The 72089-nt window shown below is 35.7% G+C and overlaps 2 protein-coding genes and 1 long non-coding RNA gene across 3 annotated transcripts; all 3 read left to right on the top strand.

Annotated features, from left to right (window-relative positions):
- The first annotated feature begins 1229 nt into the window (after positions 1–1229).
- Positions 1230–4133, top strand: LOC120092193 (binding partner of ACD11 1-like). The gene is made up of 5 exons (XM_039050429.2): positions 1230–1484; positions 2154–2257; positions 2345–2420; positions 3089–3172; positions 3298–4133. Exons 1-5 carry the CDS (start codon positions 1479–1481, stop codon positions 3880–3882), a joined length of 855 nt encoding a protein of 284 aa, XP_038906357.1. The 5' UTR covers positions 1230–1478; the 3' UTR covers positions 3883–4133.
- Positions 4134–15496: 11363 nt separating this feature from the next.
- LOC120089886 (envelope glycoprotein) lies at positions 15497–17918 on the top strand. The gene is made up of 2 exons (XM_039047312.2): positions 15497–15799; positions 17143–17918. Exons 1-2 carry the CDS (start codon positions 15669–15671, stop codon positions 17591–17593), a joined length of 582 nt encoding a protein of 193 aa, XP_038903240.1. The 5' UTR covers positions 15497–15668; the 3' UTR covers positions 17594–17918.
- A 721-nt stretch (positions 17919–18639) lies between these two features.
- On the top strand, positions 18640–50404 carry LOC150032299 (uncharacterized). Its single transcript, XR_016524710.1, has 3 exons — positions 18640–18807; positions 48412–48660; positions 50030–50404. It is a non-coding gene; the product is annotated as an uncharacterized LOC150032299 (long non-coding RNA).
- Positions 50405–72089: the final 21685 nt, after the last annotated feature.

Below are 72089 nucleotides of genomic sequence, written 5' to 3'. Positions count from 1 at the left end.
ATTGACCAACTTGAAATTTTTAAGAAAATCAATATTCAGATACGAAATGGAAAGTTCGATATTCTCATAAATATTTGAATAGATTAGTAAAGGTTAAAAACTATTGCATATGTTAGAGGCACTATTTGACACAAAATTGAAAGTTCAATAAATACAAGGGTTGGTTGGATCGAGTTAAGGGAATATTGATTAATCAAACCCAAACCATATATTTTTCATATTTGGTCAAGTGGGGTAACCGAGTTTGCTTTGCATCAACACAATAGATAAGAGAAGAAAAAATCAAGATAGATATACAAACTCACTATTCTTGATTATTCATTTAAACTTCTAAACTACATCTTCTTAGTACAAAGTGAGATATCCAGACATAAGAGCAGGAAAGGAAAAATAAAGTAAGGAAAGAACATAAATCAGACGGAAAACTTTAAAGTGTTGTATTGTTGTTGTCAGATGGAAAGGGGAAGTGACGACCAAGTTTGACAAGGTGATAAACGATTGGCGATAGCTGGTGGCTGGTCCAACAACGGTTGAGACTAGCAAATGCAATAGAGGTCAAATAACCCTGGGAACAAGAATAGAAAGGAAGGAACGATTGACGGGATGATGAACAATATGACTAAGATTTGTCGACGAACAATTGGATGTAAATATTGTTAGCCATAAAATGATTTGCAATTTGTTGGAGAAGATAGAATAAATGGTTGGAGCATTAGGACAAAGTTGAAAAGAATGAAAATCCTAAAAAATAAATATTTATACGTGTATAGATGATCGGTCTGATTCGAGTTGAATGGATGGTTTTTTTTCCTTAAACGCGAGAACCGAACCGAACCAGTTGATTCTTGCATAATAAAATTCAACTCAACCTAAAATAAATTCTAACATCCTAATCTAATCGATTTGGTCAGATTTTTTTTTTATTTGTCAGTTCATTAAATACTCTTAAGTTCATGGTTAAATTTAACATTTTTAAAAATTGAAACTTATGAAATTTGAAGTTGAGACAAATAAAATTTAAAGACCTATTAATTAAAAAAAAAATACAATAGTGAAAAATAATTAAAAGCTTATTTGATAATTTCACAGCTGAGATTGAAGACAGAACCTGTAAATTGCAACGTGGCCCGTCACAGTTTCCGTGCAGAAGGCCGCCCCGTTATGGAAATTCCCTCCCCGTCCCGTTATCTCCGTTTCGAATCTACACGGTTGTTTTACGCGCATAATAGCGCGTGTAATACAGTCCCTAGTACGAAATATCTCGATACTATAAATATCCATCAAAACGGAGCCTTGTTTGTTCGTGCCATAGCGATTTTTTCTCATCAGAGGCGACGAAGACTTGTGAGCACTGAGAGAGAAATCCCATTTTCAGAATTAAAATTTCCGTTTTCTAATTCGTCTAGGTTTCAGTTTTCCGGTGATCGTCGGTTGATTCCGTCTCCGTTCCGGCGAATTTATCTTCGTCATTTCCAGCGATGTCGGTTAGTACTTCATGAATTTCCCTCTCTTTTCATCGTGTTTGAAGATTGGGATTGTGGGAGGTGGCAGATGGTTGGGGCAAAATTTCATTGGGTTAGATTTGGAACGTTATTCTGTAGTTTTTCATTGGGGTAATGGCGTATTAGTGCAATGTGCGGCGAAGGGATTAGATCTCTTGTGGTTTACTTTCTCGTTTGACTTTCCCATTTGAGGGTTTTGTGTAATGTCGAGATTTTTCCCAATCAGTGTATCAAGAATCGAGATTAATGTTTAAGCAAATGGGTCCATTTCTATGGTTCGATTGATGAAATGTACTGGGAGTTTGTGCCCATGTTCGCTCCTCCTTCTGTATCTGGAGCTGCATAGAAGCATACATTCGAAATTAAAACCAGGAGCGTCATGGCCGTAATTAATACTTCGAACTGTATAATCTTCGCATCTTTTGGATTTTAATTGCTGCTTGTCTTTGTCGATTTCCATTGTTTCTTCGCTGCACCCGTGAGATTTTTCCTTTTGATTTTCATTTATTTTCTGGCCATAATTGGTTTTTTGCTCTCTTTCTGCCTTACGGTTATCACGGTTCAGTTGTAGCAATGATTTATCCACCTTCTTGGAAATAGTGATAGATTTCTTGATCTTTGTCTGAAGTGCTTGTTTTGTTCTGTATGCAGATTAAGACTGTCAAAGTCAGCAATGTCTCCCTTGGAGCGTCTGAACGAGACATAAAGGAGTTTTTTTCCTTCTCGGGTGACATTGAATATCTTGAAATGCAGAGGTCTGTGTACGGATTTTAATTTCAGTTTATGATATATATTCTCTTTGTTCAATTTTATTCAAACACTAGGTTTTTGTTCTTGTGCAGCGAAAGTGAACGGTCCCAAATTGCTTATGTAACCTTTAAGGACACGCAAGGAGCAGAGACTGCGGTTCTTTTGTCTGTAAGTTCACTTTGTAGACAATATCTGTAGTTCGGAGTAATTACAAGTTTTATACCCATTGGCATTTATCTAACTCTCAAAGATTCCATTATTAGTCGAGCTGTGTGTCAAAGTTGAAATATGGTTGGCTTTATGGTTGCTCAGTGTTAAAAATGATGGTGTTCTTGGCTGTTATTAGTGGTCAAATGACTCAAATAATAAGGGCCATAACATCTATTCTTCTATTTTCTTTAGTTATACCTTACATCATTTCCGCCTTCATAAAAATGCATTGGTTTCAGCCGATAAATGGATTATCAGAATCATTCTACCAGCCCTAATATCTATATTAAGTGAATATTCCTTCCATTTTACAATCAAGTGATGATGATCTGAGTGAGCATTTTTGCCTCTTTATGAATGGTGCAAGGGACATGAATCATGATCTTTGGTGCAAGCATCAGTAGGTCTAATTTTGGTTTCATTGATCTTCTATTATTTGAGCACATAAGATAACTTAGCTGGAAGTATGTTCTGACTTCAGCGTCATTCAGATTGTTCCTTTTCTCATTCCTTGAGATGTATTTTATCTGATTTTTTTCTTCCGGATGTTTATAACCTGTTATACTGAACAAAGCAATACAAATCACCTGAGCTAGTTAGATTAATGGAGCTCAACTTCTTGTCAGGGTGCAACTATAGTGGATCTTTCTGTCAACATCACTCTGTGTCCTGATTATGAGCTCCCTCCTGAAGCTACCGCACCGCCCCCTGTAAGATTCTTGGAAGTTCGTTTTGTTTTGTTTTGTTTTTTGTTTTTTGCCTGCTATGTGTGCGGCTGTATGCCACCTTATACGTTCTCTCTTAGTGAACCAGCTCATCATCTTCATTGTTGTAGGCCCCTGGAACTAAAGCACCCGGTGCTGCTGAATCCGCCTTTCGCAAAGCAGAGGATGTGGTTAGTGGCATGCTAGCCAAGGGCTTCATCTTGGGTAAAGATGCACTCAACTCGGCAAAGGCATTTGATGAGAAACACCAGTTATCTTCCACGGCTTCAGCTAAAGTTGCTACATTGGATAAAAAAATTGGGTTCACTGAGAAAATTAGTGCTGGTACGTTGTTGGTGAGCGACAAAGTTCGGGAAGTAGACCAGAAGTTTCAGGTTTCCGAGAAGACTAAATCAGCATTTGCAGTTGCAGAAGAAAAAGTTAGCAATGCTGGATCTGCCATTATGAAAAACCGATATGTAATGAGCGGGACTAGCTGGGTTGCTGATGCTTTCAATAAGGTAGCCAAGGCAGCTGGAGAAGTTGGTCAGAAAACAAAAGAGAAAGTCGTGGTATCGGAAGAAGAACAGAAAAAGAAGACGGTCGAAGATTTTGCTAAGGTTCATCTCTCGGAATCCCCAAAGGCTGCATCAGCACCCCCTGAGGAGCCTCAACAACGTCCCAAACCTGAACCAGCTCAAGGTCTGATTCTCTGAATTGTTGTGATGTTTGTTGATATCTATGTCTGAAAGTTCTTGTAGCTGTAATGTGTACTTCCTCTTCGTTTCTGGCATGGTTGGTTATATGTTAGAGTGAAAATATAGAATAGATTTCATCCTCAATTAGTGGTCGGACTTTATTGCATAAGATATCTTCATTTGTCAGAATATAAAAACAGCAGATTTTTCCATATTGAGAACAAATTCTGCTCTTTTTACAATGCTATGTATCAGTGCAGTTCTGGCTAGTCTTTGCATTTCAGGGATTTATTTATTTTGTGCTTGGAATTTTTCTTTTGGAACTTCGTTCTTTTAGAGAGTATATGGTGTCTCTCTATAAGGTAACTTTGAAACTCCGTTTGTTCTTAATTTTAAAAATGTATGATGGATTTCGTTTCTGCCTTTTTCTTAAAGTTTTACTAGAGTAAAAATAATGAAAAATGAGTCTTAAAACGGATTGTCAATGACTTAAAATATTTTGGTGATTCAAATTGTTGTTTTAGGTTATCGCAACACTACCACACCCTTCCAAGTCTCAATTTCCATTCTAGATTCTATAGATTTTCTACTCCAAAATAGTTTGAAACCTTTATTTGATCAAATATAATATTTCAGCTTTTGAAAATCACCAAAATGTTTTTCAACTAACTTGAAAATCACCAAAATGGCCAAAAAGCATGTAAAATTGAGTTAACCAAATTTTAACACTCCAAAATGCACTCAATTTAGTGAGATAAGTGACATTTTATAGAAGTAAATATAAATTTAAAATTAATTTAAAACTAATTTTGGAATTTCTTACTTAATGAAGTCAATTTTTGACCTTTGACCTTCAAAGCTCGGTGAAATCAACATTTGACTTCGACCAACTTTGATTAATTACATTTGATTCAAAATTAATTTAAAATCAAAGTAATATTAAATAATTCATTAAACGATTTAATTAATTTAGTTTAATATTCAATTATTAAATCCAACATTAATCCCAATGGATCCTAATGTTTAGTCCCAGGATACTCCACCAATAGCTGCACTCTTTCAATTGTAGATATATTTCGATCCTTCACAGGTTGTTCGTATTTACAGCTGAGTCAAAATTACTGTTTTACCCCTATAATACATTTTGCTTCTTAAGTATCCACTGATCCATTAATGAACAATTAGTTTATAGTCCTACCAAAAATCGAATATCTCTCGTCATAGATAGAGAGGGTGGAGCCCCTTGTTCAAGACTAGGAGTCAGTACTTAACGGAACAACCTATCTACTAACCCTGGAATCTATGTCCCCAGCTATCTACCCGGTCTCACCATTAAAATGGGAGGCTTATTGAGTGGCGATGTTGAGCCATTCTCACCATGCATATTAAAGGATAATCCCGAATAAACATGAGTTCATAATTAGCTCAGGATTAAGATCGAGTTACCTTAGGTCATCGAAATAAAATAGTCAGTTTTAACAGTAGACGACGTTATAAAGAAAATTGATTATTTCATGATCTGGTCTCATGCAAACATCTTTTGCATAGGATGTCCCCACTCACATATCTCTAAATAAACAATTCATAATCTCATCGTCTGTCTTAAATACAAAATGGGACGCATCCATAGTATTTCCAGAATAAGATATGCAACCCACCCTACACTTATAGACCGTTTTGGCTATATACTCAAACTTGATCCACTTTTATGTCTCCATATAAAGTTCAAGTACTCATGTTATAGCCAGAGGTTCGTTAGTTTATTGGATTTAGGCATTAACAATTGCAATTTAAATTTTAAATACAACTTTATTGAATATACCTCAATAAAATCTTTATTGCAAAATAAAATATATTTAATGTTTACAAACTGCGAGTTTTAGGACATACAACCCAACAAACTCTCACTTGGACTAAAACTTTAGTGGATTTATATATATACAATGTTGAGTATGAGAGAATGATACAAAACAATAAACTAGGGCATTGGGTACCCATGAATTCTTCCACTTGTCCTAGATTTATGAATCTCGTAGTCCTAATCCGACTAGGTGACCCTTGAACACTTTAGCGTGCCGACCTTCGTAAATTGATCGGCTAGATTGTCTTCTGAGGTGATCTGCGTGACTATCACGTCTCATCAGTGTACGATCTCCCTGATGAGATGATACTTTTGCTCGATGTGCTTTCTATACTTATGGCTTCTCGGTTCTTTCAAATTTGCAACTGTTCCACTGTTATCACAATAGAATATGATAGGCACATACATATTTGGAACTACTTCCAAATCAGTTAAAAATTTCCTAAGTCATACCACTTCTTTTGCTAAGCTACATATTCTGCTTCCATGATGGAGTTAGTAATACAACTTTGCTTTATACTTCTTCATACTATAGTTCATTCATTTAAAGTGAACACTAATCTTGAAGTTGATTTCCTCAAATCGATCTGAAAATCAGAGTTAGTGTATCATTTAAGGATCACATCCTTAGCACCATACACAAATATATAGTCCCTCGTTCTCCAAAGATACTTAAGAATGTTCTTAACGACAATCCAATGATCATATCTAGGATTGGACCGAAACATGTTGACTACTCCAACTGCATAACATATGTCTGGGCGTGTACACAACATGACATACATCAAACTCCCAACTGCTGATGCATAAGGAATTCGTTTCATAACCTCAACTTCTTGAGGTGTCTTAGGACACCGTTCCTTAGATAGAAGAATTTCGTGTATGAAAGGTAACAGACCTCTCTTGGAATTTTACATCTTATATCTAGACAACATCTTGTCTACATAAGATTCCTGAGATAAGACTAGCATTTTGTTCTTGCAATTCCAAACTATTTGGATTCCAATAACATATTGAACATCTCCCAAATCTTTTATTTGAAATTGGGATGCTAGCCATCTTTTAATGCTAGTAAGGAATCCTACCTCATTCCCAATAAGTAGGATATCATCAAGATATAATATCAGAAAAGCTACAATCTTGTTGACAATAGGATGCGTAGTAGCGTTCAAAGATCACTCTTTGGCCTTTAGATTCACTTCTCTATTTGGGTGAGATCTTTGTAGATGAATATTTGTTAGAGAGGCATCCTTTTGGATGGATAGAAAAAAGAAAATGTTCATCCTCTTCGTCCTCAAGCTCGAACTCATAATAGTTTACGGGAAACACGGTCGATCATGTAGTTAACCAATATTTATAGCATGTTTGCTTGAATGCATGGCTCAGCTAACACATCACCTCCCATGCGCCACACTAACCTCAATACCATCACATACCCTTGGACACATATCCTTTTTGCATGGCTTACCTTTGGCGCATGCGTCCATCAAGATCAACACATCTCCTTCATCGCTTGCCACTCATACTAACCTTGTTCTATGCGTCTGTGATGCCTTTTCTAACCTCGAATGACCTTGGCGCATAATTAATCTTAATGCATAGCACACCACCACCTCATGGCCAAGCTTAATTAATACATGACTAGGGCCCTTCAATGCATAGCTAACCTCGACCATAACAATCTTAGGCAACAACTCCATGCGCCTAACATGTCTTTCATGCCCCGCCTAGTTATATGCGTCCAATTAGCTTCTTAAGGCCAATGCTTAATCTAAATGACCGCATTCTCCTTCCCATGCCTAGCCTTATGATTGGCGCATACTTCATAGGCCAACGCATAACACCTTTATATTTTCTTGTAAACACAAGGTTTGTCAACGTTATATTCAAAGTCAAAAGATTTGATCGCAGTGTCAAGTCTTATATTCCGAGATTGAGATGCTTGTTTCAATCCATAAATGGATCGTCCGAGCTTGCAAATCTTTTGCTCTTGACCCCGTTCAATGAATCCCTCTGGTTGAGACATATAGATGCTCTCTTCAAGATAGCCATTAAAAAAGGTTGTATTGACATCCATTTGCCATATTTCATAATCATAAAAGGCAACAATGAACAAGAGTATTTTAATTAACTTAATCATAACAACTGGAGAGAAGGTTTCTTTATAGTCCACCCCCATCTTTGGGTAGACCCTTTTGTCAGGAGTCATGCTTTGTAGGTCTGTACCTTACCAGCTTGGTCTCGTTTCCTCTTGTAGATCCGTTTTCAACTAATAGGTTTTACCCCATCTGGTTGATCTACAAGTTTCCAGATAGAATTGAAGTACATAGACTCCATTTCGAGGTTCATGCCTTTTATCCACTGGTTTTGATCTACATCTTCAATTACCTGTTTAAAGGTTAATGGATCCTCTAAGCCATCATCAGGTATGACGACCTGAGTTTTTGTCAAACCAATGTAATGGTCAGGCTGTTGAATAAACCCCCTCTCCTCCCCCACCACGTCGAGGCACTCTAAACTCTTGAGAAGGATGTGATTGGTTAGATGTACCAGTTTCATCAACAACTCTTGTTGAAGGACTAGTCTGATCAACAACCCTTGTTGATCTATCTGTAGCCTTTGTAGAAATTTTATTCAATACTAGTTTACTGCGAGGTTGATGATTTCTTACGTGGTTCTCCTCTAAGAATGTAGCATTTGTCGATATAAATACTTTTTCATCTTGAGGATCATAAAATAAACCATTTTTTGTTTCTTTAAGGTATCCTACAAACAGGCACGATGTTTAAACTTCTTTGGATTATGTGCCAACACATGTGTCAGGCATCCTCAAATCCTGAAGTGAGTAAACTACCTTTACATCATCTCTGTAACTTATAAGGTATTTCATAAACACTTTTTGAGGGAACCATGTTCAAAATATAAACAACAATCTCTACTGCATGTCCCTAAAATGAATTAGGCAATTAAGCATAACTCATCATCGGACGAACCATGTCCAACAGGGTTCTATTTCTCCTTTCCGCTACACCATTATGTTGGGGTGTACTGAGTGCTATGAGTTAAGATCGAGTTCTGTGTTCTATCAAATAATCCTAGAATCTCAAGTCCATTATACTCTTCACCTCGATTTGGTCGAAATGTTTTAATCTTTTTACCTAACTAGTTCTCAACTTTTGTCTTATACTTCTTGAACTTTTCAAGGGTTTCAAACTTATGATGCATTAGGTAAACATAGTCATATATAGAATAATCATCAATAAAACTGATGAAATATTCATATCCTCATCGTGCCTTGACATTCATCGGACCACGTAGGTTTGAATGCACGAGCTTTGAGGATTCTTTAACTATAAGACATTTTTCTGTAAAAGATCTTATGGTCTTCTTACCCTAAAAAAGACTCACACGGAGGTAAAGAGTTGTCTTCTAACTGATTTAGGAGTCCACTCTTAACCAATCTCCCAATCCTATTAAGATTTATGTGGCCAAGTCTTAAGTGTCAAAGATAGGCATTAGGAGAAACTTTTCGCCTCTTATTTTGAGTTTAAGCTGTTTTCAACATCTCTATGTTTAAAGCAGTTTTTTTCTTCAGTTGGTTTTAACACATATAAGTTATCTTTTAGGTTTGTAAAACATATTTTAATACCTTTCATTAACTTCAAAAGAAACTTTATACTTTTGTTCTAGCAAACGTGAGATAGATATTACATTCTTCCTCATAGCAGGAACATAAAATACATTTTTAAGAAAAATGAATCTATCTTCAACAAAAAACTTCATATCTCCCACTGCTTTAGCTGAGACAACCTCTCTGGTCTCAACCTTAAAGGTTGTCCCACCTTCTGTAAGTTGTCTCTAGGAACAGGTTTCCTAAGTGAAAGCACACATATGATTAGCGACCCTTGAATCTAATATTCAGGTTAATTTATCATTTTCCACTAAACATGTTTCAAGAATGAGTAAATCATATTTACTTTGTTGTGCTTTCTCTCTATGACAATATTTTTTACTTTCGACATATCTAGAATATGTTTTCTAATAGAGGTTCTATCCTTTATATCGGATATGCTCTCGATATGGAAAACAATTTTAGCAGAAACCATATTCTCGAATTTCTTAGCCAGTATATCGATATTGTTTATTTTCGACATATCTAGAACATGATCTCTTTAGTGGAAACCATGTTCTCAAATTTCTTATCCAGTATATCGGATATGCTTGATTAGATATGGATTCAGGTCTTATCATTTGCCTTAATCCATCTGTCATAAGCATTTCAAACATTTTAGTTTGCATATGAGCTGGGAGTTAGAAGACATTCCTATGTTAAATCAAACTTTAAACCATTATTTGCTAGTATTGCAATTATATTCAATTTCCATGTTGAATAATTATGACCATTAAACTTATCAGAAGCGAGTATTTATATAGAAGAGTTTGACATGTTGAAAATATAAACAATTTCTATTAGTAAATTGCTTTTAAACCCAATCAAAATTTTAGCAAAATTAATTATATACCCAAATTTTATTATTTATTTGCAACAATACTTTAGTGAGTCAGAATAGATGCTACCGAGGGGCAGTAAAATACTCATTCACTGAAGCAAAATAGTCTTGACTAAATACTAGTACCAGAACAACTATTTATTCATATAATCATTTAATTATCGTTTTCGGTCAAGAATTTACTAACACTTAGTAATCCTTGGAAGTGTAACCATCCATTTTCAGATCCCACAGATCAGTATCAACAAGCTCCCAAATTGGAAAACAATTGTTGATAACAGACCTAAGAAACCCTATTCATTTATGAAGATTGCGGTATTCTGATCCCTATGAAACAACTCTCTGAATGGGTGGTCGCTCCTAGGGCGACTCGCAGGCAAAACATAAGAATCTCACGGTGCAACTTAATGGAAGAGAACGTAGGATACATTGTCACACATCCTTCACCCCCTTATTATGAACTACTTCCTTTATTCATCTTGCTATTGACCCATGCAAACACTTTTCGCATGGAGGTCACTCCTAAGACTCGAAGCCGAGCATGAATATCACAGTATGAACTTTTAGGGAGAGCTAAAAATAATATATTGTATATATTATTAATCCCCCACTAAAGTGTTATATTTGTCTCGAATAAATATTTATTTAGGTGTATTCCGGCTAATAAATACAATCTAAGTCTAGGTGTTTATCCAAGTATGACATTTATATTTGGATTTAACTTACGATGTCTAAGTGATAAACCAATTTATTACCTCACATTGCTCATGCATTCTCATAAAACCGAGTTAACAACACTAAAAAACTGGCTAAAATCCCTAAGTAGCAGGTGTTCTGTAAATCGTCAACTTAAGTACCTTCAGCCTTAGATAGGATTTAGCCCGGGTGAGTTTGTAACCGAAGTTTTACAAAATAACGACCTATTTTAGCTATTTAAAACAAGTTGCCATTTTTTAACCATAGGTGAACATGCATGTTATCATTGTTATAGATTTTTAAAAGTCTAATTGAATTTATAACTTTTATAACTTAGACATTCATCCATAACATACATCATGCATTTCATAATTTAATATAACAATTTATATTAAAACTCATGAAATCCTAAACAAGAAAATTATATTATAACACTTATAACATACAACATACATTTCATATATTAATATTCATAAAATTCTAAGCATGCAAAATTATATTATAACATTTAAAACATACTTTTTAATGCATGCAACATGTTATCTTATAGTGGGATTTTAAATCTACATGACATTCTTTATGCACAATCAATATTAATATAATTAATAAATACATTCATAATGCATAATTAATAAAATACACTAAAGTGGACCGATTTTAGTATATTTGGCAAACAAACAACTAAATTATTACAACAATAATTCAGAAACAACTCCGAACCACTCCCGAACACTTCGAATCAGCCCGAACCAACTTAAAAAACCTTGAATTAGAACTCCAAAGCTTGAAAATTAGGCTGAACCAGCTAAAAAAATCGAACCGATCCAAACCGGTCTCCACAGTCCAAAAATTTGCTTAAAAAATAGTTTACGTCTTACTTCGATTTCTTCAAATTACAACCTAATATCAACTCTAATGACATTGGAAAAATTACCAAATCCTTTTCACACATTAAAGCCTATAAAAAAAACTAGGCAATTATAATAATTACAACCAAATCAAAGCTTAAAAAAATGCCAAAACTGTAGTATATCCACTTTGGCCATCACACTTTCATCTCATGACATAACACTCACCAAACTAAAATTAATGCAAATTTATGCTTAAAACATGCTCTGATACCAATTGTAAGAATAAACAACGTGTATGCGAAAACAATTTGGATCTTAAGCACTCTAAATTTCGTTAATTTTAAAGATAAAACATGCATGCAAATAACTTTGAAATCAGGGTTTGAGTTACAACCTTTGTAGTTCTAAATTGACCACCGCATTCCAATCTCCTCATGAACCGGCGAACCACCACGAGGGTCTTCCCAATCTTCTCCGACCTTAGAGCGAGATGATGGGATCCGGTGAGTGCCTAAATTTAGATGAATTTAGAATAAAAAATGAGAGAGAATTGGGGACTTCAATTCTAAAACTCTTTTAGAATCTCTAAGTTGTTAGGAAAAATTTGTTTTTCAACTAATTTAAAAATGACCAAAATAGCCAAGAAGTTTAATCTTTATCAAAACATCCTATTTACAGAGCAATTACATGCAATTAATGCAAAATTGAGTTAACCAAATTTTGACACTTCAAAATGCACTCAATTTAGTAGAATAAGTGATACTTTGTGGAATTAATACTTTGTCAAATGAATTACTCACTAATTCACTAAAAGTTGAACTTTTTCACTAAAAAATATTATTGGATCTTTTCACTAAGTGAAGTCAACATTTGACTTTAGTCAATTTTTGATTAAATATAATTTTAATTCAAAACTTATTTTGGAATTCCTACTTACTGAAGTCAACTTTTGACCTTTGACATTCAAAGCTTGATGAAGTCAACATATGACTTTGACCGATTTTGATTAATTCTATTTAATTCAAAATTAATTCAAATAATTAATTTTAAATCAAATTAATATTAAATAATTCATTAAAAAATTTAATTAATTTAATTTAATATTCAATTATTAAATCCAACACTAATCTCGATGAATCCTTATTCGTAGTTTTGATATTTAAATCTTATTTAAATATCTCAAGCTCTCTCTTTATCATTCAATTGGAAATTGAATGACATACCATTAAATATATCATATATATTTAACGCTTATTCCTTAATTCGAATATGAATACTTCAAACTCACTCGTCACACTACAAATCATGAGCTCCAACGATCACTGAATTAACCAACATTCGCTAACTACCAGGACACCCCAATAAAGCCCAATAGTTGCACTATTCTCATTGTAGAGATATTTTTGTCCACTTGATTTAACTATGATCAGTAAGTCGATCATTCACATATTGTTCGTATTTACAGTTAGGTAAAAATTATCATTTTACCCTTGTAATAAATTTTATTCCTTAAATCTCCATTGATCCACTAATGAACAATTGGTTTATGGTTCTACTAATAAACTGAGTCCTCTCAGTCATAGAGAGGGTAGGGCCCCTTGTTCAAGACTAGACTAGGAGTCCGTACTTAAGGGAATAACCTATCTGCTAACCCTGAAATCGGGTAGGATTGAATTCGATTTTGCAGGACTATGTCCTCAGCTATCTACCGACCCTTACCTTTACAATGGGAGGCTTATTGAGCGGCGATGTTGAGTCACTCTCACCCATGCAGATCAAAGGATAATCTCAAATAAACAGGAGTTTATAGTTAACTTAGGATTAAGATCGAGTTAACTTAGGTCATCGAAATGAAACAGTCAGTTTTAACAGTAAACGATGTTATAAAGAAAAGTGACTATTTCATGGTTCGATCTCATGCAAACATCTTTTGCATAGGATGCCCCCACTCATATGTCTCTACATGAACGATTCAAGATCACATCATTTGTCTTAAATACAAAGTGGGCCGCATTCATATTGTCTCCAAGATAAGGTAACCAGCCATATCCCTGTACTGTTTTGGCTATATACTCAAACTTGATTCACTTTTATGTCTCCACATAAAGTTCAAGTATTCATGCTATAGTAAGAGATTCGTTAGTTTATTGGATTTAAGCTTTAACAAATGCAATTTACATATTCAATAACAACTTTACTGAATATAACTCAATAACATCTTTATTGCAAAATAGAATACGTTTAATGTTTACAAACTACTAGTTTTAAGGCATACTACCCAAAAATTTGTTACGATTTTTAATTAAACACTTGAATTCTTAGCTAAATTTTAGAATATTTTTTTTTGTTTCCAAAATTTGACATAATTTTTGGAAACACTGCTACAAAGTAAATAAGAAAATAAATCATAGGTGAATGTAGAGTTTATAAGTTTAATTTTCAAAAAATAATCCTTTTATAAAATATCGCCTAAGTTTTCAAATTTTAGTTTGCATTTTGAAAATGTTTCAAAGAATTGGGTAAAAAACAATTATAGGTGGAAGTACTATTTCTAAATTTAATTTTTAAAAAATCCTAACTTTTTCAACTTTTAAAATTATCAGTATCACTGTTAATTATCTAGTTTGCTAACCATTTTTTTAAGTAAGCTTATAAATACCATTCCAATTAGTTTATTTATTTTGGTATCCATATCCACTTCCACCATGTTTAAAAAATAAAGTTAAGTTTTGCAAATTGAAAAGTACTTTATGTTTTTGGAATTTGACTATAAAAACTCAAATATTTATTTAACAAGATTCCTATTCAAAGTATAAATTAAAAGAAACATGCATAAATTTTAAAAACAAAAAATTGAAAAAAAACGTGCATTTGCTCTCAAACGAGGGCTAAGATAACATGTTCGATAACAAAATTGTAATTTAGTTTATAAATTAATAAAACAACAAACAAAAGAACCAAAATGAGTCTAACTCAAATAGATTCCCAACTACATACATCATATATGATAATAATAATTTTTTGGTCCCTAAGTTTTGAGTTTAGTTTCTATTTAGTCCCCCAATTTCAAAATGTTATTGATTTAGACATTTTTGAATTTGATTTCAATTTAATCCATAGATTTCAAAACGCTACAAATTTGCTTTTGACATTTGAGTTTTGTTTCAATTTGATTCCTATGTTTCAAAGTTTATATTTGAATCCTCGATTTTTTACTAAATACTCACTTTCCGTCTTTAGAGTTAATTTATGTTAATAAATTAAAAATCATTAAAATAATTATAATTAATTAAGTTTCACTATTTTTATCACTTTTAAAATTAAAATTAAAAATTTCACTTCATAATTACTTTTAATTAATTATTAGAAATTGACATCAATAATTGAGAGTGAATATTTAATGAAAAATAAGATTAAAAATGTATAATCCTGAAATTTATGGACCAAATTGAAACAAAACTCAAATTTTAAGGATACAATTATAATATTTTAAAATTTAAAGTCTAAATTGAAAAATTTAAAATTAAAGGATTAAATCTATAATATTTTAAAATCTATAATATTTTAAAATCTATAAGTCAAATAGAAAGTCGATTAAAAGTTTAGGCACAAAAAAAGTATAATTACCTAAATAAATGAAAATAAAAAGCTAGGCAGGGCAGGCCCAACTAGTGCAATTTCAGCGGCAAGAAACCAACGTCTCAGATTGATCAGAAGAATATAAAAATCAACGGCTACAATGACTCTCTTACATCCATCGATGATTATAGCGGTAAAAATACGGAACTTGGGGGAGACGAAAACAAACGAAGAATCGATTCTTCAAATGCCACAGAACAGAGCGAATTCCAGAGAGAAGAAGAAGAAAGTTCTAGAGAGAGAAAAATGGTGCTATGGGAAATTACTCTAGGAACCGCCTATTTCTTGGGGCTCAAGCGAACTTACCGCCTCGCCCTCAAGCTTCAACGCCGCGTCGTCAGCCCAAAACTTCCCAAGATCCGTCAGTTTCTTCACCGGTAATTTCACTTTCTGTCTTCTTTTAATCTTTTGATTCGATGATGATGAAATTTGAACCGGAAATGTGTCTGTATGTTGTGTTATTTGTCGATTTCGCTTTCTTCTCCGATCCCTAGTTAGAAACGAGATAAACCCTGTTTTGGGTTTCGATTGATTCAGTTATTCTTCATATTTGTATAAAAAAAGTTGTTGGAAGAATCTTATTCTGTGTAATGGAATCGAAAATTGTTATGAAATAAGTTGTGTGGCATTAGCTTGAGAAGTAGGGAGGATGAGTTAACGGCCAATTGTTACCAAATCTTCGCAGCTTGTTTTCTTTTCGCTTACTAATATGCAATTGGGAAGTTAGGTTGATGAATTAATCTCTTGGGCCATTTTCACTTAGCATGAAAGAGGGGTTCTCTTCTTTCTCTCTATCATTTTCATTCTCATTCTTAATGATGCCTTCCAGCATTTCTATCATCTCTTTTATCTTCCAGCAATAGTTCATTCTTATGATGGGTTGCGCCAATATTTCTTTTAGATCTTTCTAGTTTTAGCAATCAGGGCATTTTGTCATGAACTGTGATAATTGTTTTAAGGCTCATAATTATGAAGCATGGAAGTTTGTTCCAAAGATTATAGAGCATGAAACTAACTGTCTTGAGGATCATAGTGATGGGAACCTTAAGGGATACCTTAGCAGTAAGGGCTTAGATCCCTTCCAAGGTCTGAAAGCCGAAAACGTATCTTGCCTCCAAGCTGGCCTTAGATGGCCAAAACCTCTTCGAGAATTAGTAGACGAACTATGAACATAATGCAAGAAACGTAAGAAGTGCGCCTGAACATTCTGATTATACTATAAATGAATAAGAATAACAATGATGATGTTGTAGGGTCAGACAGATTGTCTCGTGAGATTAGTAAAGTGTACGTAAGCTAGCTTGGACACTCACGGATATTAAAAAAAAGAAAAAAGAAAAAACAATGATGATGAGTAGTAAAAGCCATGTTCATTGCCCTTTATGTTCGGCTACAAGTAGAGGAGTGCATAGGAAGTGTTTTCGAGAAAGAAAATTAACTCTCATTTTCTTGTGTAACTTTTTTCTTGTAAATTTAGTATCATTAGGTAGATTGTCTTCTTGTGTTGGTTTAAAGGTGAACACAAAAACAACTGCTTAACTTAGAACAGTTTTTCTTATGACGACATTCCTCTCCTCGTATATAATGGTGCCACTCACGATGCTCTGATTTCTTATTGATACAAGATTTTCAATGTCCATTAAATGTGCTATTTTTCTTGTTACTACGATTACTAATATTGTTATGTGAAAATTTCTGCGTGTTGTCTTTGCTATTGCAGACGTACACGTGCTGTATTTGATATAGCATTAAAAGTTCACCTGAACATACAGCAGAGAGACTTAGAAGTTGGTCGGAATCTTGGCAACTGGATTCTTCGATTACTCGACAGATATAAACCATCAGCTCAAATACGCAAACAGGATGGTGGATCAATGACAAACACGACAAAACAGCTTTCCAGCTCCTCCGTCTTGAAAACTCCAGAGAGCTCCCAGACCCTGAAGAAGCCAAACTCTTCCAGACAATTATTTACATCATCAACAAATATATGGCCCAAGCAATTTCCTACAATTTCCATGATGATGAAGTCTTCAAAGTCAGCCACTACTATGATCCAGCATAGACATTTTGGCATTTTGACGCCCGGAGCACCGTGGCCGAGATATGTAAGAGGATGGCATGATGGGGTGATGAGGGAGGATATAAGGCAATGGATGTTGCAAAACTAGAAACCAAGTTGGTTGTTCTGTTCTTTTCTTTTGAGGCTAGATGGATTATCATGTACATGCTACAAGATCTTAGGACATCATGCCAACTGAAAACTGAAGCTGCACAATTGAATGTGAGATTTGCTGTTGAGCTTCTTGAGGCTTGAAGCTTTGGTAGATAATTGGTTTTCATGGTTTCTGTGTGCTGTTTTTAGCAAAAATTATTAGCATCAAACCAGAGATTTGTTAGAGGTTAAATCACCTTTAGAATCATGTATATATGCTTTTTAAAGATGTACCTTTTGCCATCGTTGAAAAGTATAGTGAAGATTCTTTTGGGTTTAAATTTTACATCCCATAACATGTTTAGTCTTGAAAATAGTCCTTGAATTTTAAAACATTTTAATTTGACTTCTATGTAATCTTCATATTGTTCACTCTATCATATACATTACGAGTATATGAAAACATGCCAAGAATAAGATTCACAGATCTCTCTCTTAAAGCAGAGGTTTTCTTGATCTTCTAAGTGAGGTTTAAAATATTGATGATGATATATATATGTCAAGATCTTAATGTTATGATGTTATGAATATGTTGATTCATAAGATGTTGATATAGATGAATATTTCTTGAAAAATTGTAAAAATTAAGAAAATTAATAAACAAATTTTTAACACGTTAAATAAGTCACTATATTTTTAGAAGAATATAAGTTACTATTTTTATTGTTTATGTTATGTCTATAATGAAATTGTCGATTCACTTTCTTCATTATCATTTTAAATCTTTGATGATCTATATCTAATTGGCTTTTACAAACGAAAATATAAAAAATATGAAAATAAAAATCTCAACAACTACGATAAATAAATTGAGAAACTTTGTCCTAAGTCAAAATAGCATAAAATGCTAATTGACATGTATTTCTTCCCCTCACTACTTGTTTGTTTGTTTGTTTTTTTTTTTTTTAAAAAAAAAACCCTCAAATAATTTATACTTAAAAAAATAATAATAACGAGGACAGAAGCGTAATTTAGAAGAGCCAGGTCCCAAAATCTTTACGTGTCTCAAATGGGTTAAAAATCAAATTTAGCCTCCCAAATTGGATCAATCTTCGCGAAAACCTTTCCAGAATTTTGCCTCATTCCTTAATCCTTCCAATGTTTTCAGCCTCGATTATGCCTAATTGTTCGTTCGATCAGCCACCTAGAATTCCGATGACGACGAATCAGGTATGCGATCTATACCACGCTATCAGTAACACATTGATTAACTCTTGTTGCAAAAATGTTGATGATCTTTGATCTTGGTTATGATTTTTATTGCGCGATTTCGTTGATTCCATTTGAAAATATGAGCTCTATAATTATTGTTCTGTATGTAACAGTAATTTATTCGAATTCATAAGATGGTACTGTGATTAGCTTGATCGATATTGAGTGCTTCTGTCAAGAAATGTTGACGATTGACCGTCATATTCTTGAAAACTAAAACAGCAAAACCCATTGCTGAACAAGATTTTCAGAAGAAAGTATAGAAAAAAACAAAAAAAAAAATAGAAATTTACTACTCTTTATCTGTGACCTAAAAAATCAAGTCAAATTCTGAGAACAAAAAGTTATTTTTGTTTTTAGAATTTGATTAAGAGTTTAACTATTGTACTTAAAAAAGATATAAATCATGATAAGAAATATTACGAGATAGACTTAAATTTAAAAAATAAAAATAAAAAATCAAATGGATACCAAAAAGGTCTACATTATTCATGATATAAAAATTGTCTGGTTGGTTTGTTTCATGACTTCGTATATTCATTTTTTATTCTAGAATTTGTAGTTACTAGATAAAGAAGGTATTGACTATTGATTAGAATACTTTTCCTTCGTCATTTTGTTTTTGTTTTGTTTTTTATTTTTTTATTTCTTTTATAATTGTGCTTGTTTTCTCACCCTTTCGACGCAATAATTTTCATATTTCTTATAAAAAGATTTAGATTTTTAGAAAAGTTCAAAAACAAAATTGTTAAAAACTACTTTATTTATTTATTTTTTAGTACAAAAACTATTTTATTTAGTTTTTCATAATTTAGCTTGATTAGAAGACATTTATGAAAGGTATATAACAAAAAAAAAAAAGAAAAGAAAAGAAAGAAAGAAACTTATAAGTGAAAATAACTTCTATGAGTATAATCTTAAAAAACCAATTAGTTATTAAACAAGACCTTAGTAATTATGAACAAGTTTGAGAAATGGTGACCAAAATCTAAAATCCTAACATGGCCTTAAATCTATTCAATTTCGAAATTCTGAAGCATAATAATATATCAATCCAAATTAATCAACCAAAATTCAGATGATATAAATTATCCAATAGTCTCAGATCAAATTCGAGTTCCATATTATGTGGAATAAACAATTTGTAACTCGATAGCTTAAAAGAATAGATCAACCAACCTAATCTTTCAAGTAACAAGAACGATAATAAATCAAGTTTAAAGAAAGAAAGATAACACCCAATTTATATTGGTTCACCCAGTGTGGGTTACGTCCAATTCTTTGTTACCAATAACAGGGAGAAGAGTACAAGAGTTTACAATGCTCAAGAATGAATTCTCACTTTTCTCTTAAAAGAACTGCTCACAAATCAAAACTCTCACAAGGAAGGAAAAACATACTGTGAACACAACAAAAACACTCAGTCGAGCCTTTTTTGTTTCTTTTTTCGGCGAGATACACAGACCCACCAAATCTACTTCCCTTTTAAAGAAAAAAAAGCTCTCGGCCACACACCCAATTTCCTTCCAATATTTGTTTTTTATAGGAAAATTCACCACCAAAAAATGATTATCAACCTCCATGTTAACCAACTTCGTTGAGGATTAAGTATGAAACAATGGGCCATATGGTTTGGGCTTCAATTTTCTTAACAATCTCCCACTTGGAGACCAAACAAACAACATGTCTCCCCTGCAACGGTAGCGACTCCTCTCTTTATTCATGAACAAGTCCAACCAAAGTTGCGCAAACTTCAGTTTATCGACAGAAACGGCTTCAATGTTTTATTTGCTTTACCAAAAACCAATAAATTAAAATCCCTAGTTGTCATTATGTAACTTAAGCATGTATGTAGAGACATACAAGTGGATCATGTCTTGAGTGATAACCAAAATGGTCTGTAGTATATGGATATAGGAGGGAAATGGTAACGTTACGGATGCGACCCGCTTTGTAGAATAGTTATAAGTGTTGTGACTTGCTACAGATGGCTATGATCTTGATCATTCATGTGGGGACATGCGAGTGAGGGCGTCCTATACAAAGAGTTTGTTTAAGACTTGACCATAAAGTGTTAACGTCTCGTTATATAACGCCGTTCATGACAAAGACTTCACTTTACTAGGATGGACATAGGTAACATGACTTCAATGCTAAGTGAGTTAGAAACTTCTGTCTTTGAGGGCGGTCCTTTGATTTGCATAGGTGCGAGTGTTCAGGTCGCCGATTCAAACCTACCACTTTAGGGATTCGTCTGATTTGGGATCTGGGAACTCAACTACACAAGATGGAATTCACTCCTTTCCCGAAGCAGGGGTAAGTAGATAGATTGCTCCCTTAAGGGTTGATCCCAAGGCTTGAATGATGTGGCGCCACACACCTTCTCATGGCCTGAGAGGTGTCCACACATAGTAGGACTATGTTGTATTATTCTTAGAGGGGCCAGTGGTATTTAAGGAGTTAGATGTAACTACAGGGGCAAAACGGAAAATTGGTCCAGCTGTACTTACGAGCATCTGTGAAGGGTTATCGTACTGTTGATTGGTTATATCCAATAGATACAGAAATATATATGTGGTAAGAAGAGTTTAGTTGTCGGTCTTTAGTGGAATGCTTGGCAGTTAACGGATGGTGGATCTCGTGGCTAAATAGTTTAGTTAGCTATTCACGTACCGTTGGAGCTTCGAGCCATAGGTCCATAAGGTTCCCTTGATAACTCAATGGATTTAAGTTGAGAATCAGTTTTCGGGTCAATTTGAAGTGTTCAAATTAACAAGAGGGAATTTGATTATATATGATATGATTGAACTGGTTAATTATATTTGATATGATTAACTTTATGTATGAGATACATTATTTGGAGAAAATTGGATATAAATATGATTTATATCTAGTGGAGGAGAAAATACTATGGTTTATATATGATATTAAACTATAAGTTAATGAATATAATATGATTATATTTATTATTTTAATTTGACACTTATAGGATAATTGTGTATGCCGTTTTCTCCGTAACCGTGTGTTAGTGGGAAGTTTCATTCAGTTTTTATAACTGAATAATATAATGAAAATCGTTTTTATTTTGCAAAAGACACAAAATTTGCTAAAAAAAATGTGTATACTACTTGTCGCTTAGCTAATCGAGAGACTATACGATAGCTCATCATTACTACACGATAGTATAAAAGCACACATTTTTCTAAATGATCACCTACGTTTCTCTAAACAATCATCTAACGTCGAGCGTTCACTACACGATTGTCTATATGATCGCAGCCTATTTACTACACGATTGTGTTCTCCTTACTAAATGATCAAGCATTTTTTCTATACGATAGACCTTGCCCGTCTCCCACTTGCTTGGTCGTTGTATACGATCTTTATATCCTCCTTCCCTCTACCAAATCCCAACAGAGTCCACTCTTTGGATTCTCACACCGAGAATACCGAGGGTTCCAAGTGGTGGTGTCATCCCCATTGTTCTTCTGTTCGTGGGTAGACGACTGATGGTTTTGGTGGACGATTGCTTGACGTTCCAGTGAGAGCGAGAGCACCAGTTCACTTGGGGAGAACAAGATTTTCTGTAGAGAAAATTTCTTCAACTGATACATATCTCTTCTCTATGTTGTTTATTGTTCTAAGTATGCCGATAATTTATAGTATAATGCATATCAGTTTGTTTGAATGTAAATGTGGTAATTCTGTCACAATGTCTTTGGAAAGATCCGCTTCCGCTCAGAGGTACTCTTGTATAAGAGTTCCTTCACTCTGACTATTACAATGCAATGTCTGAAAGAACCCCTGTGAGGGGACCTTGAGTAGAAGCGAGATCGTCCCAAATCCCAATTCTTTTGTTTTTTTACAGAGAAGATAGAAGAAATCATACATTTGTAAATTATACAATATGTTGAAATTAAAAGAAAAAAGTTAGGATTTTCAGAAAACCTATCTTTTGAAGACTTTTCTTTGCTTGTGAAACTCTTGGAATCCTAAATGACACTACCACTTGGAAACCTCGGTATCCTCTGGATGATGGACCCAGGAGTGGTGGGCTTTGAATGATTTTGAGAAGAGGGAAGAAGAAAAAATTTCTGTGAGAGGGGAAAATGGATTATGTATTGAACTCTGTTTTTTTTCACTCACCCTTCTCTATTTTGCAGGAAGAAGATGAAGACCCTTTGTGCCACTAAACCACGTATGTGGTGGAGAGAAATAGGGGGAGGGGAGGGTTGTAACTCCCTCCCCATAATTAATTTATATATTTAATAATAAAATAATTAATAATTAATAATTAATTTTAATTCATAATTAAAATTATAAATATATAATAACCAATTTATTATATATTCATGTAATCATATACAACATATAACATATAGTTTAATATTGTATCATATACAATATATAACCTATAGTTTCTTTTCTCTCACTAATGACATTTAATATAAATCACATTTACATTAAATTTTAACTATATAAATCTAATTTATATAGTTAACATTTGAATCATATTCAAACATTTAATTCCTCTAAAAAGTACTTTATATTATAATATATCAAATACATTGCAATAATTCTATCATATGTAATTAAATAATCTTAATTATATCACATATATGAAGTAAATCTAAACAGAGATCTCCATGAACAGAAGCAAGGTCTTTCCAAGTCCATTGTGCAAGAGTAAATGCATTAAAAAACATACTTGAACAGTTATGCATATTCAAGAAAATTACAACATGCTATCATAACTAAATACAACAGGAATTAAGAGACATACCTTGAAGAGCTCTTCTTTTGGAAATCTCTCGCTCTTGTGAACAATTGGACAACAAAATCTCGCTCTCGTGAGTAATCTTCTAGCCAACCTCTCGCTGTCGTTACAATCACAAATAGTCTGCACTCGAACAACAACCCTCGACACAACCACTCGACAACCTTAGTATTCTCGGAGTGAGAATCAGGAGGTGTGGGCTCTGTGTGAATTTGGTAGAGGGAAAGAGGAAGAAAATGATCGAACTATACGATCAAGTAAGTGGGAGAAATGTTCTATCTATCGCATAGACTTAGAGTACTCGATCGTTTGGTAAATCTCGCTCTTATGAGAAATTATCTAGCCGATCGTTTAGTCTCTCGCTCAATTGTTTACAAGATCGTTAGCAAATCTCGCTTGATCGCTTAGTATCTCACTTACACGATCGTATAACAAATCTCGCTTGATCGTTTAGTATCTCGCTTACACGATCGTTTAGCAAATCTCGCTTAATTGCTTACACGATCGTTTAGTCTCTTGTGAGTAAATGATTAGTTAAACCAATAATGAAGCGATCATTCATAAAATGAAAACTCTTTTCATTTTATCCTTCAGTTATTCAAAATTGAAAATAACCTCCCACTTGTACGGTTAATAGAGAAAATAACCAACTAAACAATTATCTCATAATTGTTTTTATTATAAATAAATATAATAACTAACTTATCATATTATATTTATAACCTATAGTTTTAATATAATATCATATGTAATATTTAAACCATAGTTCTTTTCTCCTTTATTTAATATAAATCATATTTATATCAATTCCTCCAATCAATATATCTAATACATCAAATCAATTATATCATATATAATTGAACTAATTTAAGTATATCATATATAATCAAATTCCCTCTTGTTGATTTGGACGCTTCAAACTAATCCAAAAACTGATTTTCAACTTGAATCCATTGAGCTACCAAGGGGACCTTATGGACCTGTAACTTGAAGCTCCAATGGTACGTGAATAACTGATTAAACTCTTTAGTCACGAGATCCACCATCCGTTAACTGCCGGACACTTTACTAAAGACCAACAACTACACTCTTTTCGCTACAGATATATTTCTGTGTCCATATAACCAATCAACAGTGCGATGACCCTTCACAAATCACTCGTAAGTAAAGCTGGGTCAATTTACCATTTTGCCCCTGTAGTTATATCTAACTCCTTAAGTATCACCGATTCCTCTAATGAACAATAAGTCATAGTCCTTCTATGACTGTGTCCTCTATTCCAAAAAAAGGGTGTGACCACTATGTTCAAGACTTGAAATCAGCCTTTAAGGGAGTAATTTATCTATTTACCCCTGCTTCGGGGAATAAGTGAATTCTGTCTTGTGTAGCTGAGTTCCCAGCTCCCCAATCAGACGAATCCCCAAAAAGGTAAGTTTGTTGAGTTGGCAATCTGGCCACTGTTACCCATGCTAATCAAAGGACCACCCTCATAGACAGAAATTCCCAACTCACTCAGGATTAAAATCATGTCACCTATGGTCATTTTAGTGAAATGTAAGTCTCAATTATCAACGGCGTTATATAAAGGGACTAATCATCTCGTGGTCCGGTCTTATACAAATTTTTTGTATAGGATATCTCCACTCGCATGTCTTCACATGAATAGTCAGGATTAGACCATTTGTAGCACTTTACAACACTTGTAACATCTACAAGTAGGCCATATCCGTAGTGTCACCAAGGCAAGGTATCCCTCATTTATTCTTATACTACAGACCATTTAGGTTATTATTTAAGGCATGGACCACCTGTATGTCTCACATACATGCTTAAGTTACATGAAATAATCACGAATCTTAGTTTATTGGATTTGAGTAAATGCAAATAAAATAACATTTATTTTATTAATAACAATTTGTACAAAAAATTTACAAACTACGAGACTATCGGGAGAATTAGGACACCAATTCCAACAATATAATTAATTCCTTCAACTAATTTTAATAATTCAAATTAATCCAAAACTTGATCCTCATTTAAATCCCGTTGAGCTATCGAGGGGACTTTATAGACTTGTAGCCTGAAGCTCCAATGGTTCGTGAATATTAATTAAACTCTTTAATTAAATTATTCACCATTCATTTAATTTTTAGGCACTCCACTAAAGACCGGCAACTGCACTTTTCATACTACAGATATATTTCTATATCCATTGGATATAACCAATCAATAGTACGATGACCCTTCACAAATTGCTTTTAAGTACAACTGGGTCAAATTTATCATTTTGCCCATGTACTTACATCTATCTCTTTAAGTTCCACTGATCCCTCTAATGAAAAATATATCATAGTCCAACTATGACTAAATCCCTCTCGAGCCAAAAGAGGATGTGGCGCTATATTGTTCAAGCCCCGGAAGCGGTCCTTAAGGGAGCAATTTATTTACTTACCTTGACCTCATAGAAGGAGTGAATTCCTTCTTATGTAGATGTGTTCTTAGCTCCCTAATCAAACGAATCCCCAAAATGGTAAGCTTATTGAGTCGACAATCTAGCCACTTTCACCCATATAAATCAAAGGATTGCCCTCATAGGCAGGAGTTCACAACTCACTAAGGATTCAGGTCATGTTACCTATGGTCATCCTGGTGAAATGTAAGTCTCTATTAGGAACGATATTATATAATTAGGCTAAACATTTCGTGGTCAGTCTTATACAAACTCATTTGTATAGAATATTCTTGTTCATATGTCTACACATGAATGATCAGGATCATATCATTTGTAGTACTTTACAACAATTGTAACATCTACAAAGTGGGTCATACTCGTAGTGTCACCAGAATAAAGTATCCAGCTTTATCCATCGACTACAGACCATTTAGTCATGGAATAAGAAATTGTAACAGGTGCCAAGAGTTGGGATACTATTCCATGTTCTATCAAATAGTTCTAGAATGTTAAATCCATAAAACTCCTTACCTCGATAAGATCGAAATGTTTTAATCATTTTGTTTAATGCATTTTCAACTTCAGCCTTGAATCTTTTGAAAGTCTTTAAACCTTTCAAAAGATTCAGACTTATGTTGCATTAAATAAACGTACCCATATCTTGAATAATCATCAGTAAAGGTGATGAAATATTCATAACCTCTCCTTGCTTTGACATTCATCGGACCACAGAGGTCTAAATATACTAGCTTTAGAGGTTCTTTGGCCCTGTGACCTTTTCCAGTAAAAGGTATTTTAGTCATTTTGCCTTCAAGGCAAGACTCACATATAGGTAAAGAATTTTCTTCTAACTTACTTAGAAGTCCATTTTTCACCAATCTCTCAATCTTATTGAGATTGATGTGTCCTAGTCTTAGATGCCAAAGTTGGGCATTTTCTTTAGAAGAAATTTTAAGTCTTTTATGTGTAGGAATGTATCAGCAATTGCGAAAGCAACAAGGATCATTTAAGCACTCTAATTCATTAATTTTGACAAAATATAAAGCATGCTCTTGCAGAAAACACGTGAGTTTCATGACATACCTTTGTAGAACCTCTTCAAAGCACGATCTCCAACTAAAATCTTCTCTGGATCTTGTTGCAGACCACCTCAAGATATTCCCCACTATTTTCTTGGTACTCTAGATTGAGTTATGAGACTTAAAACAAGCTTGAATCAAGGGATGATGGAGAATTGCTCACAGCAGTAATCTTGTTGAAGAGTGCTTTCTTCAGCACGAATTTTCTCTAAAATTCTCTCTTGATTGCAGCTCGATATTCACTCTAAACTATTCAATATATTGCAGACCATCATGCAAGGAAGAGAGTTGCATGAGTTGCAGCTCATGCTTGGAGCAACACAAGGCAATGGTGATGAATTTTGTGTGAGCAAGAAGAAGATGGATAATGAGAGATCTCTATATTCCATTTTTACATGGCATTTTTCAATTTTCTAATTTTATCTCAAAATCAAAATTTGATATTTAAAAATCATTTTGATTTTAAAACTGAAAAATTTTATAAAATCAATTTCATAAATTAATTTTTAAATAAAACTTAATTAATTTAATATCAAATATTAAATTAATTTTCACACATCCATCTTTATATATTTAAATCATATTTAAATATAAATTCTCCTATTTCGTTTAATTCTCAAATTAAACACATAATTATATCTCATATAATTACTAATTTCCTTAATTCTAATTTGAGCAATTCAAATTAACTTATCACGCAATTCTAGAGCTAGTCTAATTACGAGCTAGTAGGGGGACCTCGCAGACCTACAGATCATGGGCTCCAACGATCCAAGATTAATTGGCTAAACTCATTAGACTAGATTAATCCCCATTCGTTAACTAATGGGTCACTCTACTAAAGCTTATAGTTTCACTCCCCTCACTGTAGATATATTATGTTCACATAATTTAACCATAATTAGTAAGTCGACCCTTCACAGGTTGTTCGTAATAACGCTGGGTCAAATATCTATTTTACCCCCGAGATTACGTCTTATTTCTCAAGCTTCTATTGATCCTCTAATGAACAACTGGTTTGTGATCCAATCACAAAACCAAACTCTTTAAGCGTAGTGAGAGGGTGGGGCCCCTTGTTCACGACCTTGATTCAGTACTTGAGAGAACAACCTTTCTCCTATCCCTAAATCGAGTAGGCGTGAACTCCATCTTGCACCCTATGTCCTCAACTATTTATTAGGTCTTACCCCTGAAATGGGAGGTTTATTGAGCCGGCACTATTGAGCCAACCCTCACATATGCAAATCTAAGGATAATCCTAAATAAACAGGAGTTCATAGTTAACTCAGGATTAAGATCGAGTTACCAAGATTATCTCAGTGAAATATTTAGTCTTATACAGTAAACAACGTTATAAAGTAAGAGTAACTTATTTCTTGGTCTGATTTTATGAAAACTCATCGCATAGGACGCCTCCACCCCTCATGTCATAACATGTACGAATTAGGATCACATTATATGTAGCACTTTACAACTCTTTGTAACAACTATAAAGTAGGCCGCATCCAATAGTGTTACCAGAACAAGGTACCCAACCTTATTCATGTACTATAGATCATTTTGACTATTTACTCGAACATGATCCACTCTTATGTCTCCACATAAAGTTCAAGTACTCATGTAATAGTCATGGGTCTTAGTTTATTGGATTTAAACTTTCATACAATTTATAAAATCAATAATAAGTTTATTGATTATAGAAAATGTTTATTATTTTACAAACTACGAGTTTCTAGGACATAAAACCCAACAATACTCTCACTTGGACTAAAATTCCAGTGGATCAATATATAAAATTATATATAATGTTGAGTTTACATGGAGAGAATAAAATGTACAAATACAATAAACTAGGACATTACAATACCCAATCGAGAGGGCCTTTGTAAATGGATCAACTAAGTTGTTTGTGAAGCAATCTGGGTGATGATTATTCTCCTCTGTGTAAAATCTCCCTGATGAGATGGTACTTTTGCTCGATATGCTTTCCTCTTTTATGGCTTCTTGGTTCCTTTGAATTTACAACTGCTCTACTATTGTCACGATAAAGAGTGACAAACTGATGCATATTTGGAACTACTTCCAGATCTGTCAGGAACTTTCTAAGCCATACTGCTTCTTTTGCTGTTTTACTTGCTACTACATACTCAGCTTCCATTGTGGAGTCATCAACCACATAATTGCTCCTCCGTTTAGAGTGAATACTGTCCCCGAAGTTGATTTTCTCAAATCAATATTGGTCTGAAAGTCAAAATCAGTGTATCCAGTAAGGATTAGATCCTTAGCACCATACACGAGCATATAATCTCTTGTTCTCCAAAGATACTTGAGAATATTTTTAACAACAATCCAATGATCATATCCAGGATTGGACTGAAATCTGTCGACTATTCCTACGACATAACATATATCGGGACAAGTACACAACATTGCATACATTAAACTCCCTACTGCTGAGGCATATAGAATTCGATTCATCTCTTTAACATCTTGAGGTGTCTTAGGACTTTGTTCTTTAGACAGGTGAATTCCATGTTTGAAAGGTAAAAAATCTTTCTTTGGATTTTTCATTTTATACCTAGACAACATCTTGTCTATATAAGATGCTTGAGATAATGCTAATGTTCCGTTCTTGCGATTCTGAACTATTTAGATTCCAAGAATATATTGTGCTTCTCCCAAATCTTTCATTTGGAATTGCGAAGCTAACCATCTCTTAACGTCAACTAGATATTCTACCTCATTTCAAATGAGTAGAATATCACCAACAAACAACACCAGAAAAACAACAGTTTTGTTAACGATTTTCTTGTATACACAGGGTTCGTCAACATTTCGTTCAAAGTCATAAGATTTGATCGCAGTGTCAAATCTCATATTCCAGGATCTAGAAGCTTGTTTCAATCCAAATGAATCGATTAAGTTTGTAAACCTTTTGCTCTTGACCCTACTGTATAAACCCTTCTGGTTGAGACATATAGATACTCTCTTCAAGATAGCCATTCAGAAAAGCTGTCTTGACATCCATTTGCCATATTTCATAATCATAAAATATAGCTATGGATAAGAGTATTCTAATTGACTTTATCATGGCAACTAAAGAGAGGGTTTCTTCATAATCTACTCCCTCTCTTTGGGTAAACCCTTTTGCCACACGTCTAGCTTTGTAGGTCTGTACCTTACCAGCTTGGTCTCGTTTCTCTTGTAGATCTATTTGCAACCGATGGGTTTTGCCCCTTCGGGTTGATCTACAAGATCCCAGACAGAATTGAAATACATAGATTCCATTTCAAAGTCCATGGCTTTAATCCATTGGTCTTTATCCACATAATTCATTGCTTGGTTAAAAGAAAATGGATCCTCTAAACCATCATATGGTATGATGACTTGAGCTTCAATTAAACCCATGTACCGGTCAGGCTGTTGCATAACTCTCCCACTACGAAGAGGCATTCTCAACTCTTGAGAAGGATGTGAAGTCCCAGTTTCATCAACAACTCTTGTTGATGGACATGCTCTATCAACAACTCTTGTTGAAGAACCTGCTCTATCAACAATTCTTGTTGATACATTTGTCGTTTCTCTAGACATTTTATCTATTACTAGCTTACTGCGAGGTTGATGATTCTTTACATAGTCTTCCTCTAGGAAGATTGTATTTGCCGATACAAATACCTTATCTTCTTGAGGATCATAAAAGAAACCACCTTTTGATTCTTTTGGGTAGCCTACAAATAGGCATACTTTTGAACAGTGTTCCAACTTTTTAAGATTATGCACCAACACATGTGCTGGATGTCACAATCGCTCTTTCGGAAGCTTCTCTTAGCGATTGTGCGGCACTTGTTCCCGCTCACGAACAAGCCAGCCAACTCGATTACGGACTGCCGATGGCACACCGAGTGCCTCTTGCAACCTCCACCCCCGTTTTAGGGAAAACGGTTTTAGAAAACGGGTTTGGAGAAAAGGTTTTCGTAAGAAGATTTGTGAGTGTGAATAAAGAAAGAAAGATTGTAGTAGACTAGAAAGCAATAAGCAACAACAACGGCTTTATAGAGTACTACTCCGGGTATGAGGAAATGATGGTTAGTCTTATCCCCATATAGTGCATTCTGAACAAAAAGCCAACTGGCGCCCTTGCATATGCAAAAGGGCGAGTGGTCACTTACAATGAAAATGTAAAGAAAGCAAGCTAACTAAACTAATACAATACAGGACATGAAAATATGCTAGAAGGGGGTTGGATTGGGCATGCGGCCATGGGCAACAGGCCCTGGACAAGCATGACCGTTACATTCTCCCCCACTTAATTGGTTGACGTCCCCGTCAACCGACCTTGTTCAAAACCTGCGATGGCCGGAGCCGCATTCTTCAAGTCTTCGGCCCGCTCCCAACTGATCTCTTCATCGGGGAGATCCTTCCATTTCACCAAGAACTCTGTCAGTTCTCGTCTGGGTCTTCCACTGCGGCGCGTACGTTTACCCAAGATTTGTGCAACTTCTTTCTCAGCAAAACTCTTCATCGTGACTGATGGGCGCCTTAGCATGTTCCGCTGTCCATCCTCGGGTTCGGGATGATAGGGCTTCAGGAGGTTCACACCGATGACCGAATGAATCTTCATCCATGAGGGTAACTGAACCCTATATGAGGTTCTCCCGACCTTCTCAATTACCTCCACTGGACCTTCGTATTTCCTTACTAGCCGTTGGTCTCTCTGGCCTCGGAACTGAAACTGTCCCGGTCGTAGCTTGATTAGGACTTTGTCCCCAGCTTGAAACTCAAGGGCCCTCTGCTTCTTACCAGCCCATTTCTTCACTCTCCTTGATGCTCTTTCTAGGTAGGCGCGAGCTATCTCAGGGGTTTTGCTCCACTCTTTAGTGAAGTTATGTGTCTGAGGACTTTTGCCTGCATAAGGGTGGTCCACCAAGTGTGGCCTGAGTGGCTGTCTATCGCACACTTCGAGGGCCGCCTTTCCGACCGCGGAACTCTGCTGGATATTGAAGCTAAGCTGAGCCATACCTAACAACTCGTCTGACTGTTTTCAACGCCCAGCCAATTCGGGCGGGGCCATCTGATATGCCTTCCTGGCAGGCGGCTTTGCCCCTGGCAACAACTCGACCTCATGGTCAATCCCCCTTCGTGGGGGTAGGGACTTGGGCAAGCTTCTCGGCCTGACGTCTCGATACTCTTCCAAGACAAATAGATCGTCTTGGGGGATCTCCTCCTCAGTGGACTCAACCGATTCTACTGGGATGGTCATGAACGTGGGTTCGTCGTGGGCCGGGCCCCTCTTCAATTGGAGGGCTGAGATCATTCTCACTCCATTTGGCCGCTTGATACTTGCTTGGACTACGGTCGGTGTAGATCCGGTAATGACTAAGCATTTGGCGAGGGGCACTGGTATGACTTTATGTTCAAGTAGGAATTCCATCCCCAGTACCACATCAAAATCATCCATCTTGACAATCACGAAGTCGACGAGGCCCTTCCAGTCTCCTAACTTTACCGGAGTTCTCTTCGCTATCCCCGAAATCGGTAGGGCTGCGGAATTCACAGCTTTCATCTTTCCTGCATCTCTTTCCCAATTCAAGTTCAGGCGGCGAGCTTCCGTTTCCGCCATGAAGTTATGGGTAGCCCCAGAGTCAACCATAGTGGTTTTGGCCAATCTTTGGTTGACCCAAGCGTCCACATACATGAGACCTTTCTCTAGTGGCTCCGTCGCCTTTCCCATATTCTTCTGGAGTGCAGACAGAAATTTCAATGCCCCCATCCTGGGATTCTCAACTTCTGCCGCTGGCTCGGTTACCGTCTCCTCTAGTTCGGCCTCGTCTCCGGAGGTAGAGGCTAGTGTGGCTTGAAAAGCACTGAACGCGGTTTGATTTGGACATTCACGCGCCCTGTGTGGCCCTCTACATATGAAACAAGACAGGGGGCGATTGTAATTGTTATGCTGTTGTGACGGCCCCCGCCAGTTGTTTCCTGACCTCGGTTGGGATGACTTACGGTCCCCCCTGTGTTCTTGTCTCCTCCCCCAGGCCTGGGAGGGCTGAAACGGCTGTTTCTGTTTTCCTCATTTGAGGAAGTTGATTGCTTCCTCACATCTTGTGAGTCAGTGCTAAGGTCGTATAGTCGTTCAGCTGCCGCATAGGCAGAGGGGAGATTCTGTACTCTCTGTTCATATAGTTTTGCTTTTGCCCACGGTTTCAGCCCCTCCACAAAGCAAAAGACCTTGTCTTTTTCGGACATATCTCGTATGTCCAACATGAGTCCTGCAAACTGTTTTACGTAGTCCCTGATGTTACTTGTTTGCTTTAGCTCTCTGAGTTTTCGTCGAGCCAAGATCTCAACATTTTCAGGGAAGAACTGCGAACGAAGTTCTTGTTTCAATCTATCCCAAGTATCAATAGTGCAACGTCCTTCCTGTATGTCTGTAAATCGTGATCTCCACCACAGTTTTGCATCTTCAATTAGATGCATCGTTGCTATTGTGACTTTCGACTCTTCAGTCACTGTGTTCGTCGCCTTGAAGTATTGCTCAAGGTCGAAGATAAAATTTTCCAGGGCTTTCGCTTCTCGCACCCCACAGAAGGGTTTTGGTTCTGGGATTTTTATTCGGCTTACTGCCACTGCGCCCCCAGGTGGGGCTTGGTTCCCTACCGCTCGGATGGTGAGATTCACCCTCGCACTCACATCCGCTATCTCGGCTCTGACGACATCCAGGGCCGATCGAAAGTCTTCAGATAGGTCGGTTACCATCTGAAGTATTGCTTTTTGGGAGCTGTCCAGCTCTTCGACACGCTCCTCTATGTGGGCAACAGAACCCGAGGAGCTATCGCCTCGTTCAAAGTTGCCGGACCGTACTGTTTTGGTCTCGAGGGTCTCTACCCTCATCATCAATTCTCTGACGGGTAATCCGTCTAGGCGGCCTACCACCGCATCAATTCCATCGGCTTTCTCGGCAACTTCTTGTAGCCGAGTCTCAAGAAAACGAACATTATCTGGGACCTCTCTCAGGTAGAGCATTTGTTCTTCTATCTCTACCAATCTATCCACATGGGACTTGATCAAGTTCTTCGTCGCCGACATGATCACTGATCTTCCCTCTATAAGCCAACTTGGCTCTGATACCAATTGTCACAATCGCTCTTTCGGAAGCTTCTCTTAGCGATTGTGCGGCACTTGTTCCCGCTCACGAACAAGCCAGCCAACTCGATTACGGACTGCCGATGGCACACCGAGTGCCTCTTGCAACCTCCACCCCCGTTTTAGGGAAAACGGTTTTAGAAAACGGGTTTGGAGAAAAGGTTTTCGTAAGAAGATTTGTGAGTGTGAATAAAGAAAGAAAGATTGTAGTAGACTAGAAAGCAATAAGCAACAACAACGGCTTTATAGAGTACTACTCCGGGTATGAGGAAATGATGGTTAGTCTTATCCCCATATAGTGCATTCTGAACAAAAAGCCAACTGGCGCCCTTGCATATGCAAAAGGGCGAGTGGTCACTTACAATGAAAATGTAAAGAAAGCAAACTAACTAAACTAATACAATACAGGACATGAAAATATGCTAGAAGGGGGTTGGATTGGGCATGCGGCCATGGGCAACAGGCCCTGGACAAGCATGACCGTTACACTGGACAACTCCAAATCCTGAAGTGACGTAAATTTCCTTTACGTCATCTCCAGAGCTCATAAGGTGTTTCAGAAACACTTTTCGAGGGAACCATGTTCAAAATATACACTGCAGTCCCAATTGCGTGTCTCTAAATAGAATTTGGTAACTGAGCGTAACTCATCATGGAATGAACCATGTCTAACAAGGTTATGTTTATCCTTTCTGCCACACCATTTTGTTGAGGTGTGCCAGGGGCTGTGAGTTGAGACTAAATTCTATGTTCTATCAAATAGTTATGGAATTCTAAGTCCATATACTCACCACCTCGATCCGATCGAAGCGTTTTAATCTTTTTACCTAATTAGTTTTCAACCTCGACCTTATACTCTTTGAACTTTTCAAAAGTTTTCAGACTTTTGGTGCATTAGGTAAACATGCCCATACCTGGAATAATCACCTATAAAACTAATGAAATATCCATACCCTCATCATGGAATGAACCATGTCTAACAAGGTTATGTTTATCCTTTCTGCCACACCGTTTTGCTGAGGTGTGCCAGGGGCTGTGAGTTGAGACTGAATTCCATGTTCTATCAAATAGTTATGGAATTCTAAGTCCATATACTCACCACTTTGATCCGATCGAAGCGTTTTAATCTTTTTACCTAATTAGTTTTCAACCTCAGCCTTATACTCTTTGAACTTTTCAAAAGTTTCAAACTTTTGGTGCATTAGGTAAACATGCCCATACCTGGAATAATCATCTATAAAACTAATGAAATATTCATACCCTTCTATTCTTTAACATTTAGAGGCCCACAAAGGTCTGAGTGAATAAGCTCTAGGGGTTCTTTGGCTCTAAGACCTTTTCTAGCAAAAGATCTTTTTGTCATTTTATCTTCAAGACAGGACTCACATGATGGTAATGAACTGTCTTTTAACTTATTTAGATGACCGTTCTTAACCAATCTCTCAATCTTATTGAGATTTATGTGACCCAGTTTCAAGTGCCAAAGATAGACATTTGGAGAAATCTTCCTTTTCTTATGAGTCCTAACAGTTTTCTAATTTTGCAGAGCAAATCTGTTTACTTCCTATATTGATGAACACTTCATCATTTTTGAAATAAACTTATAATTTTGTTCTAGAAGACAAGAGATTGATAATAGATTCATTTTCATAGAAGGAATATAATATACATTTTTCAAATAAGTGTACTTAACTCCTATAAATAACTTCATATCTCCCACTACTTTAGCTGAAACAATCTCCCCAGTCCCTACCTTAAAGATTATTTCATCTTCTGTCAACCGTCTCCAGGAACTTGTTTCCTGTGAGATAGTACAAACATGATTAGCGGTACCTGAATCAATTATCCAAATTTTGTCATTTTCCACTAATCATGCTTCGATAACAATTAAATCATATTTATCTTGTTGTTCGAATTCTGCACTCTCATCTACATAATTCAAAATTTCAGATGAGTTGGGAGATAGAGGACAATCCTCTGTTAAAACTCTTTTGGTGTAATCAACCGCTAGTAATTTGTTTGTTGATTTGATTTTATTATTATTTAATTCGAAAGTGAGTATTCTAGAAAAATTCAACATGCTGATACAATTTCAAACAAATTCTAATTAGCAAATTGTAACTAAATCCAAAATCAAGTTTTAGCAAAAAGTAATAATTTACCCATAACCATTATTTATTTGCAACGATACTTTAGTGAGTCAAAATACGTGCTACCGAGGGGCAGTCAGATACTTCTTCACTAAAGCAAACAATTTTGACCATACACTATCTCTGGAATAACTCTTATTCCTATAGTCGTTTAGTTATCGTTTTCAGTCAAGATCTTTACTAACAATTTAGTAATTCTTGTAAGTGTGATCCGCCATTTTCAGATCTTATAGGACGGTATGAATATGCCTCCGAAATAGAAGACAATATCTAAGACGGAACTATAAGACCCTATTTATTTTACTGAAGCCTGGGTTTTTCCGAATCCTATGTTACAACCCTCTATGGGGATAGCCGTCGTTAAACGACTAGCAAAGGGCCGCTTAAAGCTAACCAGCAGGCGCAACATAGGAATCTCATAGTTCAGACTAATGGAGGAGACCATAGGATATATTGACACATTTTCTTCACCCATTTACTATGAACTACTTCCTCTATTTACCTTGTTATTGACTCATACAAAACATTTTTCCGTATGGAAGTCACTCCCAGGGTGACACGAAGCATCATATGAATCTCACGGTGTAAACTATGTGGAGACGTGACAATTGAAATCTATATATCGAATAATTGATTTATGTTTGAACAACTTCCTTTTATTCACCAAAATCTAGATTTAAGCTAAAAAATACTTTCCGTATGGAGGTCACTCCCAGGGTGACAAGAAGTACCGCTTAAATCTGGATTGTGAACTCTTAGAGATGTGAGAGCTAAAAATAACGCATCGTATATGTTACTAATCTCCCACTGAAGTTTTCTAATAACTCTATCATATAGAAGTTATTAAACTACCACTGAAGTGTTCTATTGGGTAGATTTATACTTAGGTTCTTTTCGCCTAATAAAACAACTCTAAGTCTATGTGGTTTTATCCAAGTATTACTCTTATAATTGGATATTTTAACCTACGATGTCTAGGTGATAAACCATTTTATTACCTCACATCGCTCACGTATGCTCATAAAACCCATTACCAACACTCAATAATTCGACCATAATCCCCAGGTAGGAGGTGTTCCATAAACCGTCAACTTAAGTACCCCCAGCCTTAGACAGGATTATATACCGGTTGAGTTTGTAACCTGGGTTTTATAAGTTTTAACTATCAAATCAGGTGGTCAATCTATGTGAGCATGCATCTATTGTTTATGGATTTTAAACGTCTAACCCAATTTTATAACAACTTATAAAACTTTAGACATGCTAAACACCCATAACATATATAAAGGCATTCAATATTTAATATAACACTTATATTAAATATAAGAAACCCTAACATGCATACTATATATTATAACAGATTATAACATACTTTTAATGCATGTAACATGCTTCCTATGGTGGGATTTTAAATCTAAATGGCACACTATATGCACATACAAGATTTATTTAATTATAACATACATCAAATGCATAAATAATTAAACACAGACTGATATGGTTTTAGTTTTGGCATAAACAAGTAAACAAAAGCCTAACTATTACAAACAACTTCAAAATCGTCTTTGAACCGCTCGTACTGCTCCAAACCGAACCCAAGCATCTTGAACCGGACTGGATAAGTCTGAACCGGACCAGCCAAAAACACTTTGAGGCTTAACCGGATTGGACCTTGAGAAAAATCGATCAAACTGGACTGCTCTCGGTCCAACCTTAAAGTCTTGCTAAGGCCGATCGTGTAGCGTTGAAGGCAATCATCTAACACCATCGCCTTGTGTTGAGAAGAGGTACACGATTGCTTTAATTTCATTTGTTTATCATATAGAGCAATTGTTTAGCTCTCGGGTAGAACTAAACGATCACTTAACACCATCGCCTAGCGTTTCATGTCATTGTTTAGTGTCCGCTACAGCTAAACGATCACTTAGTTCTATTGTATAAAACATCATCGCGTCGTTCAACATTGTAGCTAAACGATCGTTTAGTTCCATCATATAGAAACTTCCACGCACCGCTTAGCACCACATCTACACTATCGCTCAGAGCTATCGATAGCACTTCATCGCATCACTTAACGCGCACCACAGCTACACTATCGTGTAGTGCCATCGTATAACAAATCCAACATATCATTTAGTTCTCACACAAAAGCTAAACGATCGCGTAGTGCTATCGTATAGCATTTGAACTCATTGTTTAGCTCCTGTAGGTACACAATCGTTTAACATTCAACATTACAACGACCAGCGCCCATTGCTATACGATCGTCTAGCTTTTCTTCACATTGTGTAACGCCTGGAATTAGATGATCGCTTAGCAACTGAACCTCAACAACGATTTTGAGCAGAAGCTGAAAAACTGGAACAGCAGCTCGACCTCCTTCACTTGTTTCTTCAATTACATCTTAATTTCAACTCTAATGACCAAATAAATTATAGACTCTTGTTAACACATAAAGCCCATCAAACAAGATCCAATTACAAATTTAATGAGAAATTAAAGAGAATTAAAATTCCAAAACGCAGAAAATCATATTAGTGCACCAGTTTCATATAACTCATATAAAACACCTACCACAGCAAAATTAAACCGAATTGAATGCTTATATGATGCTCTGATACCAATTGTAGGAATGTATCAGCAACAGCGGAAGCATCAAGGATCATTTAAACACTCTAATTCATTAATTTTGGCAAAATATAAAGCATGCTCTTGCAGAAAACAAGTGAGTTTTATAACATACCTTTGTAGAACCTCTTCAAAGCGTGATCTCCAGCTACAATTTTCTCCGAATCTTATTGCAGACTACCTCAAGATCTTCTCCACTATTCTCTTGGTGCTCTATATTGAGTTGTGGGACTCAAAACAAGCTTGAATCAAGGGATGATGGAGAATTGCTCACATCAATCTTGTTAAAGAACACTTTCTTCAATACGAATTTTCTCTAAAATTCTCTCTTGATTGCATGCTCGATATTCACTCAAAACTCTTCAATATATTGCAGACCATCATGCAAGGAAGAGAGTTGCATGAGTTGCAGCTCATGCTTGGAGCAACATAAGGCAATGGTGATGGATTTTGTGTGAGCAAGTAGAAGATGGATAATGGGATATCTTTATATTCCATTTTTGCATGGCATTTTCCAATTTTCCAATTTTATCTCAAAATCAAAACTTGATATTTAAAAACCATTTTGATTTTAAAACTGAAAAATTTTTTAAAATTAATTTCATAAATTAATTTTTAAATAAAACTTAATTAATTTAATATTAAATATTAAATTAATTTTTACACACATCCATCTTTATATATTTAAATTATATTTAAATTAAATATAAATTCTCCTATTCCATTTAATTCTCAAATTAAACACGTAATTATATCTCACATAATTACTAATTCCTTTAATTCTAATTTGAACGTTTCAAATTAACTTATCACGCTATTCTAGAGCTAGTCCAATTACGAGCTAGTAGGGGGACCTCGCGGACCTACAGATAATGGGCTCCAATGATCCGTGATTAATTGGCTAAACTCATGAGACCAGATTAATCCCCATTCGCTAACTAATGGATCACTCCACTAAAGCCCATAGTTGCACTCCCCTCACTATAGATATATTATGTCCACATAATTTAACCATAATCAGCAAGTCGACATTATGTTGAGTTATTGCAGTCTTAAACATTTATGTGTTATGGAGGGCTTTAGTTGCTAATGGTCTTAACACATAAAGATTGTTTTCTAGTTTTGCAGAACAAATATCAACATCATTCTTAGAAATAAAAAATTTATTTAAAGAAAGTTGATAGCATAAGATTGTTCAATCAAATGCTTTACAGAAACAAGGTTCCTTTTTAAATAAGGAACTATATATACATTCTTTAAAATAAGAAATTTGTTTTGTAAAGTCAATTGGATTCCTTCCATTGCCACGACGATGTGCCTAGTTCCAACACGCATCTTCATCTCACCAGCATCCAGTTGCCGCCATGAACTAATTCCCTGAAATGAAGAACCAACATGGTTAGTGGCGCCATAATCTATAATCCAGGCAGAATCATCATTCTCCACTAAGCAAGTTTTCAAAACAAGTAAATCATATTTACCTTTTTTGGCCTTCTTCTTTTCTGCCAAGTATTTGAGGCAGTTCCTCTTCCAATACCCATCTTGTTGCAATGGAAACAAATTCCCTTTGTAGCCTTGATTGGCTTTCTGCCCCTTTTGTGCAGCACTACAGGGTTAGCTTTCCCTATCCCACCCTTCTTCTTCTTCCCCTTTTTGGTGCGGGAGGAAGAAAGTACAAACTTTGTCACAGAGGTCGACCCTCTGTGGAACTTCTTTGAGGATGAGGCAACATTTGCCTCAATCTTTTGCTCATTGCTTTTCATCAAGGATTGGAAGGTCTGTAGCTCATTAAGCAGAGTGGTCAGGTTGTAGTCAACCCTGTTCAAAATAGCATTGTTACGAAAGTGGAGGAAATTTTCAGGTAAAGATTCCAAAATAAAGCCAACCTAACTTGCTTCATCGATGCTCAACCCATTAATCTCCACCATGTTGAAGTGGACCATCATGTTGAGAACATGTTCTCGAACATATGCTTCTTTTTACATACGGGCATGAAGATGTGTTTCAGAGCGTCATGCCTGAGTTGTGTAGACGGTTGTCCGAACATTCCCTTCAAGGACTCCATTATCTCACGTGCAGCATGAGCTTATGCTTATTGGCCAAGACTTCATTAAGACTTGCCAAGATATACGCTCGGGCCTTTTCTTTGCCCATGTCCAACGCTCGCAAGGTTTCTGAACATTTCAAGGAGTATTGGAAGCTGGAATGGGAGGACAATCCTCCATTAGGACAAAATGAGATCATCGATGATCAGTATTGTGTTGATTGATTTTTTCTAACTAGCGTAATTTTTGCCTGTTAATTTATCAGCGGCGAGCAAGTTTAATGTAGCGGTAGCCATAATAACATTTGCTAAAAATGAACAAACTATTTACGAATTAGTTTATTTTGCATTAACCATGAAAACAACCAATCGTCTTTAACAAAATTCTAATGAACCCTAAGTGACATCTAATTTTGCAATGATGTTTTAATGAGGCAGGACAAAAGTCACCAAAGGGTGATCAAGTGTCCATTCACTGAAATGAGACATTCTTAACTAATAGATAAAAACCACACATTGTCACTGTAACTATTAGTCACTATTGTTTGGTCTAGAATTCGTTAAACTAGCTTAAAGATTCTTGTAAGTGTTGAAGAAACTCGTATTGAAGAGATCCTTGAGCAGAAGTGGATCGTTCAAATTCCATTAATTATCGAATACATAATTTACAATAAGCATACAATAGATATGCATTAACAATAAACTACAACATGCTTTTTATAAGAAAAATGGTTCAAGATACATTACCCGTGAAGAGTCTTTCTTCGTGAAACTCCCTGGAATAGTCACGAGCCTCAAATAGAAACAACAACACTTGAAGATCTTCTTCAAGATATCTCGAACAGAAACAGGGACACTACCACAAAGAGCCTTTGGTATTCTCGGGATGAAAACCCAGGAGTGGTGGACTCTGACTATTTTGGTTAGAAGGGAGAGTTTGAGTGAAGGAGGAGATTGAAAGAACACACAGAACTTTTCTACAACTCGCAATCGTTCAACAAAATGTCAATCGTAGAGGAAGAAGAAGAAAACCACTTTTCTTTTATTTCTCTTGCCACAAAATCAATAATCACCCACTAAGGTGGTTGGAGAGAAATTTGGGAAGTTATTCTTCAAATAATAATAAAATAATATAAATAAATAATATAACTAACTTATCATATTATATTTATATTAAATTATATGTTATATTAAATATAACATATAACCTATAGTTTTAATATTATCACATACAATATAAACTATAGTTTCTTTTCTCTATTTTATGGCATTTTATATAAATCATATTTATATTAAATTTAACAACTATGAATCATATTCATAGAAAATATATTTGAATCTCATTCAAATATTTATTTCCTCCCATTAAACTATAATGTATCAAATACATTATGATAACAATATCATATATAATTGAAAAAATTTAATTATATCATATATAATTAAGTCCCTCTTATTTTGAACAATTCAAATTAACCAAAAAACTTATTCTCAACTAAATCTTTTTGAGCTACCAAGGGGACCTTATGGACTTGTAGCTTGAAGCTCCAACGGTACATGAATAATTAATTAAACTCTTGAATTATATTATTCACCATCCGTTAACTGTCGAGCACTCCACTAAAGATCGACAGCTGCACTCTTCGCACTACAGATATATTTCTATGTCCATTGGATATAACCAATCAACAGTATAATGATCCTTCACAAATTACTCGTAAGTACAGATGGGCCAAAATTACCATTTTGTCCCTGTAGTTACATCTAACTCCTTAAGTACCATTGATCCCTCTAATGAACAATAGATCATAGTCCCACTATGACTAAACCTTTCTCGGGCCAGGAGAGGATGTGATGCCACATTGTTTAAGACCTAGAATCAGCCTTTAAGGGAGCAATTTATCTGCTTACTTCTGCTTCGGGGAAGGAGTGAATTTCATCTTGTGTAGTTGTGTTCCCATCTCTCCAATCAAACGAATCCCCAAAATGGTAGGCTTGTTGAGTCGACGATCTGGTCACTCTCACCCATACAAATCAAAGGATCACCCTCATAGGTAGGAGTTCACAACCCATTCAGGATTCAGGTCATGTTACCTATGATCGTCCTAGTGAAATGTAAGTCTCTATTATGAACGGTGTTATTTAATGAGACTAAATATTTCGTGGTCCAGTTTTATACAAACTTCTTTGTATAGAATATTCCCGCTCGCATGTGTAATACATGAATGATCAGGATTAGATCATTTGTAGCACTTTACAACAATTGTAACACCTACAAAGCGGGCCATACTCGTAGTGTCACTAAGATAAGGTACCCAGCCTTATCTATCTACCATATACCATTTAGGTTGTCACTTAAACATAATCCACCTATATGTCTCCACGTACATGTTTAAGTTACAAGGATAACCTTGGATGTTAGTTTATTGGTTTGTAATTAATGCAACTAAAATATCACATATTTTATAGACAAAGTGAATAAAATATCATATATTATTCATCATATAAGAGTTTGTTCATATAATGTTTACAAACTATAGGACCCTACGAGATTTAGGGCATCAACCCCAACAAGTGTAACCCCTCATTTTAGGTCCTAGAGTTCTGCCCCAATGAGCCAACCGTAGGGAAAAACCGATTGGGACATGAAACTAAAACAACCCTATCCATTTCTGGATATTGAATAAAGTGTCATGTAAAACTATCATCCTTTAGGGGGACACCCACGATGCCACGAGGCGATGCATGAAACTTTACTTCAACCTAATGAGAGACCGAGGGATGTGTTGTCACACGTCCCACTCCCACTTACTATAAACACTCTCTCCATTCATCTTGTTATTGATCCACTCAAATTCCACCCGTAGGGGGATACCTATGGTGCCTCAAGGCCGAGTGTAGATCTTACATTGTGAATTTATAGGGAGAAACGTGTAGAGGATAAAATAAAGTATCATATACCTCATTTTCTTCCCACCAAGTGTTTTACCTAGGGTTAATTAACTTAGGAAAAATTCGGCTATTGATTTTAACTAAGTGAATGTTTAATTTGCTCAAAAACAACATTTGTCTTTGATGATCAAACAATTTTGATTGAAGTCTTATTAAACTCTTTAATAAACTTTAATCAAAGTTGTATGCATGTAACAAATCTATCTAAATCACGTTTTCAGGTAGGTTCCCATGTAGGGGTGCAACGTTTCCGTCAACTAAAGTACCCCATCCTAGACAGAACCCACCTTAGACAAAAGGTCCCTTATAGATACATTTGTTACATATTTAATCTTTTATTAAGAATCAATTTAATCCTATTAAACCGATTAAAATATTAAACTTAGATTTCTAATCTTATTAGAAATATGATATTAGGTCTATCTCAATCATACTTTAAAACTTTTTTTAAAAAATGATTATAACCTAAGGTTTACATGCAACTCTTTATTATTGATTTTAATTCTAATTTCATTTAGTTATAATGATTATAAATAAGTGAAACAATTAAAAACCATTCATTGCACGCTTGACATACTTTAGTTATTATAACAATTATAAATTAACCTAAGGTAGTGCCATGCTTCATGTAATCTCAATTTCATTAATAATATATATAACAATTACATATTATAAAGTAATGAAAGACATTAATAACATACTATAAAAAACATATATTCATACTTTATATTATAACTCTTATAATATTGATGATGCATGTATATGTTATTAATGTATGCATGTATATAATATAACATTAATATTATATGATGCATGAGCATGCTTCATAATTAAATCATGCATATTCTAATATTATAACACTTATAATATGAAAGTGATGCATGAAAAAAAATGCATAACCTATGGTGGGATTTTTTCTATATGATATACAATATGACATATAATCCAATAAAACATACATCACATGTTTGTTTAATATAAAAGTTAATGAACCGGGACAGGACACTAAAAATAAAAAAATGGTTAATTATTACAATAATAAAGGTCATCCGGTTCGAAACAAGTGAACCGAGCCTTGAACTACTCGAACCAAGCCGTGAATCGGTCCAACCTTCAATTGAACCACCCTCAAACCGCTTGAACCGGGTGAACCAAGAGCAAACGGGAGAAATTTCTCCGCCTCGCAACGTCGTGATGTTGTGCCTAGCATCGCAACGATACGGAGAAATTTCTCCGTGATGGAACGAACACATGCACAATGGAAGAAAAACGGATCCAAAGTACTCTAATCAAATTAATTATAAAGATAAGCATGCATGCAATAAAACAAGAAAAATGGGGAAAAGAATACAACCTTTGTAGTCTTTGAATCTTCTCCAAATTAGCTCCAATCTTCTCACGAACGGTTCGTAGACCACCACGAGAGTCTTCTCGACTATTCTCCGACCTTAGAACGGGATGATGGAATCTGGTGTATGACTAAATTTTGAGAGGAAAAATGCTAAAGCTTTGAGAGAGAAAAAAGGATGAGATTATCACATAATCTCATCAAAACCCACTATGGCCAAGAGTTTTTCAAAACCAATAAACACTCCCTTTTAAAGACCATTACATGCAAACATTTAACTTTGAGTTTGACGAGAATTTGACACTAAAAAATCCACTAACCCAAAGTGAGAATTAGTGGGACAAGTGTCTTCAAATGAAGACAACACTTAGCCATGGAAAAGTTGGCATTTCCCACTCACAAATGTTGGATCTTTCCACTAACTTGGTCAAAGTTTGACTCTCAAAGTTCAAAGTCAACAAATTTGACTTTTTGACTATCAAAAGTCAAAAGTCAACAATTTGAATTCTATTGCATTTTTTATCTAGTCAACAATTTGACTTTTAATGCAATTTTGACCAATCCCATTTAATTTCAAAATTAATTCTAATAATCAATTTTAAAATTAAATAAATATTAAATAAATAATTAAAAATTTAATTAATTTAATTTAATATTAAATCCAACACTTATTCCAATTTATATGAATCTCTATCCATAATCTTGATATTTAAAACTTATTTAAATATCTCCTATTTTCTCTCTCTTTATGTTTAATTCACAATTAAACATTAGGTTTAATATATCGTATGTATTTAACGCTTTGCTCCAAAAACCAAATTTGAACACTTCAAATACGTTCGTCACACTGTTCTAAAGTTTAATCTGATATGAGCTAGTAGGGGGACCTCATGGACCTACAGATCATGGACTCCAATGATCTGCGATTAACCAGCTAAACTCTTTAATCTAATTAACCACCATTCATTAACTACCGGGTCACTCCACTAAAGTCCAGTAGTTGCACTCCCCTCACTGTAGATATATTATGTCCACTCGATATAACCATGATTAGTAAGTTAACCCTTCACATGTTGTTCGTAATAATGGCTAGGTCAAAAGCTGTTTTACCCCTGATATTACATCTTGCTTCTTATGTCCCACTGATCCTCTAATGAATAATTGGTTTGTGATCCAATCACTAAATCGAGTCCCTCTGAGGCCAATGGGAGGGTTGGACTCCTTGTTCAAGACCCGGAGTCAGCACTAAAGGAAACAACCTCTCTACTATTCCTAAAAGCGGATAGGAGTGAATTTCGTCTTGCATCCTATGTCCTTAGTGTTGGGATTTGTGTCCTAATTCTCTCGAAGTCTCGTAGTTTGTAAACTGTACACATTGTTATGAATAAAATAAGAGTTATTTTATTTGGCATACTCATATCTAATAAACAAATCCTCATGGTTATTGTATGTAAACTTAAGCATGTATATGAGATATACAAGTGGATCATGCCTTAAGTGATAACCTAAAAAGGTCTGTACTATAAGAATTAAGGAGGGATATTTGATCCTGGTGACACTACGGATATGGCCTGCTTTGTAGAGGTTTACAAGTGTTGTGAACTACTATAGATGGTTGATTATGACCATTCATGTGGAGACATGCGAGCGGAGGTGTCATATACAAAGAGTTTGTATAAGACCTGAACCACGAGATGACTAGTCTCTGTATATAACGCCGTTGATACTTGAGACTTACATCTCACCTAAACGACCATATGTGACAGATCTTAATCCTGATTGTTTTGGGAACTCCTGCCTTTGAAGGCGGTCCTTTGATTAGTATGGGTGAGATTGGCAAGATTGCTAACTCAACAAGCCTACCTTTTTGGAAATTTGTCTGATTTGGGAGCTGGAAACTCAGTTACACAAGATGGAATTCACTCCTTCACCGAAACAGGGGTAAGTAGATAGATTGCTCCCTTAAAGGGTTGATTCCGAGTCTTGAACATAGTGGTCATACTTCTCTTTGGAAGAGAGGACTTGGTCATAGTAGGATTATGACTTATGTTCATTAGAGGGAACAGTGGGATTTAAGGAGTTAGATGTAACTACAAAGGCATAACGGTAATTGGCCTAGTTGTACTTACGAGCGATCTGTGAAGGGTTATGTACTGTTGATTGGTTGATATGGACATAAAATATATCTGTAGTAAGGAGAGTACAGTTGTTGGTCTTTAGTGGAGTGCCTGACAGTTAACGGATGTTGGATCCCGTGGCTAAAAAGTTTAGTCAGTTATTTACGTACTGTTGGAGCTTCAAGCTACAGGTCCATAAGGTCCCCTTGATAGCTCAATGGATTCAAGTTGAGAATCAGTTCTTGGGGTTGATTTGAAATGTTCAAATTGATAAGAGGAAATTCGATTATATATGATATGATCGGTGTAATGTATGAGATTCATCAAGTGGAGGATTAATGTAAATGTGATTTACATTAAGTACCATAAAATAGAAAAAGAGCTGTGGTTTATATGTTTCATGAGATGAAATATTAAAACTATAGGTTATAAATATAATATGGTAAGTTGATTATCATATATATTTATAATAATATTAACTATTAGATAATTATATCTTTTTCTCTAATAACCAACTGAGTGGGAGGTTATTGGTGGTTTTATGGTAACCATGAGATAAAAGGAAAAATGTTATCCTAAATTAAAAAGAGTTGCCATTCTCGGAAAGGAACTCAAGGTTTGCTGTTAAGTGAATTAGATTCACTAAACGACACCTGAAAGAGAGACTAAACAATCGTGGAGTGTTACTATATGATAGTTCACTCAGCTGGTCATAGCTAAACGATCACGGGGCATTTACTATACGGTAGGTTGCCTTCATCTAAACGATTGAGTATTCGTCTATACGATAGACTTCTTCTCATCTCCCACTTGCTCAATCGTCTACACGGTTGTTATTCCTCCGGTCTCTTCCTCTAACCAAGTCCATACAGAGCCCACACTTATGGATTCTTACACCGAGAATACCAAGGTAGCCATTGTGGTGGTGTCCTCACTCAACTCGACTGAGTTCGAGGTTTGGAGGCCGTTCGCTGGGTTCGTGATCTTGGAGATCGTTGAGTTCGAGTTTGCTGTTGATCGTGTTGTGTTGCGGTCATTGTGTTCGAGTGTTCGTGTGTTACTGTCTTGGAGACTGATCGAGCGTTCGTGATCGAGGGAGTTTAAAGAATGAGTCTTCAAAGGTATGATACATTATCCCTTGATCTTATTCTAAAGCATGCTGTAATTTCTTATTGTGCATGACCTGTAAGTTTCCGTTTCTTATACTGTAATTGTTTATGTTCAATTTCGAATGGAATTTGGATGATCATTCTGTTGCTCATGAAAATCCTCATGTCTGATTTCCTTCAATTGGTATCAGAGCCAGATTCTTCTGATATTTCAAATTTCACTTTTGTTTTGAATTTCTTTTATAGTCGTGGTGGGTTTTTTGCATTTTCCTTTAAGTGTTAAATGAGTTTGTGGATGGCGTTGATGAATGTTTACGGGTTAATTGCCTCTGTTTAAAAGCTTTCTTTGATTAAAAAGTATTAATTTTTAAGGGCCCCTGTGTTTTTTGGCATAATTAACAAGCAATCGAGTCTGTAATTCAAAGTGTTTGAGTTTGTTGAGTTGTTCGTTATGAAGTTTCGAAGAAAGGAGATGTGGTTCTCAGCAAGGAAGAAGACCAAGGGTTGATCGTATCGTGTAGCCTCAGGTAAACGATCGTTGGGATTTGGCTAAACGATCGTGTAGATTTTTCTATGCGATCGTGTGGTATTTACTAAACGATCGTTTAACATGAGGTAAAGTGTTTACTCTATCGCGTAGCATTGGTTGCCCAATTGCGTAGACGTTGGAGGTAAACGATCGAGTGGGAGCATTTAATGCTCATCGTTTAATAAAAGGCACGCGCATTAAATGATCGTGTAGTTAGCATGCCTCATCGCATAGTTACTGACTACACGATCACACGATATAGTATACTTTGGCGCTCATTTAGCGATCGTTTAGATGATTGTGCTTCACCGCATTGTTGTAGTTTAGACGATCGTTTAAGGTTTGTGTTATGCGTTGCACGTTGCACGATCGCATGCCTCATGCTTCATCGCATAGTAAATGGTACACGATCGTTTAGCTCTAGAAGCATTGGTAAACGATTGAGTAAAGCGTTTACTTTTTCGTGTAGACTGTAAGAGTATATCAGCATGCAGCGGAAATAACAAGGATCAATAAACACTCTAATTCATTAATTTTGGCAGAAACTGAAAGCATGCTCATCTAACATAAGAGGTTTGAAGTCATATCTTTGTAGAACTCTTCAAGATCTTGATTCTCAACTGTTGTCTTCTCCGAAACTTGTTGTGAACCACCTCAAGATCTTCCCCACTATCCTCTTGGAGCTTTAGAATGAGTTGTGGGACTCAAGAACAACTTGAACAACAGGAAATTAGGAGTGAAGCTGACTACTACAAAACCACTTGAAGAACAATTCTTCAACCCAAATTTTTTCTGTAAAAATCCTTTGAATGCATGCCTTAAATTCACTCAAATGTTCTTTATTTATTGCAGGTTAACATGCAAAGAAGATGGCTACATGAGATGCAGCTCATGCTTGGAGTAATTGAAGAAAATGTGAATGGTTTTTGAGTGAGCTAGTTGAAGATGGTAATGGAAAAATCCAATTTTCCATTTTGTGCAAATTTTGTAATTTTCGATTTTCCAAAAAACCAAATGATTTCAAAAATCAATTTGATTTTAAAATTGAAAATATTTATTAATTTTGTAAAATTAATTTCATAAACTAATTTTATAATATAATTAATATATAATTATTTAAATAATCATTTAAATAATTCAATTAATTCTAATTAATTTAATATCAAACATCAAATTAATTTTTACATAAATCCATCTTCATATATTTAAATCATATTTAAATATAAATTCTCCTATTCTGTTTAATTCTAATTTGAACGTTTTAAATTAATTTATCATGCTACTCTAAAGCTTATCCATTTACGAGCTAGTAGGGAGACCTCACGGGCCTACAGATCATAGGCTCCAACGATCCGAGATTAATTGGCTAAACTCGTTATACCGAATTAACCTTCATTCGTTAACTAATAGGTCACTCCACTAAAGTCCATAGTTGAACTCCTCTCACTGTAGATATATTATGTCCACTTGATATAATCATAATCAGTAAGTCGATCCTTCACAGGTTATTTGTAATCACATTTGGGTCAAGATCACCATTTTACCCCCTGTGAATACATCTTGTTCCTTAAGTTTCTACTGATCCTCTAATGAACAATTTTGATTCATAATACCTATGAATCAAGTCTTTTCTCTATCATGAGAAGGTGGGGCCTCAATTGTTCAAAACCTGGAATCAGTACTTAAGAGACAACCTATCTGCTAACCCTAAATCGGGTAGGAGTGAATTCCATTTTGCAGGGCTATGTCCCCAGCTATTCATCCAGTCTTATCCCCAAAATGGAAGGCTTATTGAGTAGTGTTGTTGGACTACTCTCACCCATGTAGATTAAAGGATAATCCCGAAAAAACAGGAGTTCATAGCTAGCTAAGGATTAAGATCGAGTTAACCTTGGGTTACTTAATAATGAAATAGTCAGTTTTACCAGTAAACGGCTGTTATGAAGAAAAGTGACTATTTTCGTGGTCCAGACTATATGCAAACTCATGGCATAGAATGCCGTCACTCACATATCTCAACATGAGCGATCTGTGGGTGACATCATTTGTAGCACTTTACAACTCATTGTAATAACTACAGAGTGGGTCACATCCAATAGTGTTACTAGGATGAGATACCTAATTTCATCCATATACTTATTAGACCATTTAGGCTATATACTCTTAACTTGATCCTGTTTGTATCGCCACATAAAGCTAAAGTGTAATATAATACTTTATTGATAACTAGAATGTTTAACACGAACTACGAGTTTTATGACATTCCCAACATAGACGGACGCAATAATTTTTGGTACATGATCATTGGAGCGCGGACTTCGATCAGACGATTCAAGACCCAGTTCGCCTGTTTGAACTGGTGAATCTTTGCTTTTGTAATAGTTAGCTTTAGTTTTTTGAGGATTTAAGGCTAATTATTCTGGTTCATTAATTTTTGTTTAATATACATGAGATGTATGTGGTTTATATGGCATAGTGTATGACATATAGATTTGAAACCCATCTTAGGTTGTGTAAATATTCATGTATCATGTATTATAAGTGTTATAATATGGTATGATGAAATTACCAGAGAGCATGCGCATGCATCATGAAATATAAGAGTTATATTTATGCATGCAGTAAGCATATTCATGCATCATCTTTATATTATAAACATTATAGTATAAGGGTGAATGGAAACATGTTTGCTTGGTTCATCGCATGTTTGTATAAAAGTTATATAAAAGTAGCAATGAATGAACAATGCATGGAGCATGACACTTAGGCTCATTTGTAAGAGTTATGAATGCCTTGTACGTGTTTGCTTTTGTTGGAGAGGTACCAGCACGCAGCGGAAGCGAACAGGATCGATAAGCACTCTAATTGATTAATTTTGGCAGAAAAGAAAACATGCTTAAACAGAATTTAATGGGTTTCATGACATACCTTTGAAGAACCGTTGAAATCCTGATTTCCAGCTGCTAAATCCTCCAAATCTTTGTGCAGACCACCACAAGATCTTCCTTACTATTCTCTTGGTGCTCTAGATTGAGTTGTAAGACTCAAAATAAGCTGGAATCAAAGGGAATATGGAAAAAGATCATTGCAACAACCCAAATGAAGAACACCTTCTTCATCCAAATTTTTCAGAAAAATTCAAACAGTTGCTCAACTCAACTTTGCTCCAATCTCTTCAATATATTGCAGACTATCATGCAAAGAGATTTGTTGCATGAGATGCAGCTCATGCTTGGAGTAATTGAAGGTTGAAGAAGTGGGTTTCATTGTGAGCAACTTGAAGATGAAGATGAAAATCACATCTTTCATTTTTTGTGTAATTTTTAATTTCCAAAATCTATTTTGATTTTAAAACCATAATTTATTTCTAAAATCAAAATTTATTAATTTTACAAATTACTTTCATAAATTAATTTTCTAATAAAATTAATAAACAATTATTTAAACAATTTAAATAATTCTAATTAATTTAATATCCAATATTAATTAATTTTTACACAAATTCATCTTCATATATTTAAATCATATTTAAATATATATTCTCCAATTCTGTTTCATTCTAATTTGAACATTTCAAATTAACTTATCACACTACACTAGAGCTAATCCCTTTTCGAGCTAGTAGGGGGACCTCGTGGACCTACAGATCATGGGCTCTAACGATTCGAGATTAATCGGCTAAATTCATTAGACTGATCTAACCTTCATTCGTTAACTAATGGGTTACTCCACTAAAACCCATTGCTGAACTCCCCTCACTGTAGATATATTATGTTCACTCGATATAACTATGATCAGTAAGTCAACCCTTCATAGGTTGTTCGTAATAACGGCTGGGTCAAATCTTTGTTTTACCCTCGAAATTACCTCCTGTTCCTTAAGTCCCCACTGATCCCTTAATGAACAATTGTTTTGTGATCCAATCAACAAAATTGAATCCCTCTCAGGCCAATAAAAGGGCAGGGTCCCTTGTTCAAGACCCAGAATTAGCACTTAAGGAAAAAAACTCTCTACTATCCCTTAAACGGGTAGGAATGAATTCCATCTTGCACCCTATGTCCCTAGCTATCTATCTGGTCTAAACCCTGAAATAGGAGTCTTATTGAGCCGGCGCTATTGAGCCAACCCTCACCTATCCAAATCTAAGGGTAACCCTGAATAAACAGGAGTTCATAGTTAGCTCAGGATTAAGGTCAAGTTACCTAGGTCATCGCTTCTAAATAGTCAGTCTTAAACAGTAAACAGCATTATAAAGTAAGAGTGACTAATTTCGTTTGTAGCACTTTATAACCCCTTGTAACAACTACAGAGCGGACCGCATCCAATAGTGTTACCAGAATAAGGTACCCAACCTCATTCATATACTATAGATCATTTTGACTATTTACTCGAACCTGATCCACCTTTATGTCTCCACATAAAGTTCAAGTACTCTTCCAATAGTCAAGGGAATTTCAGGTTTATTGGATTTCTATTATGCAATATATTTATTCAATAACACATTTATTGAATTTTCAGAACAAGTTCCATTGTATACATACCACGAGTTTTAGGACATAAAACCCAACAAACTCCCACTTAGACTAAAACTCCAATGGTAGCTTATATATCCGATATATAAGACCGAGTTTCTAAGTTCTATAGAGAAATACAATAAACTAGGGCTTCCAATACCCATCTTTTATCATTCGATATCTCTATACCCGATATTTCTCCCACTTGCCCTAGGTTATCTGGTATTCCTAGTCCTATTAGGTAATTCTCAAACACTTTAGCCGAGAAAATCTTTATAAACATGTTAGTATACAATAGGCTTTTGATAAAACTATATGGGGATTCATCTTGTTCTCAATAATGGCCAGGAAGCACACTTTCCTCCCACTACATTGAGGTACTCTCAACTCTTTGATTAAGACGCATTGGACCTGTCTCAACAACTCTTTGTTAACAGTCAGATCTAGAAATATTTAAACTTTCTATACTTTGATCTAGCCATTTAAATATCTGAATATTTGCAAATGACTTTTAACAAATTTATTCTTAACAGAGGTTTCTAGAACAAACATAATTTTTGAAAATGGACATTTCATTTATCACAAAAATACAATTTACAAAAATAGTAACATCAAGCAGCAACTTCTCCCACTGGATGATCTGAGCAAACGGTTCCAGGGACTAGTTAGCCTGATTACCTTTCTCTGCTCTCTTCTCGGTAAGATACTGAGAGCAGTTTCTCTTCCAGTGCCCTTTTTCTTTGCAGTGGAAACATTTCCCTTTATCTGCAGCTGATAACTGGGAGAAATGTCAGTTATTATAAGCCTTTTATTTAGAATTGTGAGGGCTAACAAGTAGAAAATGCGGTGATAATACTTAAAATTTATGAAAAATTGAGTTTTGCGTCGATTAGCACCTAAATCCTCACTGACCCCAATATTATGCGTTACTCCGTGCCAAAGTGTCTATTTTTGTAGTTATCGTAGGAATCAAATGCATGCACTAGAAATAAGCAATCGCAATCAAATGCATGCGCTGAAGCCAGGCGACCGCAAAGACAAACGCATGCGCTGAAAGCCGAGCTAGCACATAGATGAACGCATGCGGTGATCAAATGCATCCATCACATGGAAGTTGCGGTGATCAAGCGAATGCGGTAATCACTTGGAGATTGCAGCCACGGAGTGATAACCGTAATAGAAGGACGATCGCAAGATGGGTAGAATACGTTGGTACTTTAGTGAATCAAGCTCGGATGCATACTTTGAGAGTATTAATAAGATAAGATGATGTGGCATTGCCTATACTGCGACAAAGGCAGCAGTGAGACATAACACAATCATGATAGCTATTGGCGTTTAAACTCTATAAATAACCCATTGGACCTTCATTTCAAAGCATCTGAACTTCTGCCTCAAGACAGAGGTTTGGGATTACAAATGAGAGCATGAGCGAGATTTTCAGTAATAATTCTTCATCTCCACAAGCCAAACCGAGTGACGACCAGAGCTTTAGCCGGAGATAGAGCTCGAGAGAGACATCTCCACCATTCATCCATGGCACCACCAGCAGCCTTGACGTAGAATCTTTCATTTCTCCTCTAACCTCTGTATTGTATTACATTTTAGCTTAAGATATTAAGACATTTTGTAATCAATGCATATCTTACTTCCTTCAATGCCATATTCTTCATCATCTTTATCTTTATCATCATTTACCTTCATCGTTTATTTATCAAGGCGATCGCATACTTAATCGTGTAGCCTAGAGATAGGACGCATGTAGCAACCCACCGAGAGGTGTGTGTTGTGCGAGTACAGTGAGTTAATCCTCTTTGCTTGGTGAAAGGCTGTAGCAATGCTTGTCTATGGGTTGTTGCAATGCTTGTCTATAAGTTAATTAGCCGCGTCTAATTGCCTGAGAAGGTAAGAGATGGAACGCACTAAAGCAACCATGATCTTGGATTGTTCCTAGAGATAGGCACAATCTTATGCTCGACGCAACCATGCACTATAGAGATATTGTGTATCTATCAATTCTCATCGCAAGTCTTCTATTGCTCAGTTTATTTAGTTAGGAGTAAGAGTAGTGTGTAAATCCATTAAACTTCTTCTTTTTACTTTTATTCATCGCCTCAAACGCATTGCTTCACAAGTATTATTGAGTGACAAGTCTCTGTGTTCGACCTCGGATTACCCGAGAAACTTGCGTTCTCGTTATACTTGGCGCGAACGTAAGAAAACTTGTGATGGGAACGTGTGGTCATTGCATACTAGATTAACGCATATTTTCCATTCCAACGCACGACCTCCGACGCATGGGTATAAACGCATAGCTTAAGCATGTACCATACATTATTGCTTGCATAACCCCATCATAATTTTCATTCAACAGGAGTGTTATGCTTGCCTTTCTTTCCAGTAGGTTTCTTCTTCCCTTTCCCTTTGCGCTTCTTCACGTGAATACTCTTACTCTTTGAAGAGAAGGCAACATCAGGCTTGGAGGACATGGAATTACGTCCCAACTCTCGGCCTTAGGTATACCTTAGTAGAATAGTGTATCAGAAAGGAGAAACAAAACTATGTTGGATATGGTTCGGTCTATGATGAGTTATGCTCATCTTCCAGACTCGTTTTGGGGTTTTGTAGTGGAGACTGTATTTTACATTCTGAACAACGTTCTCTTGAAAAGTGTTTCTAAAACACCTTTTGAGTTGTGGAGAGGCCGCAAAGGTAGTTTACACCACTTCAGGATTTAGGCGTGTCCAGCCCACATGCCTGCGACTAACCCGAAGCAGTTGGAATCGCATTTGAAAGTTTACCTCTTTGTAGGCTACCCCAGAGAAACGAGGGGTGGAAACTTCTATGATCCGAGTGAGAATAAAGTGTTTGTTTCTACAAATGCTATCTTCTTAGAAGAAGACCACACCAGGAATCATAAACCACGAAGTAAGCTTGTTTTACGTGAGATTTCTAGTGAGACTGAGACTATAAGGGTTCAATAAGAGTTGTTGAGGTCGGTACATCTAGTTAACCAGCTGAAGAGTTGAGACTGTCTTGACATAGTGGAAGGGTTATGAACCCACTGGAACACTACATAGGTTTGACTGAAGCCCAGAATGTCATTTCTAATAATGGGGTCGAGGATCCATTGTCTTATAAGCAAGCAATGGAGGATGTTAACAAGGATTAGTGGATTAAGGTCATGAACCAGGAGATGGAATTTATGTACTTCAATCAAGTCTGGGAACTTGTGGATCAGCCTAATGGGGTAAAACCTATAAGGTGTAAGTGGATCTACAAGCGAAAACGAGGTGTAGATGGAAAGGTGCAAACCTTTAAGGCTAGACTCGTGGCAAAGGGTTATACCCAAGTTGAGGGAGTGAACTATGAGGAAACTTTCTCACCTGTTGTCATGCTCAAGTCTATTAGAATACTCCTATCCATTGCCATATTTTATGATTATGAGAAATGGCAAATAGATTTCAAGACTGCCTTCCTTAATGGTAATCTTGAAGAGACCATCTACATGGCTCAACCAAAGGGGTTCGTAGTTCCAGATCAAGAGCAAAGAGTTTGCAAGCTTAATAGGTCCATTTATGGGCTGAAACAACCATCTAGATCATGGAACATTAGATTTGACAATGCGGTCAAATCATTTAGCTTCGATCAGAACATTGATGAGCCATGTATTTACAAGAAAATCACCCACATCTCAGTAGCTTTCCTGGTACTGTATGTGGATGATATCCTACTCATTAGAAATCATGTATGGTTTATGACTGACATTAAGAAGTGGCTAGCTACCTAGTTCCAAATGAAAGATTTGGGTGAGGCGTAGTATGTTCTAGGGATCCAGATTATTCGAGATCGTAAAAATAAGAGGTTAGCCTTATCTCAGGCATCGTACATCGATCAAATGTTGATCAGGTACAGGATGCAGGATTCCAAGAGGGGTTTATTACCCTTTAGGCATGGAATCATTTTGTTTAAGGATTAATGTCCTAAGACACCTCAAGAGGTTGAGGAGATGAAACAGATTCCCTATGCATCAACTGTTGGAAGCTTAATGTATGCAATATTGTGTACCAGACCTGACATTTGCTATGCAGTAGGGATTGTTAGTTGTTATCAGTCCAATCTAGGATTTGATCACTGGATGGCAGTCAAAACGATCCTCAAGTATCTTCAGAGAACGAGAGACTACATGCTCGTGTATGGAGATAAGGATTTAATCTTTATAGGATACACAGACTCTAACTTTTAGATTGATAGAGATTCTCATAAATCGACGCTGGGATCAGTGTTTACTCTAAATGGAGAGGCTGTAGTGTGGCGAAGCATCAAGCAAGGATGCATAGCAAACTTCACTATGGAAGTCAAATACGTAGCCGTTTGTGAAGCAGCTAAGGAGGCTGTTTGGTTGAGGAAATTCCTTACAGAATTGGAAGTTGTTCCAAATTTGAATTTGCCAATCACTCTCTATTATGATAATAGCAGGGTTGTGGCAAATTCGAAGGAACCTCGGAGTCATCTTCGAGGCAAGCATATCGGACAGAAATACCACTTGATAAGGGATTTTGTGCATCGCAGTGATGTGATAGTCACGAAGATCGCATCGGAGCACAATGTTGCTGATCCATTTAAAAAGACTCTCATGTCTAAAGTGTTCGAGGGTAATCTGGAGAGTCTAGGTCTGTGGGACATGCGACATCTTGTCTAAGGCAAGTGGGAGATGATACTAGGGTATAAAGTATGCCCTAGTTTATTGTATATTGTACTTGTATTTTTCATGTATTATACATTAGTCTCCCAAGCATCAGGACAAGTGGGAGATTGTTGGGATTTGTGTCTTAATTCTCCCAGAGTCTCGTAGTTTGTACACTATACACATTGTTATGAATAAAATAAGAGTTATTTTATTTTTCATTTACTCATATTCAATAAACAAAGCTCTATGGTTATTGTATGACATAAGCATATATATGAGATATACAAGTGGATCATGCCTTAAGCGATAACTTAAAAAGGTCTGTACTATAAGAATTAAGGAGGGATATCTGATCCTGGTGACACTACGGATATGGCCTGCTTTGTAGAGGTTTATAAGTGTTGTGAACTACTATAGATGGTTGATTCTGACCATTCATGTGGAGACATTCGAACGGGGGTGTCATATACAAAGAGTTTGTATAAGACCTGAACCACGAGATGACTAGTCTCTGTTTATAACACCATTGATACTTGAGACTTACATCTCACCTAAATGATCATATGTGACATGATCTTAATCCTTAGTGTTTTTGGGAACTTCTGCCTTTGAAGGCGGTCATTTGATTAGTATGGGTGAGAGTGGCAAGATTGCTAACTCAACAAGCCTACCTTTTTGGGGATTTGTCTAATTTTGGAGCTGGAAACTCAGTTACACAAGATGGAATTCACTCCTTCACCGAAACAGGGGTAAGTAGATAGATTGCTCCCTTAAGGGTTGATTCCGGGTCTTGAACATAGTGGCTACAACTTCTCTTTGGAAGAGAGGACTTGATCATAGTAGGATTATGACTTATGTTCATTAGAGGGAACAGTGGGATTTAAGGAGTTAGATGTAACTACAGAGGCATAACGGTAATTGGCCTAGCTGTACTTACGAGCGATCTGTGAAGGGTTATCGTACTGTTGATTAGTTGATATGGACATAAAATATATCTATAGTAAGGAGAGTACAGTTGTCGGTCTTTAGTGGAGTGCCTGACAGTTAACGGATGTTGGATCCCGTGGCTAAAGAGTTTAGCCAGTTATTCACGTACCATTCAAGCTACAGGTCCATAAGGTCCCCTTGATAGCTCAATGGATTCAAGTTGAGAATCAGTTCTTGGGGTTGATTTGAAATGTTCAAATTGACAAGAGAGAATTCGATTATATATGATATGATCGGTGTGATGTATAAGATACATCAAGTGGAGGATTAATGTAAATTTAATTTACATTAAGTACCATAAAATAGAAAAAGAGCTATGGTTTATATGTTTCATGAGATAAAATATTAAAACTATAGGTTATAAATATAATATGGTAAGTTGGTTATCATATATATTTATAATAATATTAATTATTGGAAAATTATATTTTTTTCTCTAATAATCGATTGAGTGAGAGGTTATTGGTGGTTTTATGGTAACCGTGAGATAAAAGGAAAAATGTTTTCCTAAATTAAAAAGAGTTGCCATTTTCGGAAAGGAACTCACGGTTTGCTGTCAAGTGAATTGGATTCACTAAATGATAGCTGAAAGAGATACTAAACGATCGTGCAGTGTTACTATATGATAGTTCACTCAGCTGGTCTTAGCTAAATGATCGTGGGGCATTTTCTATATGTTAGGATGACTTCATCTAAACGATTGAGCATTCATCTATACGATAGACTTCTTCTCATCTCCCATTGCTCAATCGTCTACACAATTTGTGGGTATTGTAATACCCTAGTTTATTGTATTTGTACATTTTATTCTCTCCATGTAAATTCAACATTGTATATATTTGTATATATTGATCCACTGAAATTTTAGTCCAAGTGAGAGTATTGTTAGGTTTTACGTCCTACATACTCGCAGTTTGTAAAATAATAAACATTTTTTATTATCAATATACTTGTTATTGATCTCATAAATTATATGAAAGTATAAATCCAATAAACTAAGACCCATGACTATTGTATGAGTACTTGAACTTTATGTGGAGACATAAGAGTGGATCAGATTCGAGTAAATAGTCAAAATGATTTATGGTACATGAATGAAGTTAGGTACCTTATTCTAGTAACACCATTGGATACGGCCTACTCTATAGTTGTTACAAAGAGTTGTAAAGTGCTACATACGATGTGATCCTAATTCGTACATGTTATGACATGAATAGTGGGGGCGTCTTATGCAATGAGTTTGCATAAGATCAGGACCAAGAAATAGGTCACTCTTACTTTATAACGATGTTTACTGTTTAAGACTGACTATTTCACCTAGATGACCTAGGTAACTCGATCTTAATCCTAAGCTAACTATGAACTCCTGTTTATTCGGGACTGCCCTTAGATTTGCATAGTTGAGAGTTGGTTCAACAGCGCTGGCTCAATAAGACTCTCATTTCAGGGGTAAGACCGGATAGATAGCTGGTGACATAAGGTACAAGATGGAGTTCATACCTATTAGTAGGGACTTGAGGAATAAGACGTAATCTAGGGGGTAAAACAGATATTTGACCCAGTCGTTATTACGAACAACCTGTGAAGGGTCAACTTGCTGATTATGGTTAAATCATGTGGACATAATATATGTTCAGTGAGGGGAGTGCAACTATGGGCTTTAGTGAAGTTACCCATTAGTTAACGAATGAGGATTAATTTGGTCTAATGAGTTTAGCCAATTAATCTCGGATCTTGGAGCCCATGATTTGTAGGTCCGCGAGGTCCCCCTACTAGCTCATAATGGACTAGCTCTAGAATAGCGTGATAAGTTAATTTGAAACGTTCAGATTAGAATTAAGGGAATTAGTAATTATATGAGATATGATTATATGTTTAATTTTAGAATTAAACGGAATAGGAGAATATATATAGTTAAATATGATTTAAATATGTAAAGATGAATTTGTGTTAAAATTAATTTAATATTTGATATTAAATTAATTAAGTTTTATTTAATAATTAATTTATGAAATTAATTCTTTTTTCATTTTTTAAAATCAAAATAGATTTTATAAAATCAAAATTTGATTTTTAGATAAAATTGGAAAAGTAAAAACAAAAAACACATAAAATGGAAAAAATAGTTTTTCCATTATCCATCATCAAATAGCTCACTCAAATGGCATTATCTTTGCATGTTGATTTGCAATATAATGAAGAGATTGGAGTAAAAATCGGGCATGCAATCTATAGAGATTTTGAGAGAAAAATTAGTTTGAAGAAAGAGTTCTTTAGCTGATTTTCTGCAGTGAGCATTTCTCCTTCTACCCTTGATTCAAGTTTGTTTTGAATTCTACAACTCAATCTAGAGTACCAAGAGAATAGTGGGGAAGATCTTAAGGTGGTCTACAACAAGATTTGGAGAAGAAATTCTACAAGAGGTATGTCTTGAAACTCATTTTTTTCCTGCAAAAGCATGCTTTATATTTTACCAAAATTAGTGAATTTGAGTGCTTAGATGATTCTTGTGCTTCCGCTGCTGTTGATACAATTCTACAATTGGTATCAGAGCATCAAATAAGCATTCAATTCGATTTAACTTTGGTTTGGTGGGTGTTTTATATGAGAAATATGAAACTTGTGCACTAATATGATTTTCTGAGGTTTGGCTGTTTAATTCTCTTTAATTTCTCATTTAAATTTGTAATTGGCTTTTGCTTGATGAGCTTTAATGTGTTCCAAAGAATCTATAATTGATTTAAAGTCATTACAGTTGAAATTAAGCTGTAAATCGAAGAAACAAGTGAAGAGGCCGAGTTGCAGTTCCAGAAAATCAGCCTCTGTTCTTATCGTCGCTGAGCTTCAGTATCTAAACGATCGTTTAGTTTCATGTGTTAGACGATGTGAAGAAAAGCTAGACGATTGTATAGCAATGGGCGCTGTTCGTTGTGATGTTGAACGCTAGACGATTGTGTACCTACGGGAGCTAAACGATGCATTCAATTTGCTATATGATAGCACTAAGCGATCGTTTAGCTTTGGTGTAGGAACTAAACGATATGTTAAATTTACTATACAATGGTACTATGTGATCGTTTAGCTACGATGTGTGCTAAGCGATGTGATGAAGTGCTACGCGATAGCGCTGCGATCGTGTAAATGAAGTTCTAAGCGATGCGTTGAAGTTTCTATGCAATGGAACTAAACAAATCACTTACTACGATGTTAAACGACGTGATGATGTTCTATACGATGGAGCTAAGCGATCGTTTAGCTACGACGGATACTAAACAATGACATGAAGCGCTAGACGATGGTGTTAATCGATCGTTTGGTTCTATACGATAGAACTAAGCGATGCGATGAAGAGCTATACGATAGACCTGAGCGATCGCTTACTACGATTGTTTACCTTTGATCGGGAGCTAAACGATGCGTTGAGTTGCTATGCAATAGCACTACGCGATCGTTTACCCGATCGCTTACTACGATTGTTTACCTTTGATCGGGAGCTAAACGATGCGTTGAGTTGCTATGCAATAGCACTACGCGATCGTTTACCTCTATGCGGCAACTAAGCAATGCGTCAAGTTGCTATGCGATAGCATTACATGATCGCATACCTTTGTACGGCAGCTGGACAATGCGTTGAATGCTATGTGATGGCATTAAACGATCATTTGCCTTTTACGCGCGCTAACAATCGACTTCATGCGTTAGATGATGGAGGTAAGCGACCGTGTAGTAAATTATCCGTGCTAAACGATGGACTTGAGCAATAGTGTAAGACACTAAGCGATCATGTAGCTTCCTTCGACACTAGACGATGAAACTATACGATAGAAGGAAAATACTACATGATCGTGTAGCTCAGCTAAACGATCAAGCATTTACTAAACGATCAGGAAAAAAGCAAGACGATGGTCGTCATTACTAAACGATGAGACTTAGCGAGATGTTGAATATGTGCAATGATTGTCGGTGTTGGGTTTTATGTCCTAAAAACTCGCAGTTTGTAAAATGATAAACATTTTCTATTATAATTGTTATTGATCTCATAAATTGTATGAAAGTCTAAATCCAATAAACTAAGACCCATGACTATTATATGAGTACTTGAACTTTATGTGGAGACATAAGAGTGGATTAGGTTCGAGTAAATAGTCAAAATGATCTATGGTACATGAATGAGGTTGGGTACCTTATTCTGGTAACACCATTGGATGCGGCCTACTCTGTAGTTGTTACAAAGAGTTGTAAAGTGCTACATACGATGTGATCCTAATTCGTACATGTTATGACATGAATAGTGGGGGCGTCTTATGCAATGAGTTTGCATAAGATCAGGACCAAGAAATAGGTCACTTTTACTTTATAACGCTGTTTACTGTTTAAGACTGACTATTTCACCTAGATGACCTAGGTAACTCGATCTTAATCCTAAGCTAACTATGAACTCCTGTTTATTCGGGACTGCCCTTAGATTTGCATAGTTGAAGGTTGGATCAATAGCACCGGCTCAATAAGACTCCCATTTTAGGGGTAAGACTGGATATATAGCTGGGGACATAGGGTGCAACGGAGTTCACACCTACCCGATTTAGGGATAGAAGAAAGGTTGTTCTCTCAAATACTGAATCCAAGTCTTAAACAAGGGGCCCCACCCTCTCACTGGGCTGAGAAAGTTTAGTTTGGTGATTGGATCACAAACCAGTTGTTCATTAGAGGAATAGTAGGGACTTGAAGAATAAGACGTAATCTCGGGGGTAAAACAGATATTTGACCCAGTTGTTATTACGAACAACCTATGAAGGGTCGACTTGCTGATTATGGTTAAATCATGTGGACATAATATATGTACAGTGAGGGGAGTGCAACTATGGTTTTAGTGGAGTGACCCATTAGTTAACGAATGAGAATTAATTTGGTCTAATGAGTTTTGCCAATTAATTTCAGATCGTTGGAGCCCATGATCTGTAGGTCCGTGAGGTCCTCCTACTAACTCGTAACGGACTAGCTTTAGAATAGCGTGATAAGTTAATTTGAAACGTTCAGATTAGAATTAAAGGAATTAGTAATTATATGAGATATGATTATATGTTTAATTTTAGAATTAAACTGTATAGGAGAAATTATATATTTAAATATGATTTAAATATATAAAGATGGATATGTGTTAAAATTAATTTAACATTTGATATTAAATTAATTAAGTTTTATCTATTAATTAATTAATTTATGAAATTAATTAATTTTTCATTTTTAAAATCAAATAGATTTATTAAATCAAATTTTTATTTTTAGATAAAATTGAAAAACAAAAAGAAAAACACATTTAAATGGAAAAATGTAATAGATTTATTAAATCAAAATTTTATTTTTCGATTATCCATCACTTAACTAGCTCACTCATGAAGCAACCATTTTGCCTTATCTTCTCCAATCATGAGCTGCAACGCATACAGCTCTTCTCTTTGCATGTTGATCTGCAATATAATGAGAAGATTGGAGTGAAAATCGAGCATGTAATCAAAAGGTTTTTTAGAGAAAAACTGGTTTGAAGAAAGGTTCTTCAACCTTGTTGCAGCAGTGAGCTTGTCTCCTTCATCCCTTGATTCAAGCTTGTTTTGAGTCCCACAAATCAATCTAGAGCACCAAGAGAATAGTGGGGAAGATCTTGAGGTGGTCTACAATAAGATATGGAGAAGATTGCAGCTGGAGATGGAGTTTTTAAGAAGTTCTTCAAGAGGTATGTCTTGAAACCCATTTTTCTACAGAAGCATGCTTTATATTATGCCAAAATTAGTGAATTTGAATACTTAGATGATCCTTGTTCTTCTGCTGCAATTGATACAATCCTACAGTCAGTTCGACCGCTTCTCTTTTGCTTTGGTCCGGTTCAGGTTCGAATGGTTCTTGGCTGGTTCGTTTTGGAGCGATTCGGAAGCTGTTTTGTAATAATTAGGTTTTGTTTGCTTGTTTTTGCCAATACTAAAAACCATATCAGCCTGTGTTTAATTATTTATGCATTTGATGTATGTTATAATTAAATAAATCTTGTATGTGCATATAGTATGCCATTTAGATTTAAAATCCCTCCATAGGAAGCATGTTACATGCATTAAAAGTATATTATAATTGTTATAATATATAGTATGCATGTTAGAGTTTCTCATATTAAATATAAATGTTATATTAAATGTTGAATGCCTCATGTATGTTATGGATGTTTAACATGTCTAAAGTTTTATAAGTTGTTATAAAATTGGGTTAGACATCTAAAATCTATAAACAACAGTTGCATGCTCACGTAGGTTGACCACGTGTTTTAATTGTTAAAACTTATAAAACCTAGGTTACAAACTCAACCGGTATATAATCTTGTCTAAGGCTGGGTTCTTAAGTTGACGAGTTATGGAACACCTCCTACCTAGGGATTATGGCCAAATAATTGAGCGTTGGTAACCGATTTTATGAGCATACGTGAGCGATGTGAGGTAATAAAATGGTTTATCACCTAGACATCGTAGGTTAAAATCCAATTATAAAAGTTATAATTGGATAAACCACATAGACTTAGGGTTATTTTATTAGCCGAAAAGAACCTAAGTATAAATCTACCCAAAATAGAACACTTCAGTGGCAGTTTAATAACTTCTATATGATAGAGTTTTTAGAAAACTTCAGTGGGAGATTAATAACATATGTGATACGTTATTTTTAGCTCTCACGTCTCTAAGAGTTCACAATCCAGATTTAAGCGGTACTTCATGTCACCCTGGAAGTAACCTCCCTACGGAAAGTATTTTTAGCTTAAATCTAGATTTCGGTGAATAAGAGGAAGTTGTTCAAACATAAGTCTATTATATGATAAATAAATTTCAACTGCCACGTCTCCACATAGTTTACACCCTGAGATTCATATGACGCTACGTGTCACCCTGGAAGTGGCCTCCCTACGGAGAGCGTTTTGTATGAGTCAATATTAAGGTAAACGGAGGAAGTAGTTCATAGTAAATGGGTGAAGGATATGTGTCAATATATCTTACGGTCTCCTCCATTAGTATAAACTGTGAGATTTCTATGTTGCGCTTGTTGGTTAGCTTTAAGTGGCCCTTTGCTAGTCCTTTAGCTACAACTATCCCCACGGAGGGTTATAACATAGGATTCGGAACAACCCAGGCTTCAATAAAATGAATAGGGTTTTATAGTTCTATTTTGGAGGTAAGTTCATACCGTTCTATAAAATCTGAAAATGGCGGGTCACATTTACAAGAATTACTAAGTTGTTAGTAAAGATCTTGACCGAAAACGATAACTAAACGACTATAGGAATAAGAGTTATTCTAGGGATAGTGTTCGATTAAAATTGTTTGTTTTAGTTAAAGAGTGTCTGACTACCCCATGGTAGCACATATTTTGTCTCACTAAAATATCGTTGCAAATAAATAATGGTTATGGGTACATTATTACTTTTTGCTAAAAATTTGATTTTGGATTTAGTTACAATTTGCTAATTATAATTTGTTTGAATTTTATGTCGAATTTTAGAATACTCACTTCCGATATTATTAACAGTAAAATCAAATCAACAAATAAATTACTAGCGGTTGATTACACCAACAGAGTTTTAATAGAGGATTGTCCTTTATCTCCCAATTCATCTAAAATTATGAATTATGTAGTTAAGAATGTTGAATTCGAACAACAAGATAAATATGATTTACTTATTATCGAAGCGTTTTAATGGAAAACGATAAAATCTGGATAATTGATTCAGGTACCGCTAATCATGTGTGTACTTTCTCACAGGAAACAAGTTCCTGGAGACAGTTGACAGAAGGTGAAACAGTCTTTAAGGTAGGAAACGGGGAGATTGTTTTAGCCAAACCAGTGAGAGATATGAAGTTATTTATAGGAGATAAGTACATTTATTTGAAAAATGTATATTATATTCCTTCTATGAAAAGGAATTTAATATCTGTCTCTTGTTTGCTAGAACAAAATTATAGGATTTGGGGTTGTCCAGCACATGTGTTGGTGCAAAATCCTAAAAAGCTGGAACACCATTCAAAAGTATGCCTATTTGTAGGCTACCCAAAAGAAACTATAGGTGGTCTCTTTTATGATCCTCGGGAAGATAAAGTGTTTGTATTGACAAATGAAACCTTCCTAGAAGAAGATTATATAAAGAACCATCAACCTCACAGTAAGCTAGTAATAGAAGAAATGTCCAAAGAAACGACAATTGTATCAACAAGAGTTTTTGATCGAGCAGGTCCTTCAATAAGAGTTGTTGATAGAGCAGGTCTATCAACAAGAGTTGTTGATGAAACTGATACTTCACATCCTTCTCAAGAGTTGAGAATGCCTCGTCGTAGTGGGAGGGTTGTGCAATAGCCTGACCGGTACATGGGTTTAACTGAAACTCAAGTCATTATACCAGATGATGGTTTAGAGAATCCATTGTCATTTAACTAAGCAATGAATGATGTGGACAAAGACCAATGGATTAAAGTCATGGACCTTGAAATAGAATCTATATATTTCAATTCTGTCTGGGATCTTGTACATCAACCTGAAGGGGTGGATCTACAAGAGAAAATGAGACCAAACATATAAGATACAAACCTACAAAACTAGACTTGTGGCAAAAGAGTTTACCCAAAGAGAGGGGTTAGATTTTGAAGAAACCTTCTCCAGTTGCCATGATAAAGTCTATTAGAATACTCTTGTCCATAGCCACATTTTATGATTATAAAATATTGCAAATGGATGTCAAGACATCTTTTTTGAATGGTTATCTTGAAAAGAGTATCTATATGTCTCAACCAGAAGGGTTCATACAGCAGGGTCAAGAGCAAAAGATTTGCAAGCTTAATCAATCCATTTATGGATTAAAACAAGCTTCTAGGTCATGATTTGACGTTGCGATCAAATCTTATAACTTGGAACAAAATATTGACGAACCTTGTGTATACAAGAAAATCGTCAACAAAACTATCGCTTTTCTGGTGTTGTATGTTGATTATATTCTACTCATTGGGAATGAAGTAGAATATCTAGCTGACGTTAAGAGATGGTTGGCTTCACAATTCCAAATGAAAGATTTGGGAGAAGCACAGTATGTTCTTGGAATCCAAATAGTTTGGAATTGCAAGAACAGAACATTAGCATTATCTCAAGCATCTTATTATTGGGGTTGATGCCCTAAAGTCTCGTGTCGTGTAGTTTGTAAATAGTTTATACGAACGCTTGTGTTGTTAATATATGATATTTTCCTCACATCTTATATTTTTGCTCAGTTGCTTGTTTTATTTGCTTTACCACAAACCAATAAACATAAAATCCCTGGTTATCTGTATGTGACTCAAGAATGTATGTAGTGACATACAAGTGGATCATGTCTTGAGTGATAACCAAAATGGTCTGTAGTATATGGATATAGGAGGGAAACCTTATCCTGGTAACGCTTCGGATGCGGCCCACTTTGTGGAACGGTCACAAATGTTGTGACTTATCACAGATGGTTTGATCCTAACCAATCGTGTTGGAGATATGCGAGCAGGGGCGTCCTATACAAAGAGTTTGTATAAGACCTGACCACGAAGTGTTAACGTCTCGTTATATAATATGGTTCATGACAGAGACTTCACTTCGCTAGGATGACCATAGGTAACATAACCTCAATCCTGAGTGAGTTGGGAACTCCTGCCATTGAGGGCGGTCGTTTGATATGTATGAGTGTGAGTGGCCAGGTCTCCGATTCAAACCTACCATTTTGGGGATTCGTCTGATTTGGGAGCTGGAAACTCAGCTACACAAGATGAAATTCACTCCTTCCCCGAGGCAGAGGTAAACAGATAGATAGCTCCCTTAAGGACTGATTCCAGGGCTTGAACGATGTGGCGCCACACACCTTCTCTTGGCCCGAGAGGTGTTCAGACATAGTTAGACTATGTTGTATTGTTCATTAGAGGAATCAGTGATACTTAAGGAGTGAGATGTAACTACAGGGGCATAACGGTAATTTGACCCAGCTGTACTTACGAGCATCTTTGAAAGGTCATCGTACTCATGATTGGATATATCTGATGGACATAGAAACATATATGTGGTAAGAAGAGCTCAACTGTTGGTCTTTAGTGGAATGTCTGACAGTTAACATATGTTGGATGTCGTGGCTAAAGAGTTTAGTCAGCTATTCACGGACCATTGGAGCTTCAAGCCACAGGTCCATTAGGTCCCCTGGTAGCTTGGATAAAGTCAAGAACCAGTGTTTGGGTTAATTTGAAATGTTCAAATTGACAAGGGGAAGTTTGATTATATATGATAGAATTGAACTGGTTAATTATATATGATATAATTGGCTAAATGTATGAGATACATTATTTCGGAGGATATTGGATATAAATATGATTTATATAAAGTAGAGAAGAAAATACTATAGTAGATATGTGATATCAAATTATAGGTTAAAAATATAATATGATTATATTTATTAATATTTTAGTTGGTTAATTATATGATAATTAACCCAAAAATCACATTTGGATGTGGTTTAGTGGAAATGAGTCGGTTATTGTAACCGATGAAATAAAAATGAAATTGTTTCATTTTTTAATCGCCCGTCAGACCGTCCAAAAGAAATTGCAAGAACGAGCTGGTGAAAGCAAAATGATTGTTTAAGACTTTTGAGAGCCTATACGATAGTCATCTCGTGCCTAAACGATCGTCCACCTCGCGCCTAAACGATCGCACACTAGTTCTTACACGATCGCATAAAATCTCTAAACGATCGTATAGTGTGTCGATTTTGCTAAATAATCATTCAGTAAAATCTACATGATCGTGTAGCTTCTCTTAAACAATAAGCATTTTGCTATGTGATAGCGTCTTTTTCCCTTCCACTTGCTTATCACCTACACGATCCATGTTTCCTCCTTCCTCTACCAAATTCACCAAAAGCCACACTTTGGGTTCTCACTCCGAGAATACCCGGGGCTCTTTTCTGGTGGTGTCGTCCTCGCGGCGTTCGTGTTCATGCGGTTGTTCGTGCTGCTGTAGTCGACGCTGCTGCTGGGCATTGGTAGATCGCGTGGAGGGTTCCATTGCTTTGAGTTCCGAAGTTTCGAAGACTGTCTTCAACTGGTATAGAACTCTCTCCCTTGGTATATCTTGTTTATAGCATGTCGTTAATTAATATTTGTTTGAATAACTGTGCGTTTGAATGTATACTATGTATTTCAGTCACTGTGAGATCGGAGCGATTAGAACGCGCTCATGGAACTCTTCGATAAGAGATCCTTCACTTATATAGACAAGATGTTGTCTAGGTATAAAATGTAAAATTCCAAGAAAGGATCTTTACCTTTCAGACATGGAATTCACCTGTCTAAGGAACAGAGTCCTAAGACACCTCAAGAAGTTGAGGAAATGAATCGAATTCCATATGCATCTGTAGTTGGGAGTTTGATGTATGCAATGTGTGTACTCGTCCCGATATATGCTATGTCGTAGGAATTGTCAGTAGATTTCAGTCTAATCTTGGTCATGATCATTGGTCTGCTGTTAAAAACATTCTCAAGTATCTTTAGAGAACGAGAGATTATATACTCGTCTATGGTTCTAAGGATTTGATCCTTACTAGATACACTGATTCTGACTTTTAGACCAATATTGATTCGAGAAAATCAACAATGGAAGCTGAGTATGTAGCTATAAGCGAATAAGCAAAAGAAACATAGTTGATCCATTTACAAAGGCCCTCTCGTCTAAAGTGTTCGAGGGTCACCTAGTAGAACTAGGTCTACGAGTTTTGTATCACTAGGGCAAGTGGGAGAATTTGTGGGCATTGTAATACCCTAGTTTATTGTATTTGTATATTTTATTCTCTCCATGTAAACTCAACATTGTATATATTTGTATATATTGATCCACTGGAGTTTAGTCCAAGTGGGAGTATTGTTGGGTTTTATGTCCTAAAAACTCGCAGTTTGTAAAATAATAAACATTTTCTATTATCAATATACTTGTTATTGATCTCATAAATTGTATGAAAGTCTAAATCAATAAACTAAGACCCAAAACTATTGTATGAGTACTTGAACTTTGTGTGAAGACATAAGAGTGGATCAGGTTCGAGTAAATAGTCAAAATGATTTATGGTACATGAATGAGGTTGGATAACTTATTCTAGTAATACCATTGGATGTGGCCTACTCCGTAGTTGTTACAAAGAGTTGTAAAGTGCTACATACGATGTGATCCTAATTTGTACATGTTATGACATGAGAAGTGGGGGCATCCTATGCAATGAGTTTGCATAAGATCAGAACCAAGAAATAAATCACTCTTATTTTATAACGTTGTTTACTGTTTAAGACTGACTATTTCACCTAGATGACCTAGGTAACTCGATCTTAATCCTGAGCGAACTATGAACTCCTATTTATTGAGGATTGCCCTTAGATTGGCTCAACAGCGTTGGCTCAATAAGACTCCCATTTCATGGGTAAGACCGGATAGATAGTTGGGGACATAGGGTGCAAGACAGATTTCACACCTACCCAATTTAGGGATAGGAGAAAGGTTGTTCTCTCAAGTACTGAAGTCTTGAACAAGGGGTCCACCCTCTCACTAGGCTGAAAGAGTTTGGTTTAATGATTGGATCACAAACCAGTTGTTCATTGGAGATCAGTAGGGACTTGAGGAATAAGACGTAATCTCAGGGGTAAAA

The sequence above is a fragment of the Benincasa hispida genome, chromosome 11 (assembly GCF_027475165.1).
Source record: "Benincasa hispida cultivar pf3 chromosome 11, pf3_genome.v1.1, whole genome shotgun sequence".
NCBI lineage: Eukaryota > Viridiplantae > Streptophyta > Magnoliopsida > Cucurbitales > Cucurbitaceae > Benincasa > Benincasa hispida.
This window is presented reverse-complemented; position numbering and strand designations above follow the sequence as displayed.

Excerpts from the sequence above, each read along its gene's own strand:
- LOC120092193 (XM_039050429.2), top strand. Across the intron at positions 2,258-2,344 it reads GAATATCTTGAAATGCAGAG|CGAAAGTGAACGGTCCCAAA; the intron begins GTCTGTGTACGG and ends GTTCTTGTGCAG. Across the intron at positions 2,421-3,088 it reads AGACTGCGGTTCTTTTGTCT|GGTGCAACTATAGTGGATCT; the intron begins GTAAGTTCACTT and ends ACTTCTTGTCAG.
- LOC120089886 (XM_039047312.2), top strand. The coding sequence starts at position 15,669 with ATGGTGCTATGGGAAATTACTCTAGGAACCGCCTATTTCTTGGGGCTC. Across the intron at positions 15,800-17,142 it reads ATCCGTCAGTTTCTTCACCG|ACGTACACGTGCTGTATTTG; the intron begins GTAATTTCACTT and ends TTGCTATTGCAG.